Here is a 61,015-nt window from a genome sequence, read left to right as displayed (position 1 = left end):
TCTGCCTGGTATGTCTTTCCCCACATCTTCCCATTGCTGCTGGCTCCTAATCATTCAGGTCTCAGTTCAAGTGTCACCAACTGCTAGACATTGGCTCTGATTGCCCACATGGAGTAAGGATTAGAAACCCTAGCTTTGGGGGTGCCTGCCTGGCTCATTCAGGAGAACATGGGACTCCTGATCTTGGGGTCGCGAATTTGAGACCCACATTGGGTGTAGAACTTACTTAAAACAAAACAAAACAAAAGAAACACTGGCTTTGGAGTCACGCAGACCTGCCTACACTCTTCCCAGCCTTACTCCTTGGGAGCTATGTAACCTTGGGTAAATGATGTCACCTCTCAGAGCCTCAGTTTCCCCATCTAGGGGCTCCTCAGAGAGTAGCTTGGAGCGTCCCACACACTCCTGCAGGGCAGGCCCTCAGCACTGCTTGGTGTAGGGTGCAGCACGGGGAACACCAGTCATCCTGCTTCTTGACCTCAGCGCTGCTGGCTTGCAAATTCGCGAGGATGCACACGGCAGTTTGCAAACAGTTCCTGGGGCTCTGTGACCCTGGGTTCATCCCCAAACAGCTCCACCCTAGGTGACAGGGCCCTGCCCTTGGGAGGGGGAGGTGGGAGGGGCAGCAGGTCAAAGGCTGTGTTCCTGACTGACAGACCGCGCTGGACAGGCTGAGCCACCCTCAGCAGAGTTAACACTTCCAGAATGTACTACATCAGCACCTCCTTCCTCTGGGTAGCTAGCTGCATCTGGAGGAGCAGGAGGACCTTGCCTTAATATTCCTGTGGCTAAGGGTCTCAGATACGGGGCGCCTGGCTGGCTCAGTCAGTAGACCATGTGACTCTTGATCTTGGCGCTATGAGTTCAAGCCCCATATTGGGTGTAGAGATGACTTAAAAATAAAATCTTGGGAAGAAAAAAGGCTCTCAGATAGGAGAACACAATGAAAATGGACAGCCAACCCGGGAGGGGGTGGTGGCCGGTGGGCAAGGGGTAGATGGTCCTGAGATCATCAAGCAGGAGCCATGACCAGAGGGTGGCTGAATTTTGGCCAAATGGAATGTGAGCAAATGTGACTGCGCATCATTTCAGACCTGTCCCACAAAAAATCTTTCACTTCATCCTCTACCCTCTCGTTTCCCCATCTGCCAGCTAGATGTCTGCCTGTGCCCAGGGCCTAGATAAGCCTAGGAAGCCCCCGTGTTAAGACAGGGCAACAGCAAAGTCCCCATCAGCCAGATCCCTCGATGGCTCCATGGGGGAGAGTCCTTCCCATGGACATCCCCCCTTCCCTCTCAGCTGCTGATTGAACTTCACAAGACAAAGAAATTAACTCCTAATCTGTTAAACACTGAGATTTCAAGGGTTATTGGTTATTTAAGCCAATTTATTATGCTTTTCTATCAGGCCCATCTTAGGCAAATCTTTTAAAAATTTTTGTATTTTTCCACTGGTTTACCAAAGTAAGACACGGTAGGGGCGCCTGGATGGCTCAGTTGGTTGAGTGACTGCCCTCAGCTCAGGTCATGATCCTGGAGTCCGGGGATCGAGTCCCGCATCAGACTCCTGGCTCAGCGGGGAGTCTGCTTCTCCCTCTGACCACCCCCCCCATGCTCTCTCTATCTCATTCTCTCTCTCAAATAAATAAATAAAATCTTTAAAAAAAAAAGTAAGACATGGTAAAAAGCTCAAATATCACAGAAATGAATGAAGGTCCTCTGTGCCCCCTCCCTGCCCTTCAAGGAGAAATAACTATAATTAGTAGTTTAGATATGTTCTTCCAGATTTTTTTTGGCTGTGCCATAACAGCATCTTTTTATACAAAAAGCATCATTTGATATATATTGTTCTGCAAGATTCCCTTTCACTTAGCAGCAGACTTTGGCTATCTTTCCATGTTTGGATAGAGGAATCTACCTTATTCTTTTTAACATTGGTCTGGCATTCTGGAACATATGTATAAATGCATTTAATGGGGCCCTGGATTCATTATTTACTGCTGTATAACAAATTACCCCGAAAGTTAGCAGCTTCGAACAACAAACATTCATCGTGTGAGAGATTCTGAGGGTCAGGATTCCGGGAGTGGTTCAGCTGGGTCGCTCTGGCTCTGGGTCTCTGGGTCTCTGGGTCTCTGGGTCTCTGGGTCTCTGGTTTGCAGAAAGCTGTTGGCCAAGGTTTCTGAAGGGGCTGGAGAATCAGCGTCCAGGCTCTCTCCTGTGACCGTCACAGGCCTCAGTGCCTTGCTGCCTATAGTTGGAGACTCTGGTTCCGTGGGCCTCTCCACAGGTGTCTGAGTGTCCCCATGATGGGACAACTGCTTCCCCAGAGTGAGTAATGAGAGAGCCCAAAAAGAAATGGCAGTTTTTCATAACCCAATCACAGATGTGACATTAACATCGGCAGGCCACTCCATCACTGGTCACTCAGACTAACTCTGGTACATGTACGAGGGGCTTCCCAGGCCATGAATACCAGGTATGGAGGAGCATTGGGCTCTCTTGGGGGCTGCCACCGCAGATGCCTACAAGGGAACAGGCAATTTCCCCTTTCCTCCATTGCAAATCCTGTTGCAGTGAACATCCTTGCTCACCTCCCCATGCACACTTGTGGAAAGGAGGTCTTCTGCCAGATGACTTCTTGCCTGGACAATCTAGGTGCCTTGCTCACTGAATTCTCACTGCATTGCAGTGAGGCATATACGGTCATGGTGCCCACTTTGCAGATGAAGAAACTGAGGATCACAGGGGCCCCTCGGCTGGATCCCTTGAAGATTCTTGGCACCCTCAGGAACAGAGGAGTCTTTGTATGAGCTTTCTAGATGGGCTTTTCTGATGGGAGAAGAGGATCGATGAGGTTGAGCAGTGAAGGTGACCATGAAGCACAGTAACGTCAGTCTCACCTGGAACCTGCTTTAGGTAAATGAAAGGTGGGTCAGGGCCACCGCCCCCCATCATACAGATGAGAAAACTGAGGTGCAGAGTGGCAGGGACTTGCCTCCAGCTGCACAGCTGGTCAGTGGCAGAATCCATGTCCCCCAACTGCCAGGCTCTCCTCCCAGACTCCCACTAGGCATAGTGCCAGGCACAGAACACACATCAGCTCATCCAATCTCCAAAGAACCCTATAGAGTCAGCTTTATTCTTCCTCTCATTTGACAGAAAAGGAAAGGGAGGCTCTGAGACAGGAGGTGTGGAAACGCTGCAAAAGCCGCAGGCAGACCATGGCCATGTGCAGGCCGGGGGCTGGGGAGAGAGGAAGGAACAAGGATGCAGAGTTGTACGTGAGAGATTAGCTCCCGATGCCCCATTATCAAAAATTCATCTCTTTGAGGCAGAACCGGAAACAGGATGTGGGTTTCCCTTTAAGGTGCTGGTGCCCCAGATAGACAGGAACTATCAAACATAAACACTGGGGAAGAAGCAGTGCTGCTAAGGGGGACAGCCAGGGCTCTGGAGTCAGACAGGCTCCTGGTTGTGTGACTGCAGGTGCATGGCTTGATGTCTCTGGGCCTCTGTTAGGAGGGTGGGTAAGATGCTCTGTAAATGGGGAGGCAAAGCCCACAGACTGCCCCAGCCATCCCAAAGATACCATTACATAAAATAGTGAGCCCACTGGGCAAATACAGCTTCCAAACAAGCGCCTGGTCTCTCCTCACCATTACCCCCCTACAAAGGTGTCCCCAGGCTCCTCCTGGTGGGCTTTCTTGTCTTGCTCAACTGCTGATTCAGGGGCTCACGGCTGTGTCCACATGACACAGGCCCGAGCCCCACCAGGCACCAGGCTCGGCCCTGCCCACCCAGAGCCCACTTCCTGGGCCTCAGCTGGGCCCCATAAGTGTTGCCTGCATTTAGGAGCTGCAATCTGAGCTCTCAATGGTATCCTGAGCACTGGGGTGACAGTAAGGAAGGGAGAGACCAGGTTGAAGAGAGGATGCTGGATTGAAGATTAAAGGCCCAAGTCTAGGCCCAACTCAGCCTTAGCCTTGCTGTGTGATTTTGAGCAAGGCCCTGTCTCTCTCTGGGCCATACAACCAGGGGGACTATAGATGGAGCTCTTTCAAACTAATCAAAACAGAGGCAACATACTCAGGAGTCAGATAGCCCCTAGTTTTTGACTTGTATCTACCACTTACTAACTGGGTGACATTAAGGAAATCACTTAACCTCTCTGAGCCCCTATTTCCTCTTCTCAAAAATTTGAGTTATAAGGCAAGGTTGTTTCGAATATTAAATAAAATTTGGACAGGAAGCACAGTGCTTTACCCACGGTAGGAGCTCAATAAACAGCAGCTGTTCCAACTGGCTCATTTTTTCTTTCTTTCTTTTTTTTTTTTTAAAGATTTTTTTTATTTATTTGAGAGAGAGAGAGAGAGAGAAACAGTATGAGAGGGGAGAAGGTCAGAGGGAGAAGCAGGCTCCCCGCTGAGCCGGGAGCCCGATGTGGGACTCAATCCCAGGACTCCGGGATCATGACCTGAGCCGAAGGCAGTCGCTTAACCAACTGAGCCACCCAGGCGCCCTGAATCTTGATCTTAAAGATGTTAAAATGTGAATAAATGGGCATCAGCCTCGATGAGATACGGTGTGTGCACAGAAAGCAAAATCAGCGTGTGCTGAAGGGGGATACAAAGACACAGCAGTTTCCTGTCTGCCCCTCCTTGTCTCCCCACCGCATCTCCCCAAAAGCAACCACTGCTGACTCTCAGCTGATTTTCCCCTGCACTTACATATCTCCTATTTCTAAGTCACAAGCACATATGGCTCTCTTTTGATACATTAATTGTAACCATTATCTACCACCTACACCTGTCTCCCTGTCTACCCTACACTGCCTACTGACTACCTGTTAGGATGAAGGACTTAGTCCCTCCTGCATCACCCCTCCCCCCATTTCCTCTCCTCTACCGTCCATTGTGGAAGTAATGTTGCAGTTCCGGGTTAAATCACCAATCACCCTTCAGATTTGTACACTTCTTCTTTTTTTTTTTATTTTAAATTTACTTATTTATTTAAGTCGTCTCTACACCCAACATGGGGCCCAAACTCACAACCCTGAGATCAAGAGTTGCGCACTCTTCTTCTGACTGAGCCAGCCAGGCACCCGGGGATTTGTACACTTTTTTACACAACTCACTGAATATATTTAGTTTCTGCCTGTTGTGAATAATGCTGCTATGAACTTTCCTGAACAAGCCTTTGGGCAGATATATGTTTTCATTCCTTTTGGGTAAATACCTAAGAGTGGATTTTCTGGGTGTGTAGGAAGCGTAGGTTTACTTTTGTAAGAACTGCAAATTTGTTTTCTAAAGTGGTGTTCCAGCGAACCCGGGTGGCTCAGTTGGTTAAGCATCTACCTTCGGCTCAGGTCATGATCCCAGGGTCCTGGGATCCCCTCGTAGGGCTCCCTGCTCAGCGGGGAGTCTGCTTCGCCCTCTGCCCCTCCTGCTTGTGCTCTTTCTCTCTCTTTCAAATAAATAAATAAAATATTTTTAAAAAAATTTTTAAATAAATAAAATAAAGTTGTGTTCCATTTTACATTTCTACCGGCAGGATATGAGAGTCCCAGTTGTTCTACACCCTCACCAACACTTGGAATTATCGGTCTTTTTAAGTACAGACAATCAGGTAGACATGTGGAGTTACCTCATTGTTGTTTTAATTTGTACTTCCCTTATGACTGATGAGGTTAAGCATCTTCTTATGTGCTTTTTGGCCATTTGGATATCTTCTTTGGTGAAGTAGCTGTTCAAATATTTTGCCCAATTTTAAGTTGAGCTTATTTTAAGTTGTCTTATTATTGAGTTGTAAACGTTGTTTGTATATTCTGGATACAAGTCCTTTGTCAGAGATATGTATTGCAAATATCTTTCTCCCAGTGTGTATCTTGCCTGTTCATTCTCTTAACGATGACTTTTGAAAAGCACGTTTTACATTTTGACAGAGTGTAATTTATCAAGTTTTCCTTTTATAGTTTGTTTTCTGTGTCCCTTCTGAGAAGTTTTTTTTTTTTTTTAATCTCTTTACTGTGGTTTTAGTAGGGAGACAAATTAGCCATGTATGATTGATCCATCATCTTGCCAGAGGACTTCTCTTAGCTCCTTTCTTTGGTGGGAAACTCACTCCCACCTTGCTTTGCATCCCCTTCTATCACAGGATGTCAGACGGACACGGTAGAAGCAGCAAGCTGATCTAGCTTTCACTCCTGGCTCCAACCACTCACAGTTCTGTAGTCTTGGGAAAGTCACTGAATCTTTTACCCGAATCCAGGGAGAAGGGAAACATCGTGACCTCAGGGGGAGGTGGCAAGGTCAGACAAGGAGAGAGCTGTCCCCGGGGTTGCAAGAGAGCTACTGCTTGCCAGGACAGGACACTCCTGAGGCCTCCGTTCAGCCTGGAACTCTCTGGGCTGCGCCTGACTGTGGTTCTCTAGCGCCACCTATAGGGCATATGGATAACCACACGCCGCCCGGCTTCTCCGAGCCCAGATTCCTAACTTCGGGCTGGGAAGGCGCCTGGGAGCAGAGCGCCCCCAGTGGCCACCCAGAGCCCTGCGCCCTCCTCTGGTCTCTCCGGAATTGCCCCACAATCCCTATTGAATCAAATCTGAGACGGCTTCGGTAGAAAGATTCAGCATTAACTTCTGTGCCACTCTGAAAGAAAAAAGCACTAACAAGTAAAATATGACACAGCATTTATCACTTAGAAATTTCACTTTATATTTATTGATGGTGCTCTTTTAAATAGACTTTTTAAAATCATGTATCAATATTGCACATACAAAAATGATCAAAATAATTTAGTGAAGATATTCCTGAAACTTTTGCACATGCAGGGGCTGACTTTTCTGCAGCACCTTTTCCTTCAGAGTCATTGAGGTTTGTGTTGTTCCAGACATTATTGTCCTCTGTCATTAAGAGCAGGGGCAACAACAATTTTCTTCAGAGTTTGCTACTCTTGCCTAGGGATGTCCTTGCGAGCTGCAAGTTTTGATGCATAGGCATAGGTATTGACAAATATGTCACGGCTGCTACCTTGTCCCTGCAGTTGTAAAATATATTCTGACTTCAGAGATGTTTAAATTTGGGGGGAAACACATCTTAGAATGGATGAACTTTGGTGTCCTCATTACATGTTCAACAAAATTACAGGGGTGCCTACCCTATGCCAGGCCTGTGCAAGGGACCCAAACAAGACTGTCTCGTTTCTGCTCTCGGGGAGCTCACGATGCCACTGGGAGACAGGCATCAGACAAATAATCATGCAGACATAATTGTTTAATGACCACAGTTGTGCTATGAAAGGGATAAGCAGCAGGAGTGACTGTGGTCTGGGGTCAGGGAGGGCTTCCTTGAGGAAATGGCATCTGAGCTCTGATAAAGGAATAGGACCTAGCTAGGGAGAGAGGCCAAAGACAGGCAAGGCAGAGGCAGCAGCATGTGTAAAGACCCTGGGGTCAGGAGGAGGAGTTTAGGGGCTCCAGTGTGGCTGGAGTGTAACAAATAAGGGGGGAGGAGTGGAGGGAACTGGAGCTGAGAGGTGGGAAGGGGCAGATCATGAGGGTCTTTTTCCAAAGCACAATGGGAAGCTGTTACAAGTCTTCAAGTTGAGATAGAAACTGAGGTTCAAAGAGGCTAACCAACATGCCAAGTCACAGAAAGTGTTGGAGACAGAAGTGGAACTCAGGTCTGGCTGGTTCCAGCACCCATGCTTTCAATTCTTGCTGGAGGGGCCAGAGGGGACTATCTGATCCACCTCCTCACTGTCCAGCTGAGGAGACTGGGGCCTAGGAAGGGGAACAGGCTGGCGCTACCTAAGTGGCACAGTAAGACAGAGACTAATCTAGAATCCAGATCTCCAGGCCCCCACCTTCCTTCTCTCCCTTCTCACACCCAGCTCCAGCTGTCCTGACCTTTCCTTAGCCAAGGCCCCGTCTCCCCCAGTCCCGGGGAAACTACTGGTGCATGGAGAGCAAAGGGCTGTCTCTTCTTAGGCCCCAGGTAGCTTTGTCAACCATGTGTCCCCATTTCCCAGTTTGTGCTGGTGGTGGTTGGTTAGAACCTGAGTCCTGGAGCTTCCAAGGCCACGCCAGGCTCTCAGTGGACCCAGACTCCTGATGCAATCAAGTGAGACCTGCACTGCACTTTCCTCTGGCCACCCTGCCAGGGATGGGTCAAACTCCAGTCGCACTGACCTCCCACCCAGACTTGACAGCAAAAGGGCTCTGAGCACATGGGGGCACAGTACCAAGATATGGGGCTGACCAGCCAGGCATGTCAACAGCCCCACCTGTCAGCACAATCCCTGGACCAAAGATCCTGGGACAATTTACTGCTTTTGATTGTTTATTTTTTCCAGGAAAAATTTCTGGAACTGGACTTGCCAAGTCAAAGAAACCTGCATTTAAAGATTTTGATGAACGATCAGCAAATAGTCCTCCTAGGATTTTGCACCAATTTCCACTCTTGGTAACAGAGACCGAAGAGTGTTCTCCATTGTCCATCTCCAGTAATGCCTGAGAGCTCTCTTTTTTATTTTTGCCAGTTGGATAGTCAAGCCCCTCTCATTACCGTTTGAATTTCGTTACTGTTTGAATTTGCACTGTTTGTCATTGAAGAGAGGTTCTCAGACTTCATGTGTATCAAAGTAACCTACGGCATTTGTTATGAAAATGAAAAGGCATGCACAGAGTGGGAGAAAATATTTGCAAAAATAGAGTTAGCAAAGGACTTGTATCTGGATATATAAAGAATCCTAGGGGTGCCTGGGTGGCTCAGTCGGTTAAGCATCTGCCTCCAGCTCGGGTCATGATCCCAGGGTCCTGGGATCGAGCCCCACATTGCTCACACCCAAGCCCGACTCCCTGCTTCTCCCTCTCTCACTCCCCCTGCTTGTGCTCTCTCTCTGTCAAATAAATAAATAAAATCTTCAAAAAAAAAAAAAGAATTCTAAACACTTATTAATTAAGAAGACTGTTTAAATAGAATAGACACCCCATCAAGGAAGATCTACAGATGGCAAGTGACCACACCTTTGGTCTTAGAGAAATGCAAATGAAGACCACAATGAGATACCACTTCACACCTACTAGAATGGTTAAAATCAAAATGCCACCAAATGTTGGCAAGAATATGGAGTCCTGGAAACTGTCAGACACTGTTGGGGGGGAATGTAAAATGATGCATTCACTTTGAAAAACAGTTTGGCAGCTACTTAAAACATGAAACATACACCAACCGTATGATCCAGCCATTCCATTCCTAGGTATTTATCCAAGGGAACGAAAGCATTTGTATCTACAAAGACTTGTACACAAGGGTTCACGGCAGCTTTGTGATAGTTGAATATTGGAAACAACTAAAATGTCCATTAGTATGTGATTAGATAGATCAATTATGGTATATCCTAGTCAGCAATAAAAGAGTGAGCTATGGATAAACACATCAACATGGATGCATGTCAAAATAATTAGGCTGAGTGAAAAAAGCCAGACAAAGGCAGAGCACCTGCTGCATGATTTCATTTAGGTAAAAATCTGGAAAATGCACACTATCTATAGTGGCAGAAAGTCAACCCGTGATTGCTTGAGGAAGTGGTGGGAGGGAGCAGGGAAGAAGGGATGATTATAAAGAGGTACCAAGAAACTTGGTGGTGATGGGCATTTTCGTGGTAATTGTCTTAATTATGGTGATGGTTTCACAGATATACATACATACTCATCAAATTGTTAGGGGCGCCTGGCTGGCTCAGTGGGAAGAGCGTTGTGACTCTTGATCTTGGGGCCCTGAATTTGAGCCCCATGCTGGGTGTAGAGATTACTAAAACATTAAATTAAATTAAATTAAAAATGGCCTTAAAAATTGTTAAATATATGGAGTTCATTGTATGTCAATTATAACTCAAGAAATCTGCAAAAAACAAACAAACAGCTAAGTGGGCCCTACCAGACCTACCCAGTGATCACAGATTACACATGTGGGGTCCAGGAATCTGCATTTTAGACAGATTCCAGGTCATTTCAACACACCCCAGAGTTTGAAAGGCACTACCGTAGCAAAATTCTTCTGCCACCTATACCCCACGTTACCAAGACCTCTCCTGAAAGAAGGAGTCGTTTAAGCGGGGCATCTTCGGTGAGGACCTGCTGCATATGGAGAGAGGGTGTCCAGAATCATAAAAGGTTGGTCATTTTACAGATAAGGAAACCGAACCCTTGAGAAGTAAGCGAATTCTCAAGTAAAGGTCTCTTGGCTACAAGTAAAAGACATCACCCGAGTTAGTTACCCACCGCAGGAAGTGGAAGGGGCTGTAAAAACACAGGGGCCCCGCAGACAATGGGCAAGGGGGACCTAGTGGGGCGGGGCTCAGGATGAGGAACAGTATGGAACCTTGGTCACTTATGGCAGACTCTCAGCCCTGCCTCTTCGGGCTTGTTCCCTCTTTACTCTCCCTCTGCTGAGCAACCTTTTCTATATGCTGGAGTGGGAGGTGGAGGGAGGTTCAGACAGCCACAAAGACTGAGTGGGTCCCTGAATCCCAATTCCAAATTTGGGGGAAAGCAAGCTGATTGGCTCCGTTTGGAACCAGGTATCCTCTCTTCATCCAATCAGCAGTGGCCAGACGGGCGGGATCACGTGGTTCAGCCAGGGCGGGGGGGGGGGGGGGGGGGGGGGGGGGGGGGGGGGGGGGGGGGGGGGAGGGGGGAGGGGGGAGGAGGGAGGAAACGGAGAGCCGAGGTCGCCCGGCGTTCTCAAACTCCACAGACTTCGTCAGAACCAGCTGGGAGCTTGTTAAGACTCCTCACCCGGCCCACTCCCTGCCAACACCCCGGGATCTGTTTCAGTTGGCCGGGATGGGGGCTCAGAAATGTGCATTAACAGCTGATGATCCTAAAGCTAAAGCTCCCCGGGTTACGACTTGAGAAACAGCTAGTCTAGGCAGATGTTGTGAAGGTATTTTGACCTGGAATCTGAATTGCAGCCCCTTAGGGTGGGACCCTGAGGACTCTCAGCTACTCATAACAAACGGCAGTTTAAACTGATGGAAGCAAAAGTGGAGATTTGCAGGTACTGCACCTGGATCCTGGAGAGCAGACGCAGTTTCAGGAACTCCTGGATGGAAGTACTGAAACCCCAGCTGAAATCCTTCTCCATCCGCTGCTTAGCCTTTCTGGGGTTGGTTTCATTAATAGGTAGGTTGTCTCCATGGGGTGACCTCCCCAGGGCAGACTCTCATAGGTCCAGTTGGGCCATGTGCTCACCCTTAACTAATAACTGTGGACAGAGGGATGCATTACTCTCATGGACCAGACCTGGGCCACAGCCTTACCACTGAAGCCAGAATTAGGATCCCTCCCTCATATTGCCCGAACTCAAAGTGGGAGAGGGATGGTTTGTCAGAACAAAACCAGAGTGCCCCAGCCAGGAGGAGGCCTGGGTGCTGAGCAGGCTCTAAAAACAGCCAGAAGAGATAATGGATGTCTATTGGCCCAACCTCCCATCTGGACAGGACCCTTTTGGAGGCCTGCCTGGAAACCGTTTCTGCCAGCCTCAGCGGTGGTCCCCTACAATGGCCAGTCCCCATTTGTGCTTGGTTCTTGACGGTGAGTGGCATGTGAATATCATCACCACAAATCAAGACTGACTCAGCTTCCAGCAAAGCAAAGAGCGCAACCCAGATCCTCCCAGTGAGTCAGCCCCAGCCTGGGCAAAGGAGGGGTGTCCAGGAGGGGTGTTCACACCGGGAACCATTCCAACTAGGATCGGCAACCCCATCATATGGATGCGGAGACTGAGGTGCAAGAGAAACAGGGATCTGGTACCCAGGCCTCTTGCTTACCAACATCTGCCTCCAGCTGCCTTCCTATGGCTCCTCCCAAGGGGTACAAGCTGGCCCCCAAAGGGTTAAGTACAGAGCTCACAAGCTGATTTCTGTGGGCTGACTCTAGTCCACAGGTGTGTTTTGTTTGGCTTGTACAGGGTTTACAAATATTTAATCGTCAAGATGTTTAAACTGGGAGATTTCACATAAAAACCCAGATTTCTGGCTGTTTTTGTAAAAAGGAAATCTCTGGCGCGATGGGCCCACATTCCTGACTGTCAGACTTTCCTGAAGCTGAGTTCTGCCTCCAGCCAGCCAAGCTTATGCAGGCAGGGGATATGTTATCTGAGTCAAGGGACTCTTAATCTGAGTGGCTGTAGGCAGGAGTTTGTGAGCCCGGGATTAGCAGAATCTTGGAGAACATGTAGTGAGGGGTCTTCAGGTGGGCCCCTTCCTACCTTCTCATCTCTTTATACCCTTTATCCGCTGGAAGCCACGCCCTGTGCGGAGCCATGGGGCTCCTTGTCACCCGTACACTGCCCTCATGTGATTCATCCACTTCATTTTCATCACTGAATCCTCTCCTTACCCCCCAGAGGCAGGGGCTGCGCAGGAGAAGAAGCCTCACAGCCCGGTGGGGTGATGGGACCTGCCCAAGGTCACAGCCCTCAGGTGAGGCAGGGCCTCTCAGGGCGGAGCTCCTGATGTACCTGTCACAGGTCCGGGATCCAGGCCGCAGCGCTGGAAGGCTGATTCATGCTCACGCGGTCACAGGAGGTTGACTCACAAAGAAGAGGCTGTATAGCTAGGCACACCTGGGGTGATCTCCCAGCTCCACCACTTACAAATTACATGCCATCAGGTGAGTCTTGCTTCAGTCTCTTTATCTGTCAAATGAGGGAAATGCAAACCATCTTACACTGCAACAAAAAGGGTATCAAATACCCATGGGGGGGGGCTGTGCCATGTGCTTGAAAAGTAACTACAAATAAGACTGGTGTTGTTGCTATAGGACAGTGGTTCTTACGGGGTGGGGGGCGTTCTGCAATGTCTGGGTACAGTTCCCATCATCACTGCTGGCTGAGATGTGCTACTGGCATCTAGCGTGTGCCACTCAGGAGGCTGCAAACATCCTCAACACATAGGCCAGCGGGCCCCCCCCCCACCAAGGAATGATCTAGTCCAAAAAAATAATCGTGCTGAGGTTGAGAAACTCTCCTAAAGCAGGACCCAGACATTTAAACATGCTATTGCAGTACGGTGTGATAAACAGGGGAGAAAGGAAGCACACCGCGGGACCTAAGAAGACTGCCTGGAGGAAGTGACACCCACACTGAATGTGAACGATGAATAGAAGTTAGGAAAGTGATGAAGAAGAAGATTGTTCTGAGTAAGACGAACAGTAAACATAAAGGTTCTAAAGGTTCAGAGGGTAGAAAGAGCTTTTTTTTTTTTAAGGTTTATTTGAGAGAAGAAGAGAGTGCCCTTGTGCAACCACCTGAGCAGGGGGAGGGGCAGAGGGCAAGGGAGACATGCAGACTCCGCACTGAGCACAGAGCCCGCTGCGGGGCTCCATCCCAGGACCCTGAGATCATGACCTGAGCCAAAATCAAGAGCCAGACACTTAACCAACCAAGCCACCCAGGCACCCCAAGCCTGACATATCTAAGGAAGTAAGCTTTTCTTCCTTGTAGTTTACTGAGATATAATCAAACGATAAGTAAACATTCATTGTGGGTGGAATGAAGTACAAGATGGGAGGCAGCATCAGACCATGAAAGGTCCCTGTAGGTCACATTCAGGAGCTTATACTTCAGCCTGAGAGGTGAGGGAAGTCACTGAAAAGATAGAACAGGGAGTGGCCTGGTTAGATTTGCTTCTGAAAACCCTCCTCCAAAGGGCCTGGAGGCAGGGAGGCCGGCAAGGGGGCTGCTGTGGGTAACCCAGGTGAGAGAGAGGCCGATAGATTTCAGGGATATCGGGTGCCTGGGTGGCTCCGTTGGTTGAGCGACTGCCTTCGGCTCAGGTCATGGTCCTGGAGTCCCGGGATCGAGTCCCGCGTCGGGCTCCCCGCTCAGCGGGGCGTCTGCTTCTCCCTCGGACCCTCTTCCCTCTCGTGCTCTCTCTCATTCTCTCTCTCAACTAAATAAATAAGATCTTTAAAAAAAAAAAAGATTTCAGGGATATCAGGAGCTTTAACAACAAGAGAATGCAGGGGTGAGGCAGTGAGAAGAAACTAGGATGTCACCTGGCCTTCCAGCTTGGGCAGCTGGGACGTGCGGGGGCCACTCCCAGAGCTGGGCTCTGGGCTAGAGCCAGGAACGCGGCGGACAAGGCTGCGGAAACCACGTGGCTCCCGGTGAGGGGGTCAGTTGGAAAACAAGCAAGTCCGCTTGGACGTGAGTTAGGGGGACGGTGTGGGGAGCGCGATGGGAGTACACAGCAGGGGAGAGCTTACCCTGGCGCGCGGGGGGGCTGGGAAGGGCCTCTTGAGGAAGTAGTATCTAGGCTGAGCCCCAAGGGCTGCCCAGGCCCAGGCTGGCCAGGGAAAGGGGGTTGGGGCACAGAGTGAGGGCCCCAGTTTGACAGAGAACCAGCACAGCGTCTACACCTCTCTCACCAGACAGGCCATTTTGAGAGCCACATCCCCCTTTGCAAATATCCACGCCAAGTTCAGCTCATCTTCTCTAATTAAAAGAGTGGGTTTGTCCCTGCCTGTTCCTCTCAGCTGCCACCTTGCCACCCTGTCCAGCCCTGACCAATTGTCTGGAATTTCCCCAGGGGTCAGGAAGTCTCTTCCAGGGAGAGTTACAAGTGGGTCTGCACAGATGGGCCCCTTTCTAATGTGCAGATTTCCAGAGCAGAAGGATCCAAAGTTAGTCCCCATTCTGCTGAGTTTTTTTGCTTTCTAATCTCTGAACTCAAAGCTACAAGAAATGGAAAGTAGGTTCAATAAGTTCTGTTTCAAAATTCGGGGAGCTCCCGTCCCTCCTGATTGGTGGAATGCAGGAATATGGAGGAGAGGCAGGTCTCTCACCGGTCAGGAGTCCTGACCCCAACTTATGAGAAAAGCAAGTTAGCTTGATTCCAGAGATGGTCACCCTCAGTTCCTCTCCTCCCCATTTGTCAGAGCTACACTTCGATCAAGAGGTCAGTGCTCAATAAATGGTAGCTGTTTCCACTGATTAACACCTCGTAACACCCCTAGCAAGTAGGGACTGTTACAGCCCCACTTTATTTTTTTTTAATTTTTTACTTAAATTTTTTTCATTTTTGGGGGCGCCAGGGTAGCTCAGTTGGTTGAGTGTCCGACTCTTGATTTGGGCTCAGGTCAAGGTCTCAGGGTCATGAGATAGAACCCCATGCATCGGCCCTGCACTCAACGGGGAGTCTGCAATTCTCTCCCTCTGCCCTTCCCCCACTTGCTCTCGCTCTCTCTCTCAAATAAATAAATCTTAAAAAAATAAAATTTTCATTTTTAAGTAATCTCTACCGCCAAAGTGGGGCTTGAACTCACAACCCTGAGATCAAGAGTCGCAAGCTCCACAGACTGAATCAGCCAAGCGCCCCTTTCTTCCCCATTTTAAAGATTTTATTTTTTTTTTTATTTCAGAGAGAGAGAGAATGAGAGATAGAAAGCACGAGAGGGAAGAGGGTCAGAGGGAGAAGCAGACTCCCTGCTGAGCAGGAAGCCCGATGTGGGACTCGATCCCGGGACTCCAGGATCATGACCTGAGCTGAAGGCAGTCGCTTAACCAACTGAGCCACCCAGGCGCCCCTCTTCCCCATTTTAGAACTGAGAAAACTGAGGTCCAGCAAAGTTAAGAGATGCAGTGAGCTGGGATGGAACCCAGCTCAAGCCCAAACCTGCCTGAGCCCAGGGGCTTTCCTGGCCTCTGCTGGGCAAACTCTATAATAGAGTAAGAAACAGCTGGGCAAAATACAGTTCACAAAGGATCCCTTTGTGAAAGATTTCCATCAAAACGGTTTAAAATGTAAAAGGCTTCACTACCTGAAGCAATAAGCTTCAGTGGCTTGGAGGATCTCCTTTATGTAAAATCCCACATTTCAGGAAGGACTCCCAAAAAGTCACCCCAATGTAAGTAACAGTTCTCCAGTAGCACCAACAAGGAGGGGGGGTTCAATTCTGTTAAGCCACCCTTTTCCCTCTTAACAGGAATGTCCAAAGCCTGTAGAGAGTTGGAGAGGTCACTGTGTTTCCCTTTCAAGTGCCTCCTGGGCCTCCTCATTTGATCTAGAAACTCAAGGCCAGCTTCAAATTGTCTCTAGGTGATTTCACATCTAACTGGTAGCAAGGTCAGCATTGTTAAGAACAGGATTTAACCTATACACCAACAACAAGACAGAAGAGAGACAAATCAAGGAGTCTATCCCATTTACAATTGCACCCAAAACCATTAGATACCTAGGAATAAATCTAACCAAAGAGGCAAAGGATCTGTACTCAGAAAACTATAAAATATTCATGAAAGAAATTGAAGAAGACACAAAGAAATGGAAAAACGTTCCATGCTCATGGATTGGGAGAATCAACAGTGTGAAGATGTCAATGCTACCTAGAGCAATCTACACATTCAATGCAATCCCCATCAAAATACCATCCACTTTTTTCAAAGAAATGGAACAAATAATCCTAAAATTTGTATGGAACCAGAAGAGACCCCGAATAGCCAGAGGAATACTGAAAAAGAAAAGCAAAGCTGGCGGCATCACAATTCCGGACTTCCAGCTCTGTTACAAAGCTGTCATCATCAAGACAGTATGGTACTGGCACAAAAACAGACGCATAGATCAATGGAACAGAATCGAGAGCCCAGAAATGGACCCTCAAGTCTATGGTCAACTTATTTTTGACAAAGCAGGAAAGAATGTCCAATGGCAAAAAGACAGTCTCTTCAACAAATGGTGTTGGGAAAATTGGACAGCCACATGCAGAAGAATGAAACTGGACCATTTCCTTACACCACACACAAGAATAGACTCCAAATGGTTGAAAGACCTAAACGTGAGACAGGAGTCCATCCAAATCCTAAAGGAGAACACAGGTAGCAACCTTTTCGACGTTAGCCGCAGCAACTTCTTCCTAGAAACATCGCCAAAGGCACGGGAAGCCAGGGCAAAAATGAACTATTGGGATTTCATCAAGATAAAAAGCTTTTGCACAGCAAAAGAAACAGTCCACAAAACCAAAAGACAACCGACAGAATGGGAGAAAATATTTGCAAACGACATATCAGATAAAGGGCTAGTATCCAAAATCTATAAAGAACTTATCAAACTCAACATCCAAAGAACAAATAATCCAATCAAGAAATGGGCAGAAGACATGAACAGACATTTCTCCAAAGAAGACATCCAAATGGCCAACAGGCACATGAAAAAGTGCTCAACATCACTCGGCATCAGGGAAATCCAAATCAAAACCTCAATGAGATACCACCTCACACCCGTCAGAATGGCTAAAATTAACAAGTCAGGGAACGACAGATGTTGGCGGGGATGCGGAGAAAGGGGAACCCTCCTACACTGTTGGTGGGAATGCAAGCTGGTGCAACCCCTCTGGAAAACAGTATGGAGGTTTCTCAAACAGTTGAAATTAGAGCTACCGTTCGATCCAGCAATTGCACTACTGGGTATTTACCACAAAGATACAAATGTAGGGACCCGAAGGGGTACATGTACCCCAATGTTTATAGCAGCAATGTCCACAATAGCCAAAATTTGGAAAGAGCCAAGATGCCCATCGACAGATGAATGGATAAAGAAGATGTGGTATATATACACAATGGAATATTATGCAGCCATCAAAAGGAATGAGATCTTGCCATTTGCAACGACGTGGATGGAACTGGAGGGTGTTATGCTGAGTGAAATAAGTCAATCAGAGAAAGACATGTATCACATGACCTCACTGATATGAGGAATTCTTAATCTCAGGAAACAAACTGAGTGTTACTGGAGTGGTTGGGGGTGGGAGGGATGGGGTGGCTGGGTGATAGACATTGGGGAGGGTATGTGCTACGGTGAGCGCTGTGAATTGTGCAAGACTGTTGAATCACAGATCTGTACTTCTGAAACAAATAACGCAACATATTTTAAGAAAAAAGGAAAAGAAGAAGATAACAGGAGAGGAAGAAAAGGGGAGTATGTCAGAGGGGGAGACGAACCATGAGAGATGATGGACTCTGAAAAACAAACTGAGGGTTCTAGAGGGTAGGGGGGTGGGGGGATGGGTTAGCCTGGTGATGGGTATTGAGGAGGGCACGTTTTGCATGGTGCACTGGGTGTTATGAACAAACAATGAATCATGGAACACTGCATCAAAAACTAATGATGTAATATATGGTGATTAACATAACAATAAAAAAAATTTAAAAAAAAAAAAAAAGAACAGGATTTAAGGGGCACCTGGGTGGCTCAGTCGGTTGGGCATCTGCCTTTGGCAGAGGTCATGATCCCAGGGTCCTGGGATCGAGCCCCACATTGGGCTCCCACTCAGCAGAAAGCCTGCTTCTCCCCCTGCTGAGTTCTGTCAAATAAATAAATAAAATCTTAAAAAACAAAAAACAGGAGTTAAGAGCATGGGCCACCCCAGAGAATAAGGTAGCTGTGTGATTTTAGGCAAATTGCTTAACCTCTCTGATCCTCAATATCCTCATCTGCAAACTGAGAACAGTATCATTACCTAATTCATGGGGCTGTTGCAAGGAGTAAATGAGGTAACGCTTATAAGACCTAGACAGAGCAGGGGCTTGATCATTCTCAGCTTTTATTATTATTAACTATGGGAGAGAGTGATAACTATGTCCAGGAAGGTTGGGATCCCTCCAGAATGAAGGCCAATCTTAAGTGAGAATCTTTGCCAGGCATGACTCCTCAACTGTCAGAAGCAGTTCCTGAGAACCAGTCCTCAATGGGGTACGATCTATGCTTCCATGATGCATGATTCCAGCTGAGTTTAAGTCTTCCAGCCTGTAAGCCAAAGTTCATAACCTTCAGGAAATATCAGAATCACCCAGATAGCTTATTCACAAAGCAAATTCTTAGACCTCTCCCTCCAGGAGTGTCTTTTAGGTTTTAGGTGGGTGGGTTTAGGGTATGTTTACCAGACAGCCCAGGTAATTCTCATCCAGAGTCTGAAACATTGCTCTAAGCCAGGGATAGGTGGGCTTTTCTGTAAAGGGCCAGAGTTAAATACCTTTGGTTTTGTGGACCAGAGGTCTCTGCTACAGTTACTCAACTCTGCTACTGTAGCACAAAAACAGCCACAGACTTTAAGTAAATGAAGGGGGGTGGCTGTGTTCCAATAAAACTTTATTTACAAAGACAGGTGGGGGGCCGGTTTTGACCTGTGGGCCATTGTGTGCCAGCCCCTGCTCGCTGACAGTCCATATCTCTTCCATATAGAACCAATAAAGACACAGACGTGTAAAAAAGTGATATATTTTTTTAATTTAAAATTATGACCTGGAAAGAAACAGTCCGTTTAAGTGATCCAGGCCTCCTCTTTATACTCAATTGGAACAAATGCAATATTGGCTCAGATTGCCAACCCCAGAGAAAAGCCAAACCAAGCGGCAAAGCCTCAGGAAGGCCCCACAGCTTCCCTGCCAGGGGCATCAGGCTCCATGGAAGGAGGGGGCTCTGGCTGCCAGGGGCAGCTGCTTTCCAGCCCCACTGGGGAGCTTTCCTTCCGTCACCCACCCCTTCACCAGCCTGATTCCTCTCCATTGGTCCCTAGCTGGCGCTGCACCTGTCCTCCACAGAGGCCGGTGGGACGGCAGTCACCTCCCAACCGTCTTCGGGGGCATCTTCCTGTGATGGGAACAGTGGAGCGAGCAATTCTAAACATACATTGCCCAGAAGGGCAGCACCTTGATTGTTTAGCTGAGATCTGGAGCCTCGAGTTGTCACCACTGGTCACATGTAGCCAAGGCACCAGCAGCAAAATGGCAATCCCGGGGAATGATCTGGGAAGACTCAAGGGTCTCAGTGATCGAGGGTGATTCTGAAAATGAACCAGACAAATGCTATCTGGGTAAACTCCCTACAGAAGGGGAGAGAGTGTCAAGATGGAACAGGGAACACTACCTCCTTCGGCGTTCCGAGGTCAGTTCTGCTCTTCTCCGAGAACAGAAGTCAAGGTCCCAATTCTTAGGTCAGCTTCAGCTCTCCCACCTCAAACCTTTGGGGCCAATCAGGCCTTCAGATGCACCTAGCCAGTCAGTGGGGGGTCTCGCAAGAACACGAGGTGCTGAATAATGTGAGAGGGAGTCCGGGGTGTGATGCCCTTTTCCCCCCCACTGTTTTTTTCTTTTCTCCCCACACTGAGTGTCATAATCGTGCAGTCAGTAGACAGGAGAGGAGGAAGAGTGTGGCCAGAGCTGCCCACCCCTTCCCAGGACGGGTAGGCATACAGAATAAAGACAACTGGCTTGAAGCAAGCCTTCTGGAAGAAGCCAACTGGTCACCTTAGACCCACTGCAGTGGAGCAACAAGGTTCCACGCTGGTCTGTTTTCTCTCAAATTTACAGCACCCAAAGCCTAATGCTTGCCCTGAGTCAAAAGCTGTCAGGACAAACCATGAAAGGGCTGCCCCGGGATGCAATGGAAGACCGGATGGTGGCCAGGCTATCCCCAACACACCCAGCATCCCTGAGCCCAGCAGGCCGCATCCTGGGTGTCCTGCAGAGGCAGCTGGGGGTCTAACAAGGGCCCCTGCTAGGCCCGGAGAGGGGTGGGGTGTGGGGAGAGCACAGATGGACTAGAGTCCCCTGAGAACGGAGGCACAGTGGGAAGGAGAAGAGGGTGAAGCTTCCTCCTCAGGCCCAGTCACTCTGCCTCCCAAGGGAGGAAGAAGGTACTGTGCCACCACCAGCACCACGGACATCGTCTCATTCAACAGGATGGCACTGCGGGGTGAGGGAGCATTTCAGCACAGGCCCCCCGGCTGTGAGACGGCTCCCAGTGAGAACCTCCGCTCCAGGTGTCCTAGACAGAGTCTGGGTCATGTCGCAAGCCCTGGCTCGTGACGCCACCATAGTATCACTGGCGCCCAACCCCCACCTAGCCAATCTTCAGGCTGTTAGCAAGGCAGCTCACGTGGTGGGGGTAAGACAGTTCGGGTCCCAGGAGCCCAACAAGTTCTTCTCAGTCTCCTTCACTTCTCAGAAACAGTGGACCTCTAACAGTTGATCAAAGAGAGAGCCGGCCACGTGGCCAGCCATAGCCTAAGGCCAGTCACAGAACCCACTTACAAGACCACAGTGGTGTCATCCAATCACAGCACAAGGCTGGCGCAACCCCTGACCTCATTGGATGATGCTGTCCGGCTGCCCGTTCTGGGCCACCTGTCCAGGCTCCGAGGCGGGTGTGGGGTTGGGCGTGTTGCTCTGCAGGTAGCGGCGGAAATCTTTGATCATGGGCCGGAGGACCTGGATGAGGACGCTCAGCGCTGCCTGGGTGCCCTCCATGGCCTGGGCCTGGCGCTCCTGGGCGCAGGCCTGCACCTCCTGGGAGCGGCGGATCATCTGTAGCAGGTCATTCTGCTGCTCCAGGTGCTGGGCAATCTCCTTCACGTGCAGATTGGTGACCCGCTGCTCCTGGATCAGCTTGGCTGAGTTGAGGGCTATGCGGCTCTTGAGCGCTTGGGGTTTGACCGAGGTGTCACCGTGCTGGGGCATCATCTCCACGGGGGCCTCGGCTGGCAGGGGCGGGGGGGCCTCCGCCGTGCAGTACTCTACCACTCCCTCCTCAAGCGTGTGATAGGTGGTCTCCGTGGGGACTGCGGGGAAGAAAAAGCAAAGGCAGTGGCAGGTCACCTTCTAGAAAGAATGGAGCTGGCCACATGGGGTAGCGAGGAGGCCATCAAGCCCTATTCAGGGGGGAATCCAGGTCTCCTCTGGCTTTATAGCTATTCTCGCTATAAATCTAGAGTCTAAAGCATTTAGAATCTACTTGGTAACCAAAGGGCCGGCCCCAGATCCGGCAAAAGCAAAGCTGCTAATAACAATACAATACTGGCAAAAGATTTAGAGCACCCACTATGTGTCAGGCACTGTGCTAAGCCCTTTGCACTCGTTAGCTTGATGCATCCTCACGATGACACCAAGAGGCAGGTACTGTCATGTTCATTTTTGGAGATGAGGAAACAGACTCAAAAATATGCAGTGACTTGCCTAAGGTCACAGTTTATTTAGCAGGTCCAGGAAGCAAACCCAGGTGTCCCTAACACCAGAGTCCAACTTGCTCATAACCACCCCACTGGGATGCTTCCAGCTAATCAAGGCAGGGCCACATGCTCCCTGCAGGACCGGCACACAGCAGCCATCTTGGGTGGGACTCTACCTGAACTGTTTGCAGCCACACTAGTCCTATCTCCCTCCTTCTTTTACGGCCAAGCAGAAAAGGAGGTGGGAGCGGGACAGCAGTTGTGTAAGTGCCCGATCAATGCCTCCCGTCTCCTTGATCACCTTGCCCAGTGGAATACCTACAGGTCACAGGTCCTTCCTGTTCTAGAACAGCAGCTGATTTAGACCAGTGTTTGATCCTCTTTTCCCACCTTGATATCCTTAGAAAATACGACTGCAGGGGGATGGCACTCACACATACACCCAATTTCCCCAAGCCCCACTGAGAATTACTGACTGATACGAATCATAGCCCAGCACAAACGAGCAGTTAATAGTCACTGGTACACACCCTTATCTGAACTAAAAAGTCCAACGAAACCATTGTCGTTCATAACTGAGAACCTTTGAAAGGAATTCTGGGTGGACTGTTTGGGCCTCCACGCTTGTGGGAAAGGTCAATTTTCTCCACCCTTCAATGCCAACATCAGCTCTGAGTCCCCACCCCAACCAGAAAGCCCCTTCCTCTCCTGAGTCCTTAGATTCCCCTGACAGTACAGTTATTTATATGTGTGTCTTATCTGTCCTACTAGAATAAAGCTGGCCTGTATTTTAAACACCTTGGTAATCCCAGTGCCAAGCACAGGGTCTGATGTGGAAGGAATAAGCACTAGTGTCTGAGAAGTGAAGGAATGAATAGATTAACACAAGGAACCATGAGGTTTCTGAGCAATGCCTGATGAATGTTCGCCGCACTGAAAACCCAAAACGTCTTTGTCCAGAATAGATGTCTTACTTGGGTATTATTATTCCCAACTATCTGTTCATTCGACAAGTATGTCCTGACTGCCTACTATGTGCCAGGCCCTTCGATAAGTCTTGTGGGAATACAGACAGGTCTCTGTCTTCAAGGACCACACAGTTCAGTCATGGACATGAATGGTGGCAAAACAGTTGAAAGCAATCCAGCTCATCAGAAGCCCAGACTGCGTGCTGAGGAAGTCCCAAAGAGAACAGGATCACTTCTGTCTGGGGAGCTCTTGGAAGGCCTCATGGTCTTCCAAGACTCCCATCTGACCTTTGACCCTTGGCTGCCAACCTTCCCCAGGCTGCCCCAGCTCTTGGCTGGCCCTTCCCATTTATGCACGACAGACTGGGTGGGAGAGGTCACTCACTCTGTGTCAGGGTGACCGTGGCTGCAGCTGCAGTGGCTGTGGGTCCGAGGGCCACGGGGTGAATCTCTGTGGTACTGGGCAAGCTGATGATGGTGGCCTCGCCCAGCAGGTTGCAGATGCGCTGTTGCATGGGGGTGAGCAGGACGGGGGCTACAGCTGGGCCACCGCCGCCACTGCCACCACCTGTCCCAGGCCCTCCGGCTCCATCCTCCTCAGTGGGCCCTGGGGCCTCGCCACCCTCCACCGCTGCCCGGACCTGGGCAACCTTGCGACGGACCTCGGTCTTGAGGTCAGACCACTTCTTCTTGACCTCAGGCAACTCCCTGCGGCAGGTGGCTACAGCGTTGACCCTTCTCAAGATGCCGTGCCAGGCCGCACTCTTGGCAGCCAGAGGAACCCCGGCATTGAAGTGGTTCACCAGCAGGTGCTTCTTCAGTTCCAGCTCCTCCACGATGATCTCCACCTCTCGCTCAGAGAAGTTCATCTTCCTTTTCTTGGCTGGGACGGCCATGGCCTCTCCCCACCCCCCTTTTTAAAAGAAATTATAATCCCCTCAAACGCCCCAATTCCCCCTCTTTTCTTCCCCAGCCTCTCCCCTCACCCACCCCCCTTCAGGGGATAGGCCGGGCTTGCCCCAGGCCAAGCACCAGGCCTTCGGTAACCCCCCTCGCTACGCAAAGTGCGTAGGGCCCAGTCCCGACCGGCCCGGCCGCTGCCAGACAGCTGCGTAATGGCTTCCTGAATCTGCCTCTTCCGCCGGGGTGTGCGGAGATCCGCCCACTTCCCCTCTTCCCGCCTCCCAGAGCTTTTCCAGAGGAACCCGCCCTCCTGGTTGGTCGGGGCTCAAACGTCACGTCGATCACTGGTTCTTTTGATCTGTCGTTCAACTAAAGAGCACGCCTACTCACTGGAATTGGCCTGGTCATTGGTCTAAAAGTGTGTCTGTCGCTACAGAGCGTTTCGCCCACCTGCCTTTATTCACTTCCATTGGAAAATTGTTCTGTCCTTCAATCGTCAGCATTACGAGTATTACGCCGTTAAATTCAGCTATTTTATTGGTAGTTTAGGGAGTTAAGAGTACCAAAACCTGGCCTCCTGAGGATACCTGAGTGCTTTCGGCCTTAAGCCATTGGCCAATTAATTTTTAATTCCACTCACGGGAGCAAACGCTGCTTCGCAGCCGCAGCTCACAGTTACTCCTCACACAAATCCTATTTCCCACCGGAGACTACTCTGTCTCTGTACACGACCGCTCCTATCCTTACGATTCCTCAGTCTAAACAGCATTTCTCAATGGAAACTGGACACGGGGCCTTCCGCCTGCTAATCACAGAACTTCTGCCTATCGCGGCGTGATTTCCTCTCTCTGGCCCAGCTCAGCCAATCCCCGCCTCCTTCAGTTTGAATCGGCCGCAGACTGAGCAGGGATCGCCCCGCCTTCTCCATTGATCCAAGCCGTCCAGGGCGGTGTGGGCGGTCCTCGAGAAGGCTCCGCCCTGGCCGGGTGGCCGTCCAGGCCTGTGACTGGCTGGCGGCCCGCATGGGGGCGTGGCCAACGAGGCGGCGGGCGGTGGGGCGGGGCTCCCGGAAGCGGCCCCTCCCGCCAGCTTGCCGGCTTCTCGCAGCCCGCGCTCGCCGTCTGGGGACTCCCGCGTGTCTTCCGCGTTCTCCCCGCCGGCCAGCCGCCCCCGCCCCGCGCCCGGCGCCCCTGCAGCCCGATGGTGAGCAGTGTGTTGTGCCGCTGCGTGGCTTCCCCGCCGCCGGACGCCGCCGCCGCTGCCTCGTCGTCCGCCTCGTCGCCGGCGTCCGTGGACCCGTGCGGCGGCGCCGTCTGCGGGGGCCCGGACCACCGGCTGCGCCTGTGGAGCCTCTTCCAGACTCTCGACGTCAACCGCGACGGCGGCCTGTGTGTCAACGACTTGGCTGTGGGGCTGCGGCGCCTGGGACTGCACCGCACCGAGGGCGAGCTCCGGGTAGGCGGCGCGCACAGTCCGCGCGGGCTGGGAGGGGGCCCCTTCGCGCCCCAGCTCCTCCGGGCGGTCCGGGTGACAGGTCTGGGCTGCTTGGTGATAGGTCTGAACGACCCGGCTTCTTGAGCAGCCCCTTGGAGCGTGGCAGGTGTGGTGGACGGCCTCTTGGACTGGGAGGGACACCCCGTGTATGCCCTGGTGGGAGTGGAGCTGCTTTTTTACCTCTGTGGGCTCTTGGTCTGGGGGGAAAAGGCTCTTCGTAGGCACAGGTAGGCACTCTCTAGGGCTGTCTGGTGGGCGAATAGCCCTTTTTTGCTCAGGTTTTCCCCAAAGTAGAAGGCCAAGTCTCGGGAGTTGCCTTTTGTCACCTCCTGACCTCCAAGCTAAACTCGATGCCCTCCCCTACCCCGCAATCACTATTTCATCTGTCCTTCAGCGGCACCCCTCCCTTCCCTTCTTGTTTCCATGCCAGCCGTGGGCCCTGATCTGTTCCTCTCAGAAGCACGTGGGAGTAGGAAAAATGGGAACTGGGGTTTCAGGCAGATCTGTGAGGAGGTGGTTGAGGACTGACAGTTCTCGTGGTTTAAGCTCATCCCCATTAACATGCTTATCCAGAAGATGGGATCGTGATCTAAAGTGAAAGAAGCCAGGGGGGAAATTCTTCCTAAACGGGAAAGTGTTGCACACCTAGGAAGGGATATTGTTATTCCTATCCTGGAGTGGGCTTTGGCCAAGAGGGATGGGGGGGGACAGAGAATGGCCACCTAGGTCTGCCGGAAAGGGAAGTGCTGTCCTTTCTTTATAAGAACCTCAAGCAGAGGCTTATCCCTTCCCCTTCTCTCTCCCCTCCTGTTTCCCCAGCCTGGCTTGATAGCCACAGGTACCCTTCCCAAATATTTCGTTTATTGTGGCTTAACTTGATTTCCAGCCTGGGCTAGAACTTCCGAGTACTTTACCTCGTAACCTGTTTCTCTTCTGAGTTTGTTTGGTTCATTTAAACATACAACAGTTCGAGAATCTCTCATAGCCAAGTATGAGAAGAATCTGATCAAACACCAGTGAATTTGAACCCATTTGTTGGTCAGGTGGATGTGTCTCAGGTGTTTTTAACTCCTGCCCGCAGTATAGTTGATCAACATCTAAAGTATTTAACTTGCGATCAGCCTAGAAGACCAAGAGTAACACTATGTAAGAGAGAATCTTTGGCCAAGTCCAAGAGGCTTAGAGACAAATTTAAGATTTTTTTTTCTACATTTTACACAAAATAAGTGTTGTGAGCTAAATATTCTTTTTAAAGATTTTATTGTTGGGCGCCTGGCTGGCTCAGATGGTTAAGCGTCTGCCTTCGGCTCAGGTCATGATCCCAGGACCCTGGGATCAAATCCCGCATTGGCTCCTTGCTCAGCAGGAGTCTGCTTCTCCCTCTGCCTCTCCCCCTGCTTGTTCTCTCTCTGTCTCTCTCGCAAATGAATAAATAAAATCTTTAAAAAAAATTAAAGATTTTATTGTTTATTCATCTGAGGGAGAGAGCATGAGCAGGGGGGAGAGGCAGAGGGAGCAGCAGACTCCCGGCTGAGCAGGGAGCCCAAGGTAGGGCTCTATCCTAGGACCCAGAGATCATGACCTGAATGGAAGGCAGACGCTTAACTGTCTGAGCCACCCAGGCACCCCTAGATCTTTTTCCATACGTATCTGATGAATAAGTCGCCTGGAAAGATAAGATGGCTAAACTCAGAGGGTCTGTGCTTTAGGGGCTCAGTGAAGTGTGAGCCTAGGTGAACCTTTCTGCTTTTGTGAACCCACCCACTTGACATATGCTGCCAGACACATCAAGGGCATTTGGCTGCAGGTGTTATTCAATATTTATACATGCTTTGTGCCACAACTGTGATTCATGATAACATCTGATATTGATGCTCATCCTTTTTTTTTTTTTGCAGTAAATCTATAAGGGCAAATAAGGAGAAAGTGATCATTTTTCTTTCCAGTGTTAAAAGGAAGTTTTTTAATTAACCAAAGGGAGCTTTGCCCCTTGGGGTCACCATTGGCTCTAAAATCCTTGATTCTGTGACTGCTCTTAGTTCTGTGATATGAAACAATTCTTTATCATTCTTTTGGTGTGTGGAGTTAGTGTGGATTCGATTTCTACAACTTGGCTTTTAAATAAGTTAAATTATTGTACAGCTTGAGAGAAATTGGGGATGCTCCATTTTATTCATTTATACACAAGCTAGTCCTCTGGCAAATGTTGTTGAAGTATTAGTGAACCTGCTTTTTGTAAATAACTGGGCCACAGGAAGACACCCTCCCTCATGAACCCCCCATACCACTTCCTGTTGAAATTCTATCAGTATTAGCTACACACAGAAAAAGCAGTAGTACAGTTTTGCAGAACTAACAAAGCCAAAAGGGAATGTGGGGGCCCTTCGGTTTGAAATGGGTCATCTGCCGTGGGAATAGGCATTGAAAAACACAACATCAAATTTTGGTAGCTGCTTCCTGAGACCCAGAGGACCAGTCCGAGATGCTAGGGTTTGTGCAGGAACCCACTGTGAGTGCTTATCAGTGGGTGGTATGAACCCAGGCCATGTGACCACACAAAGCCTCTGGCTAGCCTACAACAGGTCAAGGCAAGTTTTCTTTAGACATGAACCAGCAGTTTAGGGCACCTGCCTTTCTTTCGGAAGAAATTGAGACAGTTGAGGGAAAATTACTTAAAATGGAAGTGGGCAGAGAAACCCAAGGCAGCCAGCCAGGGAAATTTTCTTTGTGAAGGGCATGTGAGCCAGAAGCCCGTCCTGGGACAAAAGAGGGGCAGGGCTTATTAAAGAAAGAAAAGAGATGACGACACCGGTGGTGACTTTGGGAGTTGAGGCTTCAGCTGGAGCTAATTATAGATTGACTATTTAAGGCAGTTTCATGAGACCAAACTCAATCTTTGTTTTAAAACAAATTTAAAACCTAGGCTAGAACTCAGGCGGCCAATTAGAGAAAGAACACAAGCTGTATGACATGTAAACCGTTGTCCTTTCAGCTGAGGCCCATGGGCCCTCTTACAGAACTGGTGTTTAATGCAGCTGAGGGTTCTAGAAGATGGTCGAGTTTGCTCCCTCAGAAACCTGCACCTGTGCCATTGAATTTGAGCTCCACAATAACTTTGTGAAGGAAGCAAGACTGTTTTCACCCCCATTTTACGGAGGAAGGAGCAGAGGTCCAGAAAGACAGTAAAACAGCCTCAAAACTCATTTGGCCACTAAGGAATTACACCAGAGGAGCAACCAGAACTGATTCCTGCTCCGCTCTATAACTATACCAGTTGTATAGTTTCCAAGGAACACGCAGAGTTCCAATCTGGGCTTTGGGAAGAACTTGAGAAAGATCCAGTTAGAACCACATCTGTTATTCCCAAAATAGATTTCAAGATTATCTGGAGATTATTTTACCAAAGAACGAGAATCCGCCCTGCCCTAATTCTCCTTGACCTGTAAGTGAGGCAATATCTGTTAACCTGAAATAACTGAATAGAAGATCATTAATGTCAAGATGGTATTGCTTAATCAGACAGTGCTGTTGAACTATATACTTTTTAAATGTCTGGCCATTGGTGGGGAAGGTGCTTACCTAAATAGCCAGACTTAGGTAAGATCATCTGCAGAACAAAGAGTCTTTTCATAGAAAAGGGATAGACGACATTTGGTAAAATATAATGGCCCATTAGAAAAAAAAATGCCATTTGCAGATTGGATTGAATTCATATATTAAACTAATTGTGTTTTATTGTTGCGAAATTGGTTCCTGGCTTGAAGAATTGTCAAGTCAACTAGAAGGGTTTTTTAAATTAATTGATATTTGGAAAGGTGGAATCAGGTTCCCCCATCCTAAGACCAAATGGTAAGTGGGAATGTACCAGAGTGGGCCTGATCTGGAGCTTCAGCTGGATGAATTCTTTGATGTTCAAGGAGTCATTAATTGTTGAAGCCTCACGGAAATCGCAGGGGATTGAGAGAAACAAAAACTTGCTGGTATTCATTTCCAGTCCTGCTGAGTACAGCCCCAGGATAAATCTAATGAACAAAACTGTCCTTATCCATATAGGACTAGTCTCATTAAACTTAAGTCTGGGCAGACTTTTCATTTTTAACCATTTCTTCTTATACTAATGTGAACTTGGCAGAATCAAAGAATTTAGTCTTGCAAGGGTCACCGGCCGTCATAGGCCAGTCTCACATCTAAGTGTGGGGAGCTTTCCTCCTGTGGCATCCTTCACATACCATTCCATTGTGGACCTAGTTGGGGTCATTGTGAGCTCTTTCTTATGTCAGACAGGATCTGAAAACTGCTCTTAGCTTCCTATAATCTCTGCTGCTGCTCAAAACAGGTTTCATCATGCATTTCTCCCATGATATGCTGTCCATACCTTTTGGGGTCCCTCATCTGAGGCAGGATGTCCTGGGAGTACAGACTTCCCTTGGAAACATTACACTAAGTCAAAGAAGTCAGTCACAAAGACCATGTATTACATGATCCATTTATATGGAAGTACGGAATAGGGAAAGCTGTAAAGACAAAGTAGACTAGTGGTTGGTTGCCTAGGCCTGGGAGGGGATGGGAGGAGATAGGAAGATGATAACTGAAGGGCTTGGGGGTTCTCTTTGAGGTGAGGAAATGGTCTGCAGTTGACCATGGTGATGGTCGCATATATCTGTGAGTATACTAAAAGCCATTGAGTTGTATAAATGGGTGATTTGTATGGGTGTGGATTTTATCTCAACAAAACCGTTTTTAAAAACCCAGTACAGAGGCGCCTGGCTGGCTCAGTCAGAAGCGCATGCGACTCTTGACCTTGGGCTCATGAGTGGGAGCCCCCCTGTTGGGTGTAGAGATTACTTAAATAAATAAATTAAATTAAAAACGACAACAAAAACCGTAGTACAGGATATGTGGTATAAACCTGTGTTCAAATACTATTTCTGCTGCTTGCCAGCCATCTGACCTTGAGCACGTTACTCAACCTCTCCATGCCAGAAACGGCGTTATGAATAACTGCTTCCTAAGGTGGCTGTGGGATTAAATGAGACAAAGTATATCAAGAGCCTAGCACAGTGTCTGTCACCTAGATGTTCAACACAAAGTGACTTTTGCGCCCACGGAGTCTTTGAAAATATGATGCCCAGAATTGGTTCTACATCTATATCATCTACAGTTTTTTCCCAGATGGTTTGGGTGAAGAGTGGAACAGAAGGAAGGAGAATGTTGGGCGGGCCTGGGTGATAAAGGTTGTGTAGCACCCAGGTAGGGCAGTCTCCGGTCAACTGGGAGGGCCTTCAGCAGTTTGGGAGGACAAGTGTAGGTTGTGGAAAGTCTGTGCCCTACAGACATTAGGAAGATGAAAACAAAGAAACCCTGTTAGCAGGAGATCTCTAAAAAGTAACCGAAGGAGTAGTCACTGTACACCAGAGGACGTCTTTGGCCCGGGGCGCCTGGGCGGCTCAGTTAATTGTCCTAATTGTCCGGCTCCCGCTCAGGTCACGATCTCAGGGTCGTGGGATCGAGCCCCCCACCCCCCCACCCCCGTGCTCAGCCCGGAGTCAGCTTGTCCCTCTCCCTCTGCTCCTCTTCTCTCTCTCTCTCAAATAAATAACATCTTAAAAAAAAAAAAAAAAGGATGTCTTTGGCCCAAATGTTTCACCGGACGGAACTGGGCCCTTATGGGCTCTCACAAGCCTGTTGCCCATTTCGTGAGCCATGGATGGCCTTTTCTCAAATCTGAAGCTCACTTTGAAGTTGTGAAAATGGAAGCTTCAAGTGGAGCTGACTTCAAACCTTCAGAGATGAGCTCACCGGCCTTGTTATTTTGCAGAAGCGCAACTGAGACCCAGAAGTCAGGCTGGTTGGAGGCAAAGGCAGTAGCCGAGCCCAGGATTTTGACTCTGCCCGATTTAGCTCAGCATACCCTGCCTCCTTGCTTCTACGGCTGTAGATACTTCACCAGCCCTCAAGACTTTGCAACTTTTATTTTCACAGTTTATGACATTGACATATCTGTGTATAACACTAGCTCAGCATTTTAGGACCCCTGATTGGTGCTCAGGAAGCAGTGACTCAAATGATAGGCACACTCCTTCCCAGATATGGGATATAAAAGACTCAACACAGTACCTGAAAAAAAAAATTGTCTTAAAGGTGCACCTTTCTTTAAAGTAAATAAATGAACAACAAAGGTAGAGCCCAAGGAGCTTCTTATCTGCTTTAAACTCTAGGCCAGGAAGCTTGAAAAGGAGGTGGAGTCATGACTCATTTTCTAGGGCCAAAGGGTAAACTGGAGATGGTGGCTGTCCCTGTTCCTGATGTTGCTTTGTAAAGCCTTTCTAGGTCTTAGAGTCAACCCTGGCCTCGTGCCTTCTGTCCTCCAGCCCTCCCTCCCCTGACCGGAGTCCGACGTGACTCTTACCAAAACACAAAGAAAACCACCTATATTGTGTGGGAAAACTCTCAGAAAAATCACTGAAATGCCAGTGGTGAAAAAGGGGGGGGTGGGTGGGCAGAGGAGAGTTTAGGAGCACAAACTACAATCTTGACTATAGGTGTGGCACAGTTGAATAGTGCTGTGGGTTAAAACCCGCCAGCCACAGCACCCACCTTCATTCAGCTGTTGGCCTTTTCCTGTTCCGCATGTGCAAAACGCTGCTGCTGTTGTGTTTTTGGTTACTGCCTCGAGGCTGAGTCTGAATTTATATGATGTTAGGACTGGAGAGGTTTCCAAGGTTTGTCCAGCTCAGTCTCCCCGCTTGGCAAGCCCAGAGAGGCTAAAACGACTTGTCCAGGCTCCTGCAGATGCACTAGACGGGGGAAGGTAAGGCCCCTGGAGCACCCCTTAGCGACGCATTTATGGACACAGTTAACTTTCCTTTTTTTCAGTCACATCGGGGGTATATTCTTTTGCTGGAGGCTCTTCTTTAACCTGTATAAGGAATAAAGATAACATCTAATAAATCTATAGCTAAAAAGAAAAAATGCCCTTTCTGAATTGTTTCTAAGAACTACCTTGATATAAACCAGTTACGCTCACACACGATTCTCAGGGCTGCCCTTCACACCCTCAGCAGCTCTGATGCGCTTTGCTAAGGCAGCCGAGGGGTGGGTTTCACACCTTCCCTGGCTCTTCCTGGCTCTTCCCTGCAGTCTGCTCAGCACAGAGCAAGCAGCAGGGGAGAGCTATTTTTGCACTGTTCATTCGATCTCAGTTGTAGACTGTGATCCTGAAACCAGCCTTAAGAAACTGAAACAGAGCGCCTGGGTGGCTCAGATGGTTAAGCGTCTTCCTTCGGCTCAGGTCGTGGTCCCAGGGTCCTGGCATCATGAGCCCCTCATCGGGCTCCCTGCTCAGCGGGGAGCCTGCTTCTCCCTCTGCCTCCGCCTCTCTCTCTCTCACGCTCATGACTAAATAAATAAAACATTTTAAAAAAGAAACTGAAACATTTAGTGTTGCTTTAACAATAAATCTGCTGGCTTGCCTTTTCGAGGGGGAGAAGGTCAAGTGTGAATAAGGATAAAGTGGCTGCAGAAGTAGGCTCATGTGTGCCAGTGGGTTTGGCTCCCCCTGATCAATTTTGGATTGGTTGAGAAACTTGTGATTATTTTAGGTGATTGGGTTTTTACCCGCTGGCCTCAATACCACATTCTCCCCCCCCCTTAACGTTTGGCCCCCGTCTGGTCTGAAGGAGAATCATGCGCTTCTAAGAGCACACACACAAAAATCATGCCATGTTTCTACACGGCGTAGTGCTTCTGCAGACCTTTAAATTATGTGTTGCGTCTCGAAATCCCACACTTGGGTTAATTTTGTATGCTCCTAACTTTCTTTTAGAGAAAAGAGAAAGACATCTTAATAGGCATTGACCTTGAACCTGGGCTTTGATGGGGACTGGCTGTTCACCAGGAGTAGACAGAAGCCCTCCCAGGAGTTTTCTCCAAAGTGCACTTCTCTTTCCCACAGTCAGAGGAGTTTCCTTTGGGGACTTTTTGCTGAAGCTAGATTTTTTTTCGGTTCTACTTCCTAAAATGGAAATAAACTGGGGGATTTCACCTTCATCATTGCAGAATGGTCATCTTCGATGCCTTGGTTTCATTGGTGTCAACCGATGTGCCTGGCTTCGTCTCCTTGTCTCCATATAACCTACTTGGCCCAGCCAGTCCTCATTTCAAAGCAAATCAGTTTGGCTTTCTGTCAAAATCTAGCATCATTTCTCAGTTAAAAATAAGTGTTGGAGTGCTTGGGTGGCTCAGTCGGTTAAGCGTCCAACTCTTGGTCTCAGCTCAGGTCATGATAGGGTTGCAAGATCGGGCTTGGCATTCAGCCTGGAGTCTGCTTGAGATTCTTCTACCTCTACCCCACCCCCTTTGCAGTCAGTCAGTCAGTCAATCAATAATTTATTTTTAAGAAGTGTTAATAGTCTTCCCTTTGACTACAGCTCTTCTGAATGGTAATAATTCTAAGATAGTAGGTAATTAGACTGATAGACACGAGACATGGATCATCGCCTTGGAGTCAGTCACGGGAGATCTTTCTTTTTTTTTTTTTTTTTAAAGATTTTATTTATTTATTTGAGAGAGAGAGAATGAGAGATAGCATGAAAGGGAAGAGGGTCAGAGGGAGAAGCAGACTCCCCGCTGAGCAGGGAGCCCGATGCGGGACTCGATCCCGGGACTCCAGGATCATGACCTGAGCCAAAGGCAGTCGCTTAACCAACTGAGCCACCCAGGCGCTCCCCCCCCTTTTTTTTAAAGATTTTATTTATTTATTTGAGAGAGAGAGAATGAGAGATAGACGGGAGATCTTTCTCCCTTGTTGTCATAAGACTCTGCAGGAATTTCCAGTTGTCCTTCTGCACTGCCCCAGGGCTTTTGCACCCTGGGCAATGCCTCAGGATAATTTGGAATGGGCTCCCGCTGGGCGGCCATTCCATTAGAATCTCAAGTTTTCTCTGCAAAGGACCAGAGATCCTGCTTGATCCAGCAAGTCTGTTTCCTGGATTCTTGGAAGAGTGGGTAACTTCTGCTGGCCATTATCCTATCTTAACCAGGTTCTGTTGATGTGTACAAGCAACCGCTACAGGAGGGTTACCCTTGCCTTCCCGGTCTCTGGCTACGGGCGATCTTTCATAGCCAGAAAAAGTGTGGGAGAGTTGTATTATAGGAATTGCTTGTAACCCAAAAGAAACTAATGATTCCCCAGATAATCACTGGTTTCGGTGATGGCGTGATATAAGGAAGGAGAGGTACCGCATTAACCCACAAGGAAAATCAAAGATACAAGAGAAGATGCTTCAAAATAACAATATCGGCAAAGTATGCAATTGAACAAGTTTTCATGGATCTTGGTCTTCCGTGCAGATTTTAAGATAAATAAGGCTTGGTCACTCCCTTGCCTCATTTATTTCCTTTCTTCTCCTTAGTCTGGGTTTACTTTTGTTCTTTTCTGCTTTCTTGAGGGGGAAGTTGAAGGCATAGATTTGAGGTCTGTTTTTTCTAATACGGGCTTTCCCTTCTACGTACTGCTTCGGCTACAAGCCACAACTTTTTATGCGTTCTGCTTTCACACCATTCAAAATACTTTCCAATTTCTCTTCTGAGTTCTTCTTTGACACATGGATTATTTAGAGTTGGGTTATTTAGTTTCCAGACATTTCAGTATTTTCCAGGTATCTTTCTGTCATTGATTTCTCATTTAATTCCATTGTGGTAAAAAACCAGATTCTGCATACATTGAATCCTTTTAAATTTAGTGAGACTTGTTTTGGGAGCCAGAATCTGTTCTGTGTGTACTTGAAAAGAATGCGCATTCTGGTCCTCATGGAGAGAGTGCCTTAGAATTGCCAGGTAGGTCAAGGTGGTTGATGATGTTGCCCAAGTCTTCTGTGTCCTTACTGACTTTCTGTCTTCTTGTCCTACCAGTTATTCAGAGAAGGGCGTTAGGATCTCTGACTGTAATTGTGGATTTGTCTCCTTTTCCTTGCAGGGTTGTTGGTTTTGCTTTGTGTATTTTTAAGGCTCTGTAATGTGGTACGAAAACATTTAGGATTGTTATGTCCTCTGGATGCATTGACCCTTTTATCATTATGAAATGCCCATGATAACATTCTTTGCTCTGAAATCTACTTTGTCTAATATCATATAGCCACTCCACTTTTCTTTGGATTAATAGGAACATGGTATATCTTTGTCCTTTCTTTTATTTTTAACCTATTTGTACCTCTGTATTTAAAATATGTTTCTTATAGGCAACATAGAGCTAGATCTTAACCTTTTTAATCCAGTCTGACATTCTCTACCTTTTAAATGGGATGTTTAGACCACTTATCTATACTGTTGTTATTGATACGGTTGGGTTTGAATCTACCATCTTGCTATTTGTTTTATAATTGGCTATTTGTTTTCTATGTGTCTCATCCATTCTTTGTTCCCTTTCTTTCTGCCTTCTTTTGGGTCAATTGAGTATGATTTATGATTCCGTTTTGTCTCTTTCCTTGGCTTACAAGCCAACTCTCCATCTCTCCCCTATGGTAGCTTTAGGGATTATAATATACATACATATATACACATCTTTAACTTATCACAGCCTACCTTAACTGGTACTATATTAAATAGTTTCAGAATCTTAGTATACAGTTGACCCTTGAACAAGATGGGTTTGAGTTGCGCAGGTCCAATTCTACGTGGATTTTTTTTTGAAAAAAAAATAAATACCATACGGTACTATAAATGTATTTTCTCTTCCTTATGATTTTCGTTTTTGTTTTTTTTTAAGATTTTTTTTTAAAGATTTTATTTATTTATTTGACAGAGAGAGAGAGAGACAGTGAGAGGAAACACAAGCAGAGGGAGTGGGAGCGGGAGAAGCGGGCTTCCTGCAGAGCAAGGAGCCCGATGCGGGGCTCTATCCCAGGACCCTGGGATCATGACCTGAGCCAAAGGCAGACGCTTAACGACTGAGCCACTCAGGCGCCCCTTAAGATTTTATACATTCATTTGAGAGAGAGCACACAAGCACATGGAGAGGCAGAGGGAGAGGGAGAAGCAGGCTCCCTGCCAAGCCAGCCAGGATCCCAATGTGGGGCTCGATCCCAGGACCCAGAGATCACGACCTGGAGCCAAAGGCAGATGCCCAGCCATCTGAGCCACCCAGGCACCTCCTTGTGATTTTCTTAATAACATTTGCTTTTCCCTAGCTTTATTGTAACACTACAGTATATACTACATATATCATCCGAAATATGTGTTAATCAACTGTTGATGTTACTGGTAAGACTTCTCGTCAGCAGTAGGCTATTAAGTTTTGGGAAATCAAAAGTGGATTTTTGACTGTTCAGGGGTTGGTGCCTCAACCTTCTGCGTTGTTCAAGGACCAACTGTACTTTCTTTTTTAAATAGTTTTAGGTGCGCCTGGGTGGCTCAGTCTTTAGGTGTCTGCCTTCGGCTCAGGTCATGATCCCAGGGTCCTGGGATTGAGCCCCACATCCCTCTTCCACTCCCCCTGCTTGTGTTCCCTCTCTCGCTGTGTCTCTCTCTGTCAAATAAATAAATAAAATCTTAAAAAAAATAAAATAAAATAGTTTTAAAGATTTTATTCATTTGAGAGAGAGAGAGCAGGAGCAGGGGAGAGAGACAGAGGGAGAAGCAGACTCCCCACTGAACTGGGAGCCCCACATGGGGTTCATCCCAGGACCTGGAGATCATGACCTGAGCCGAAGGCAGACGCTTCCACCTTCTGAGCCACCAAGGCATCCCCCAACTATACTTCCATTTCTATTCTCTCTCTTTTTTTTTTAAGATTTTGTCAGAGAGAGCACACGCATTGGGAACAGCGGGCAGAGGGAGAAGCAGGCTCCCTGCTGAGCAAGGAACCCAATACGGGACTCGATCCCAGGACCCTGGGATCATGACCTGAGTGGAAGGCAGACGCTTAACCATCTGAGCCACCCAAGTGCCCCCCAACTGTACTTTTGTACGGCTTTCATACCTTCATACTTTCCCAGCTTTTGTGCTATAGTTCTCATACATTTTTACTTCTACATATGTCATAAACCCACAATACATTGTTTTGCTTTAATATTATCTTTTAAAGAGATTTAAATAACAAGAAAAAAGTCCTTTATATTTACCTACACAGTTACCATCTCTGGTGCTCATCATTCCTTGTGTAAATCTAGATTTTCCTTCTACCTGAAGGACTCCTTTAGCATTTCTTGTAATGCAAACCTGCCGGTGATAAATTATTTCAGCTTTCATAAGCCTGAAAAGTTTTTATTTTGCCTTCCTTGTAGAAGGTGTTTTTCTGGGGTAACAGTTTCTGATGGGAAGTCCCCTGTCATTATCTTTGTTCCTGTGAATATATTGGGTCTTTTTTCTCTGATTTTAAAATATTTCTCTTTATCACTGGTTTTCAGAAATTTAACTTGATGTAGTTTGTTTTATATTTCTTATGCTTGGAGTTTGTTGAGTTCTTGGATCTGTGGATTTGTAGTTTTTAATGAATTTGGGGGGGAAAATCTAGCTATTGTGTCTTTAAATGTTTTTTCCATCCCTACCTCCGTGAGCTCTAGTTCATATTAACGTTTTAATGGTTGTCCCACAGCTCACTAATACTCTGTTCATTATTTTGTTTTGCTTTGTTTTTTCTCTCTTTGATTTTGGGAAGTTTCTATTGCTTTGTCTTCAGGTTCATCAATTTTTTTTCTTTTGCATTGTCTAGTTTGCCAGTGTGGTTTTCATCTCAGATATTGTAATTTTCATCTAGAGTATCTGCAGTGTATCTGTTTAACATGTTAAAGCTTTCTGTTAGCTCTTGAGCATGTGGAATACCATTATGACTTTTAATATTCTATCATACACGTCATTTCCTTTTTTTTTTTTTTTATACACGATTTTATTTGTATCTTTGTCAGAGAGAGAGAACACAAGCCAGGGGAGCGGCCGGTAGAGGGAGAAGCAGGCTCCCTGCTGAGCAAGGAGTCTGATGGCAGGACTCAATCCCAGGACCCTGGGATCATGACCTGAGTCAAAGGCAGATGCATAACCGACTGACCCACCCAGGTGTCCAATGCACGTCAATTCTGGGTCAGTTTCAGCTGCCTGATTTCTGTCCTCATTGTGGGTCATTTCCTGCTTCTTTGCATTCCTGTTAATTTTTTTATTGGATTTTATCTTGCTGGGTGCTAGATAATCTCATATTCCTATGAATATTCTTGAGCTTTTTTCTAGAATGCAGTTATTTGGAAACCATCTGACCCTTTCAGGGCTTGCTGCTTAAAGCTTTATTTGTGGGGCCAGAACAGCATTTAGCCTAGGGCCAGTTTTGCCCCACTACTGAGGCAAAGCCCTCTACAAACCCTTCCTGACCCTCCCTAGATTATGAGGTTTTTCCTCTCTGGCTGGTGGGAACAGGATGCCTTTGGATGGTTCTTTTGCCACCATCAGGCAGTTTCCTCACATGCATGCATCATGACTGTAGGGTACCTTCAGCGGCTCCTCAGAGCTTGCTGTCTGTGCAGTTCCTTCCTCCCCGGTAGTTGGTCCTGCTCTGGCCACCCTGGCCTCCCTGGCCCACCAAGCCCCTTGCCTTCAGCATGAGGGGACTGTTGGGCTCTGCCTGGGTACCCACTCCCTGAGCCATAGCCTGGAAACCCCAGCCAGGGAGCTGGGGCAGTTGCAGGGCCTGCCTCATTTGCGTGGATGTCTCTGGAGTCACTCTTTTGTTCCCTGTGGGCAGAAAGGGTTATCAGTCCCTGTTATTCCATCTTGGCTGGAAGCCCCTGAGATTTTACTCAGTTCTGTGGGATGGAAGAGTCCATTAAATGAAACGCCAGTAATCTGCTACCTAAGGGATTTCTCTTGTGTTTGCAGGTGGGAGCCCAAAACACCACCGTGCCCAATTCACCAGACCCTCAGGGTCTAAAAACAAGATCCATCTTCATGAAAGGATTACTTGTTTGGGGTTTGGGGCTCTGGGCTGACTCTTCTTTGGTATTAAAACTGCTTAATTGCATGAACTCACAATCATTTTCTAGATAATGGTAATAAAATAGCTAGTATGGGGGCACCTGGTTGGCTCAGTCAGTAGAGCATGTAACTCTTGATCTCCGGATTGTGAGTTCAAGCCCTATGTTAGGTGTAGAGATTGCTTAAAAATAAAAATCTTTTAAAAAATAAAATAATTAATATGTACTGTTCTCCTTTTTCTTAACATTTATTTATTTATTAGACAGTGGGGGGAGGTGCAGAGGGAGAGAATTATCTAATTTAGTCTTTAACCAATTCTATGAAGTAACAGTACAGTTCTTTTACTATCCCCATTTTGCACATACAGATATTAAAACACAGAGAACTAAAGTAACTTGACCAAGATCATTCACAAAACGAGTAAGTGATGGCCAGGATTTAAGCCTGGGCTCCGACTCTATAAAGACTATACATCTAGGCAACGCACAGAACTGCTTCGAGATGAGGTCGTTCTTCGTCCAGTGAGAGGACAACTGACACTGGCCCCTCAGCTTTCAGACCAAGCTTGGCCATCTTGCTTTCACTTCTCATGTTTTCTTTTTAAGTAACTATACGTATGTACATATGTATGCATCCCTGGTCATACATGCGCATGATTCAGTTTCACAAGATCTAAGGCTATTCATTGAAAATAAATCTCCCACCTGCCTTTCTCCCCTCAAACCGCCAAGGGCCCCAAACCATCTCTTCAATTTTTAGTGTGTCTTTCCAGAGATATTTGTCACATACACACTGAGAAATCAATGGCAGCATATTGTCCCCTTTCTTCTGCACCTTGCTTTTCTCATTTAAAAAGATACATATGTTTTTAAAGATTTTATTTGTGAGAGAGAGAGAGAGAGAGAGCGCATGCACAAGCAGAGGGAGCGGCAGGCAGAGGGAGAAGCTGACTCCCTGCCGAGGAGGGAGCCGGATGCGGAACTCAATCCCAGGACCCTAGGATCATGACCTGAGCCGAAGGCAGGCGCTTAAGAACTGAGCCACCCAGGCATCCTTAAAAAGATATTTTCAAGTCATTCCATAACAGTAGATAGAGGTGCCTCATTCTAGGGTTCCACTGTATGGGTGTGCCAGAATCTTCCCCACTTCTCTTGTAAAGGGCTTGAAGTTGTTAGCAAACTTGCACTATTATAAGCAAGGCTGCTTGATAAAATGTAATATCCTTATATTTTATCACATATGTATCATATAAATGTGTATGTGATTTCCCGTGTGTGCAAATATATCTGCAGGATAAATTGCTAAAAGTGGAATTGCTGTGTCAAAGGCTTTGTGCTTTTAACATGTTGGAAACCCGGAACTGACTGACTCTTTGGAGAGGTTGTACTGATATATGCTCTCATAGCAGAGTGTGAGGGTGCAGGTTTCCCTCCACTCTCTCTGACACATTTTTTGAAACTTGTCTCATGCTTGTGTGTGTGTGTGTGTGTGTGTGTGTGTGTGTGTGTGTGTGTGTGTTGAGATTTATTTATTTATTTATTTTGGGCAGGGATGGGCAGAGGAAGAGAGAGTCCCAAGCCTCACTCCACACCGAGCACAGAGCCTGTTGCAGGGCTGGATCTCATGACCCTGAGATCACCACCTGAACCGAAACCAAGAGTCGGGATGCTCAACTGACAATGCCACCCAGGCGCCCCCAATGTTTGTGTTTTTAAAATAATGGTTGTGAACACCGTTATCAAAGGGTTACTTTTGTGAGGGATACTGGTCACTGCATTTGTCAGCTAGTAAATTAAGAAACAGATGACCAAAGATTAATTCCCTTTTATTCATGATCATCAACTCAGTCCAGTCTACAGACTTCATCTGTGCCTGGTTCTGGGTCCTTGCGGTAGAAAGATGTGTGACTTGGTCCCCGTCCCCAAGCAGCTCATGGTGTAGAGGAAGACACGGGAGAATGAGTAGCTGGTCTGGCGTGCATTGTGTTCCGCACAGTTGGAGAGAATGGGATAATGGAGCAAAGAAGAGTGTTGCTAGATGTGCTAGGAAGTGTTGCCAGGGTCTCTTGATCAGGTTAACCTTGATGGTGAGCGTTGTCCCGGAAACAAGCAGGCGGAGAGGAGGAAGTGGGGCTCCTGCACGGCTGCAGCTCAGGGAGGATTCTGTGAGCTAGGAAGCTCGCTGGAGGTTGCCATCAGCACCTCCCTGCAGAACTGCCGGCCGCATGCAGGGGATCGGCCGCCTGTGATTGGAGGGACGTTCCTGGTTGGGATAATGAACTCCGTAGTGTCGGCGGAGGTGATTGGCTGCGCCCTGCTGCAGTGAGAATGCGGTCAGGGTGCTCGGTCTTCGCTGGTGTGATGATCATTAGTGGAGCGAGGACTGCTGAATAATTGGGAGCTCCAAGTTGCTTCTGCCTCCAGGAGAGATCAGTTGGGCTATTGCTTTTTCCTTTTTGAAAAAAGCCACACATTTGATCACCGTCCACCTGCAAAAGTGAGTTTTTACTGAAGAAGCTCCAGCTGCTCTCATTCCCAGCAGCCCCGGCCGCAGGGGCTCTCGGAGAGTGAGCTACTTCTCAGGCCAGGCAGGACAGCAGTGCTAGCAAATTGGAAAAAGCAGGAAACAGCCACTGTATGCAGAGCTTCCAGCTTTACAACTCCCCAGGCTAGCCTTCTGAGCGACCGTGTAGCCAGAGATCCTTGGTATTGTGGTCACATCCCTCCTCAAAAGTGACAATCACCGCCGGCAACGTTGGGAGGAAGCCGTGATGCTGCAGATGCTGTGGCATTTTCTGTCTAGCTTTCTCCCTAGGGCTGGGTGCCAAGGCTCCAGAGAGGGGAACAATAATGAAGTCAGAGGCACCCCGGCTCCAGCTCGGGGAGACCAGATGTCAAGCTTTTTGGGGAAACAGGACGGAAGGGCTGAGGCCACGGAAAAGAGACCCACCATTTTGCTGGTGGTTGGACCTGCAGAGCAATTTCCTAAGGTAATGGCAACCTCAAGAGGACCTCCTACTTTAGGGGCTGGTCTAGGATCAGTTTCCTGGAAAAAACTGGAGTGTGGGGAGGAAGAGAGGACTTAGAAATCAATCAGTTTGGTATTGGAGGCTGGAGGGGAGAAGTGTTAGACAATGAAGAAGCCCAAGTCTTCAATCTAGAATCTTCCTGTGGCCATGGTAAAAGCTTTATCACCCTACCATGACCGTTTCAGTGTGGCCATTTGGGGAAGGAAGGTTGAAGGCAATAGAGGATTTACCTTAGGATTTGTCAGTTTGGCCCCAGAGAGCCAGTTGAAAGGAAGAGACAAACGATAACAGTGTGTCTTAGATCTTAGCCTGTCTGAACAATGCAGGGAGGATCTTCAAAGTTGAACTCAACTGCCTGGAGCTGGGGAAGGCCAGCCTGTCCTGCACCCCTTAGGTCAGACCCCTTGCCTTTGGGTGTGCAAGGAAAGCAGTGGGAGGAGGAGTCAGAGGAAAGGGTGGAGTCTCAAGGTACAGAGGCCAGTACCCCTTGTGGGTCTGCGGGTCTGCTGTGTGCCAGAGCCTTCCGTTCATCTCATGCTCAGAGTGTGGGTTATCTCACCTCATCTTCCCGAGAGCCAAGGTAAGTGGTAACACCGCATCTCGTGGATGAGGAAACAGGTGCAGAAAGGTTGAGTAATTTGCCCAGGTTTAAACAGTTATGGAGGGTAGAGGTGAGATTTCACCCCTAATCTCTGTGGAACTTTGCCCTGCACCTGCCTCACTTTACCTTAAGAAAGCAGTTTTAACAGGACCTGTCGCGTTCTTGGGATTAGAATGGAAAGCGCAGTTTGTCCGGGATTTCTCCTGCCTGCGCAAGGAGCAACCTTGCTGACCTCCTGAGTTTGGGTTATTTTGAATCTATTCTCCTCGGGATAAAAATCAACTAGAAGAGGGAAAGAGGTACTGCCCTGTGTCTGGCACATTGTAGATTCCCCCAAAATGTTGCTTGAATTGCTACATCAAATAATTAAATGTTTGGTTATCCTTGGCTGAGTGGGAGGGACTTTTGATGCCACGGCTTCTGTGGGCGTTTAGGTGTGAGCTTGGAGAGGAGCCTCAGTGTCTGTGTGTGTCTGTCTGTCTGACCATCTGTTCCGCCACATCCTCCCCACCCCACCCCCTGCTCATCCTGGTCAGCATGGATCTTAGAGTCTGTGTTCTGAAGTGTGCTTCAAGCCATGTCACTTTCTACCTTTCCATCATCTTGGGATGAGCTCAGAAATGGCAATGGTGCTCTCCTTTGTGAGGAGCTTTCTGATTTCCAGACCTGCTTGCCTTATGGCCCAGGGATCAAGGGATTGGCTGGCTCCCTTTTAAATTCACCTACTTTGGACTTTAATAATTAAACTGCTCCATTTCCCAAACTCATCCTGGCACCTCTTGCCAGACCTCCCCACTGGTGGCCTCACATCAGGACTTCCTGTTCTGAACAGCTTCCTGGCCTGCCAGTTAGGGGCCACGGGGCTGAGCTGGAGACCCACAGCTTTCACTAACCTGCTCTCCCTGAGAGAGAGAGATCAGCTAGAGGGGGAGTGGGGGGGATAGCCCCAGGAGGGAGACAGATCACCCGGTTCGGTTTGAAGCAAGAAAGCAAGCACATCTGGGCAGTGTGGACTCTTTAAAAGCAGATAAACCAAGACCTGGGGGGGCGCCTGGGTGGCTCAGATGGTTAAGCATCTGCCTTCGGCTCAGGTCATGATCTCAGGGTCCTGGGATGGAGCCCCGCATCGGACTCCCTGCGCAGCGAGGAACCTGCTTCTCCCTCGCCCTCTGCTTGTGCTCTCTCGCTCTGTCAAATAAATAAATAAAATCTTTAAACAAACAAACAAACGAGACCTGGGACTAGCAGGAGCATTTCTGTGGATGAACTGACAGTCGGAATAGCGTGTTTTTGCAGCATGTGGCCATGCCTGCGGGCTGCAGTGACTCTGAGAGGTGGGGTTTGGCGTTTGTGATCACTGGCCACGGAGACCTGGCCTCGCTGTCTCCCTCAGGAGAATGCTGCGGAAACCTTATAGACACATCCCCCTTGGTCCTCAGCTTCCCAGTTCTCCAGCCGCACTATTTTGTTTTGCTCTCATTTCCCCCGTTGAAATATGTCTGCTAGTGAGTCGGGTTCCTGCAGGCTTTTATTCTAGGAACTGTTCAGTGTTCCCCTTTACCTTTGTCTTACAGTTAATCTGCAGTTGGAGACGAAAGCCTTAGTGTGGAGTAAGAGGCGCCCTCAGCGGCATTCAAGCTCGCAAATCCTGAGGGGCCGTCTTCTCAGAAGCTCAGAGAATTTTGCTCATTGTGTGTCTAATTGCCAAGTGTAGGCAGGTTTCATCGGAACCCGGCTGCCCTGGGCTGTCATGGCAACCTGATCATCAAACGGCACCCCGGCTGCAGCAGCCAGTGAGGTTCAAGAGCCTTCCAGGTGGGTGGGGCTAGAAGAGCCGGATGCTGGCAGGGCTCCTTCGCATATTAATATTTTTGGCTTGGTCTGAGTCATTGCAGGGGAGGGGGGGAGCTACCTTATGACCTAATGCTACACTCCCAAAGGTACTCTACCTGCCCTGTTCTACTCATGGTATTCGGCACTTACAGGAAGCACCTGTTCTGGGGCATGAGCCAGCGTGGTAGAATGGGGACGACTTGTGGTGGCATTGGCGGATTTGAGGGGGACAGGATGCTGCCCGGGAGAGGAACGTCTACCTTAACGGAGGAAATGGAATCCAATACCACTAGATCCTCAGGGATCTAGAGTTGCTGTCATTGCTTCTGCATGCTGGTTGTCACAGGAACGGACATCAGAAGAGAGCAGCAAAAGTAGATCTGGGTCACAAAATTAGAATAAGCAAAAAGAGCAGAAAAGAATGGTAGCCAGCGGGATGAGGAGAGGGACAACACAGGACACCGTGAGCTGGTGTGAATCGTGAGGAACCGAACTCGAACCTTGCTTTAATCTTTCTTACTGGTATTTCCCCTCTGCATGGTCAGAAGCTGTAACACAGATCGGCTTTTGTGTTGTTTTCTAGCTAAGCCTAAGCCTGAACCTGCTCGGGTCGCCCCTTTCCCACACACCTGCCACCTTTCAATATGAAGTATTGCTTACTGTAATTCCCTGGGTCAGGCTTACAGGCTTTCTTTGGAAACCAAGTTCTAAAATCTTATGGGCGGTATCGGGTTTGGGTGCCATTTTACATGGATGTAACAAGAGCTGGGTCCTGGGTGAGGCTCAGCCCTGCTGCCAACAGGTTCTGGGGCCTGGGCTAACCAGGTCACCTCTCCAAGTCTGTTTGCTCATCTCAGATTAAGGGGCAACCCCAGGAGCCCCTCTGGGCCCAACTGTCTATAACCCCAGGGATACAGCACTTACAGTGGATCGCAGGTGCCTAGAGGTTGGCTCACTTGGACAGAATTTCCAGTTTCTGTGTGCAAGTGGAATTCCGCATGACCTGTGAGACTCAGGAGGGAGGGGTGGTTTAAATAAATAAGCAAACACCAATTCAGGTTTGTCCAATGAAGACATTCTGTTGGACTCCATCTCAGTTGCACAATACAAATACGTTGGAACCCTTAAAATTAACGTTGGAATAGAACTAACGTTAGCATTGTAAAATAACATTTTGACAAGAACATGCAGGGCTTTTTGGAGGACATTTTTTGACCCCATAATACCATTGGTCTGTGGAGTAATGAGCTTTGTTATAATCAGGATTTCATTCCGCTTTTTTCTAGAAAACAGTTGCTCTTATCTGATAATGCTTTTTTTTTTTTTTAAGATTTTATTTATTTATTTGACAGAGAGAGGGAACACAAGCAGGGGGAGTGGGAGAGGGAGAAGCAGGCTTCCTGAGGAGCAGGGAGCCCAACGTGGGGCTCAATCCCAGGACCGTGGGATCATGACCTGAGCCGAAGGCAGACGCTTAACTGACTGAGCCACCCAGGCGCCCCATCTGATAATGCTTTAATAAGTTTCCCGCAAAGTATAGAATGTAGGTTTCACTTTTATTTGGTATTGTCTTCGAACCTCTTCTCACGTTCTATAAATATGTCAGAAAACTCAATAGTACACAGAGAAAAATTCAGTGGTACAGTTATGTTTACCAAAATTATTTGAAAAATGCAGTTTATTAGGAAACAAACATCTCCAAGTTGAACAACTTATTTTTTTGCCAAAATGTTTGCCATACTGTATTAGAATGACTGCAGTCATCACTGAAATGAGATACTTCAGCATCTCTCTTATTTTCGTTTCAGATGCAAATATGAATAATTTAACAAAGGAAGATCAGCATTTCAGAATGTAGCTCTTTTATTTATAAATGTGAACCTTTTTTAAAATTTTATTTTTTAAAGATTTTATTTATTTGACAGAGAGCACAAGGGGGGGGGGGGGTGGTGGCAGGCAGAGGGAGAGGGAGAAGCAGGCTCCCCGCAGAGCAGGGGAAGCCTGATGTGGGACTTGATCCCAGAACCTTGGGATCATGACCTGAGCCAAAGGCAGTCACTTAACCAACTGAGCCACCCAGGCGCACTTTTAATTTTATTTTTAAGTAATCTCTTCACCCAACATGAGGCTCAAACTCACGACTCTGAGATTAAGAGTTGCTTGCTCTACCAACTGAGCCAGCCAGGTGCCCTTATAAATGTGAACCTACTTTTTTTTTCCTAAGATTTTATTTACTTATTCGAGAGATGGGGAGAGCACAGAGGGAGAGGGAGAGTGACAGGGGGAAACAGGCTCCCCGCTGAGCAGAGAGCCCTGAGGTCATGGCCTGAGCTGAAGGCAGACGCTTAATCAACTGAGCCACCCAGGTGCCCCTAAATGTGAACCTCCTTTAAAATAAAAATAATAATACATGATCTTGTTGAGGTGTATAAAATACCCTGACGAGTGCAGACACTCAGAAAAACATACTTTAGGTCTTCATCAAGAGTGGTCATGTTTGTTTCCTGGGGTCTTAAAGGCCTGCCACTGGCTTCACTCATTCAGAAGCTATTTATATCCACATCCTCCATGACCAAGTCAAGGTTCAGGTCTTAGGACTTAGGACTTAGTCAAGGTTCAAAACCATAGCCTCCTGCCTTCAAGGACCCCAGTAGCAGAGATAAGTTGTACATGAATACAGCCCTGAACCAGAAATTCTGGATGGGGCAGTTGAAGAGATAGATGACTGTCATGGACTTAGGTGGAGGCTGAGCAGAAATCTGGATAATCCAAGCTGTCTCTGGATTCCTCATCGGATCCTCCCCAGTGTAGCCCAAGACCTGTCTTTACAGACTCATCATCACATCTCTTTGGGAAGGGCTGAAATGTCATGTAAGTCAATAAATGTTTCATAATGCTGTATTTAAGCATCAACATCTTTTTTTTAAGTTTTATTTATTTAATTAATCTCTACACCCAGCGTGGGGTTCGAACTCACGACCCGGAGATCAAGAGTCACCTCCTCTTCTGACGGAGCCAGCCAAGAGCCCCAACATCTTTTTTTTTTTTTTTTTAAGATTTTATTTATTTGAGAGAGCGAGCACGAGCAGAGGGAGAGGCAGAGGGGTAGAGAAAGGGAGAAGCAGAACCAGGGAGCCAAATGCAGGGCTCTATCCCAGGTCTCTGGGATCATGATCTGAGCTGAAGGCAGATGCTTAACTGACTGAGCCACCCAGGCATCCCACCCAACATCTTATTTTAAAATCCTTTTTTCTAGTTCTTAACAAAAAGCTTTTTAGCAAATTAAGAAATTCATTTTACTTTTGGTGATTTCCAAATTATAACCATCCGTTTTTATCCATCCTGGTAGTGAGATTTAGTCTATATTAGGAAGTGGTGCACTATAGAAGGAACATCTTTGTGACGCAGTCTGCCTCCGCAGCACGAATCTCCTGACATTTTCCGTGGGGAAGGGATGATGTGGAGATGGTAGGCTGGGCTGGAGAGGATCACCCTTAAGTGATGACCCAAACCTGACTTTCCAGGACCTGAGATTTTTCTCTTATCCTCACGTCAAAGGGGTGTTCTGAAGCCGTGTTGCCCGATATAGAACTTTCTGGGTGATGGAAATGTTCAGTGAGTCCATGTGGCTGTGGAGTACCTGAAATGTGGTCACACAACTCAGGAACTGAATTTTTAATTTCATTTAATTAATTTAAAATTTAAAACTTCCCTCCTGAATAGCACAGACCTAGGCCAGAAAGTTTGCACTATTACCAAACTTTGAAGTGTTCTGAGAGTGGGCTCTGAAGGCTATCTGGAGTCTTATGTGAGGGCCCAGCTGACCCCAGAGTAATGCTTCTGGGGAGTCCCTCTCCACAACCACCTTTAGTGAGGGTCCTTTCTGCCTCCATCGTGTCAGCTCCTGGGTGCTTGCAGGACCTCCAGGGGAAGCCTACAGGGGAATGAGTTGCTTCTGAGGTGCTCACATTGCAGAGTGGCCTGGAAAAGGTCACTGGCGCCAGCTGGAAGGCCGAATCCAGGGCTCAGCCAGCTCCGGGGCAGCTCCCCTGCGGATGAATGAGCCGGAGCCCGCCGCCGTGGGGCCACTTCCAGGATCGCTGGGCACCTGGCTCCCAGGCAGCCCCTGCCGACTTCTACTCTCACAGCTAAACTGGGCCCCTTTCCAGCGAGCATCGACTCAGTCTGTACATCCACTGATTTTTCTGCTGGGAATGATTTACTAAGGGGAGAAAACCATTGTATTGGGTGATGCGTTTGGGGACCTTGTGGAAAAACATGCTGAGGGCTGTTCATCTGGAGGGCTTGGCAGCGGAGGGTGAAGAAGGTTCGTTGGGGCAGCACTCTTCCCTCGGCCAGCTTCCGAGGAGTTAACTCGGGGCGCCCGTGACGTCAGTCCTGATCTTTACACCCCTCCACTTGAGCAATCGCCGCCTCCTCGCGGGGGCCGGTGCTCATTGGCTGTGGGCAGGACTTCCCCTGGGCCGGCTTTTCTCAATTAGGTAAAAGGGCAGGGCCTGAGCAGCCAATGACAGCTGCGCCCCGGCTTATCTGGAGCGAGCGTGCGGTCCCGGCAGCATTCCCTGGCTCCCCGGCGGCGCGCGCGCCCGGCTCCCGGTCAGCATGCTCTGCCTGTGCCTGTATGTGCCGCTCATCGGGGAGACCCAGACCGAGTTCCAGTACTTCGAGTCCAAGGGCCTTCCCGCCGAGCTGAAGTCCATCTTCAAACTCAGCGTCTTCATCCCCTCCCAGGAGTTCTCCACCTACCGCCAGTGGAAGCAGGTCTGGAGCGGCGGCGGGCGCCTGCTCGGGGTCGGCTGAGTGAATGCCTGAGTGGTGGGAGAGGGTGCGCGTGCGCGAACTCCCCCCGCCCCCAAACCCCACGGAAGGGAAAGAATGTCTGAAATGTGCAAGTTCTTTCCCCAGTTTTCATGTGACTGTAGCCGGGGAAAGGGTTATGTCATGTCACAGGAATGACTGGCTTTCATATGACTTCCAAGGAAGGCCGGAATTACTGGGGAGATACCTGTGGGAAATGGAAAGGAATTCTTTACTGGGGATGGGGGGGGGTAGTTCCAGAGAAACAGGGCCGCAAAGGGGGACACAGCCCAGCCACTGTGGGGCCGTTTCTCAGAGCTGGGGGAGGGAGAGGCAGAGAAGCTCCTGTTGGAGGCCCAGAGTTGGAACTGGAGCTGCAGAGGCTGGAGCTGGCAGGGCTGTGTCCTGGGGAGGGGGAGCCCTCCCAAGACTTCCCTTGGGAGCAGCAGAAATTGTGACATTTTAAAGATGGGGAAATGGCTCCAGAGCCTGTGGGGGGCCCCTTGCCTCCTAAAGGAGCACCCTGACTTCTCTGTTAATCAGACCTCATGCTGTCTCCCACTGCTCATGATGGCAGTGGAGGTCAGATGGTGTGCTGGGGATGGGGATTAGCATATCCTAGGAAGGAGACAAAGTAGGCCGGGTGGTTCTGAGGTAGAAGCAAAGACTTTGAGAATGTCTTGAAATCACCTGCAGTGAACACATCCTTGGGTTCTCTGTATTACCAGACACCCGCGCCCACTGAGGCGCATGGATCGTGTTGGTGGCAGAGCGGCCCAGAAACCGAAAAGCTCTGTGCCTGACATTCGCCTCCTAGATTCTCTTTCCACTCCTGCCGTAAATCTAGAATGATAACCATATATGTAATTTGTACCATTCTTGGCCGAGAGCACAGATGTCTGCAGGAAGTTAACTCCAGATAGCAGATGCAATATGTGCCAGCCTCTGTCTCACATTCCTGCCACACCCCCGGCGTTGTTCTGTGGATCATGTTAGGTGACATGGTATCTGCCCAGGCCTCCTCCTAGTATCCTTAGTGGCTGAGCAGTCACAAATGGCCATCAGATGGTTCAGAGTAACCATGATCTTAATCATTGGAGAGCACCAGATAGCCAGTGGTCCATCCATTCCCAAACCCACTGGCTCAGAGACTTAAAGCCAGATTGGTTTGTGACTAGTGAGCCTATTTCTCACCAAGAGAATTGGGCAAAACAGGAAGACTATGACCATTTTCCTTAGGAGGTTCTTGGTCCAGATTTTGGGGTGTTGCTAGGTTGCAGTGACTCATGTGTGTCACCCACCTTCTTGAGATTAACTTTTAGGGTGGCAGCGGGATCTCCAGGGAGGTGGCTCTGGAGTCTTAACAGGCCCAGCCTGAATCTCGCCCACCACTTCCCTGGCTGTGTAACCTTGGATAAATTAACCTCTCTGAGCTTGTTTCCTTCTCTGTAAAAAATGGGGGGAATGACAGTACCTGCCTCCTAGAGCTGCTTGAGAGGGTTCGGCAGGGTACTAGGGGTAAAGCATTTAGCGGGCCCTGTGGCACAGGCCAAGGGCTCGCTCGTTCGGGGAGAATTTCCAGGGGCTGAGCATGCAAAACTGCAGCTGCTGAACAAAGTTCACCTCTAGGGGCAGGCATAGAGTCCTGTTCAAGGGGTCTCTTCAAGCCTTCTTGGGTCAGGAAACTACTAAGAGCTGGCCTGCTTTTTGGTACCTGGTTATGTCATCTGGCTCCCCTGGGATCAGAGGCTGGCAGTGCCATCAAGCCCATGCCCGCATCCAAGAGTAGTCCCCCTTGGCTCCTACCGGGGTCCTCTGGCCATGTTTCTGCCATGCAGGCATTGGCAGGGGCCAGCTCTGCCCCCATACCTTTACCCTGGTCACCCATTTGTTCTTGGGCCAGTGCCACTGTTAGGGATAAAAAGAGCAAGCTGCAGCATTCCTGGTGGCATCTGGAGCGCCCGAGGCCATCCCCACATTTGGGCAGAGAGCATGCCGGCTGAGGCCGGGCGCCAGGGACCCTGCTGCAGGGGAACCACACGGCTGACCTTGGTTGTACAATAAGTTAGTCTTCAGGACACTTGGAATGAGAAAGTGTCAAGCCGGCCGCTTGCTGGCCTGTGTCTGAAGGGCGCCTCCCAGGGGTGCCTTTTTCCTCTTTGCTTGTGAGGGGAAGCAAGGTGGGCTTTTGCTTGGGTTCTGGCTAGGTCTTGGGGATCCAAGTGGTGGCATTGGGAACAGAACCGAGGAAGCATCTCAGGTCCTTGAGGCCACCTCTGTGCATGGGTTAGCACAGTTGTTTCCTGGGGACGGGCCGCCACAAGGAACGAGGAAAAGCTAGGGCACGAGATCAAGGAGGAAACTTTAACTTTTTTTTAATAGAAAATTGTGCAAGCTGGAGATAAAGACCTCGATGGGCAGCTCGACTTTGAAGAGTTTGTCCATTATCTCCAAGATCACGAGAAGAAGCTGAGGCTGGTGTTCAAGAGTTTAGACAAGAAGAATGACGGTGAGCATTGCCTCCAGAGCCAGTGGCTGCCCGCGTCTCAGGCCTCTTGCGGGCCTGGCCCCTGGCTGAAGCCTTTGTTGTTGCAGGACGGATCGACGCTCAGGAGATCATGCAGTCCCTGCGGGACCTGGGAGTCAAGATATCCGAACAGCAGGCCGAAAAGATTCTCAAGAGGTGAGAACTTTTGTCAGCCTCTGTATCTGGTTTAACAAACATGTGATGAAAGAAACGTTCTTGGACCAACCCCGTGGCGCCCTTCACTGTATTAACCCCGTTTCTCTGAACTTTGGCTTCTGTTGGTTTGATGCCATGAGTAGGTAGCCCCCTTCCCAGGAGCAACCGCTCCTTGAGTTCCAGGCCAGAGTCACGAATCACCTGGAAGTGTGCCCGCTCACCGGTGACCCGTGAAGAGAAAAGACCAGTTGGGGGGATTTCAAGTGGGTGAAAGGCGAGCAAGGAGCACTCTCTCTGCCTGGTGGGGACGGGGAAGGGGCTCAGGTGGCAACAGTCTGCGTACGGTGGACTTCTCCCCGAGAATGCTGCCTTTTCTCCCCCCGTAATCAGAAGTGCTGCCCCGAGACAGCTCCCAAGGGAGCCCTGGTCCTGGGGGAGAGCATATAGTGGCTACGGCGGGAAATCGCGCAGATTTGCCTTAGGAGCGCTGCCCTTGCTGCCTGCGCCTTTCCAGATCCCCGGGGCCGGAAGCAGCTGGTCAGGGACAGTTGCCTCTTGTCCAGCTCCCTGGGCGTTGTGCCGTGGTGTGTGCCTGCTTCGCTAACATCTGCTCAGAGCACTTATCTGTGTTTCTCCTCTCTCCTCTGCATCCTCCTTTGTCTGTCTGTCAGAATACGAACGGGCCACTTCTGGGGCCCTGTAACCTAGTAAGTATCCGTGTCACCCCGGTGACCCCCTCCCTCCTTGACCTCTGTGCCTGATCAGAACAGGGTTCTTATGGGCCATTGTATTCCCGTTTTCGTGCAAAGTGGGGTATGGAGCCACCTCGCCTCTTCACTGGGGCCGAGGCACCTCCCGTGGTTTCCTCAGTGGCGCAGGGCCTGCCCCGGGCTCGCCTGGAGGGGTGGAAGTGCAGCTCACGTATGGCCCTGTTTACCCCGGGGGCAACCGACCATGTGCTTGTCTTGCAGCATGGATAAAAATGGCACAATGACCATCGACTGGAACGAGTGGAGAGACTACCACCTTCTGCACCCTGTGGAAAACATCCCCGAGATCATCCTGTACTGGAAGCATTCCACGGTGAGTCCCATGCCCGGGGCGTGAAGGCACTTTCTCCCTCCTCCATTCACGCGTCCGCTCTCAAGGCATCAACCCCCATCCCGGTGTGGGGGTGAGAGTGGGGTTTTCGGCTTTTGGCTTTCCTCTTCAGCACGAGACTCGACTCCTCCGCCAGCCCCACAGAGCCCTCCACGTGTGCCCTCCATTCCCCCACGCCAGCCCTAACCACCGAGACACGGGGTTCCCTCTGCCCTGGATGCCCTCCCGCCCCACATGCTGCCTGTCCTTCAGGGTCCGCTCCAGACACCGCTTCCCCGATCCTGCTCGTTCTCCCAAAGCCTACGTGCGCCTGGGGCAGCGGGGACAATACTAGAACAAATAGAGCCATTAAGTTTCTTCCCCCAGCACCCCATTTTTTGCATCCTTTCTCTCTGTCAAAGAAAATGTCCTGTACATGCTGCTCTTTCACCCCTGTCAGCACTGCTGTTCAGAAAGACCCATCACACTGCCCTGGTTGTGGCCATGTTGACCCCCCACCTGCAAGCCCCTTCATTCGGGGTATGCCCGCCCCATCTGCCGTCTTAGCTACCCTAGACTGTCCGCTCTGGGAGGGGAGTCCGGGGGCTTGCCTCTGGTCTGTCTCCCGCAGTGCTCAGGGCAGGATCTCACCCTCAGGGCACCCTTGGCTCCCCAGTTGGCTGATCAGAGCAGAGCTGGCTCTGACCAGGCGGGATGCCGCCCAGGAGAGCGGCTGTTACGTAGGCATTGCAGTCTCTGATATTTGCCGAGGCCTTGTGCAATGTTCTGCCAGCGTGATCTGGTTCCACATCGGGTTTCAGAATTTTTACCCCTGACTTGACCCTTTCAGTACAGGCAGTCTGGTGATCCTCAGCTAAAATGCCTTTGTAAGCCATTCTTGCAAGAGCCGTGGGCAAGTATCTGCAAGGCTGTCCAAATGGTTTTATAACCGCTTTCTTCCAGCCTCGCTCTCAGATTCTCTCCCTGGGCCTCTGCAGGGCTCACACAGGGATAGGAGCTGTGCCACCTCCATGCGGTGAACGGGAAGGGGCACACTCGTCCCCCCACCCTGGGCCCGGGGCATTGTCACCATCTGTGTGGCCCCTGGGGCCCGGCCATTCTGGACAGTGCCAGGTTACAGACCTGGCTGTCTGCCAACAGCTTGGCCGCAAGCATCAGGAGCCTGCTTGTTTTATCTGTGCTGGTCTTCCTTGCAGATCTTTGATGTGGGTGAGAATCTGACGGTCCCCGATGAATTCACCATGGAAGAGAGACAGACGGGGATGTGGTGGAGACACCTGGTGGCTGGAGGCGGGGCCGGGGCAGTATCCAGAACTTGCACGGCGCCCCTGGACAGACTCAAGGTGCTCATGCAGGTACGTGGGAAAATGGGCCTCAGACCACCCGGTTTCCACCCCGTGGGTCCTCAGTGAGTCGGTTTTCTCCTCCTTTGTCTTTTGCTCTTTGGGCTCATACTTTTCTAACCCAGTAAATTAGATTAGAATTATTGCTCAGACACGGGCAACAGAAGATCCAGGTCTAATTGCCCTTTTGCACGTAGTTTATTTCATCTTATCCGGGGCACGAAAGCCAAGGGTCACATTACAGGGCTGAAATGTGTACAGGTGAAGCCAGTGAGAACCAGGGTGGCAGGAACCTGTTTTCCTGGGCACATCTTGTGTAGGCAGCACACAGGGTGGATGCGAGCAGACCCCCACCTGGCCCAGACACCTTTACCTTGGCCGGGCGCCCAACTCCACGTCCACAGGGCAGAGATAAGCTAGGCCCACGTCAGGGACAGGCTTGCGAAATTGGCCTGCACGAGGATGCCCTGTCGGACTTCAGGGTCGCCTGAACATGTGGCGCAGCGCCCCCCAGCCCTTTGCTTGTGTGCCAGTGCTGGTGTTTCTGAGCCCTGCTCAGAAAAGGTGCCATCCTCTTGGGATGATGAGCACTGCGTCTTGTATGGAAGTGATGAATCACTGAGTTCTATTCCAGAAACCAAGATTGCACTGTATGTTAACTACCTAAAATTTTTTATTTTTTGTTAAAGATTTTATTTATGTGTCAGAGAGTGCATAAGCAGGGAGAGCAGCAGGCAGAGGGAGAAGCAGGCTCCCTATTGAGCAGGGAGCCCGATGTGGGGCTCAATCCCAGTACCCTGGGATCATGACCTGAGCCAAAGGCAGTCGCTTAACCAACTGAGCCACCCAGGCGCCCTAAAATTGTTATAAAAGAAAAGAAAGGAAGAAAAAAAAGTGCCATCCATTCCTCCCCATCTTGCCCTCCTGAGCCTGTGTTGTTTTGAAGCCTGTTAAACATGAACTCCCTTCTCTTGCAGAAGTGGGGGGTGGGAGAGTGGAATGGTTTAGGGAGAAAAGCTTTGGGAAATAAAACCTGACCGGGGTCCCGCCTTCACAGCTATGTGACCTTGTGACCTGCTTCCTCACTCCAGTGCCGGGACTTCCATTCCTCTGTAAAACCCAAGGGGCCTGAACAAATTGCCTCTCTAGTACCTGGGATGGGCCTTAAAGTGATCCGTGGTTTTATGATGGTTGAAGCTGGTTATGGGTTCAGGAAAGCCCAGTATATAACTCTCGGCACTTTTGTACATGTTTGAAATTTTCCATAGTAAAAAGCTCAATTGAAAAAAGGTGGAGGGCGCCTGGGTGGCTCAGTTGGTTAAGCGACTGCCTTCGGCTCAGGTCATGATCCTGGAGTCCCGGGACTGAGTCCCGCATCGGGCTCCCTGCTCAGCAGGGAGTCTGCTTCTCCCTCTGACCCTCCCCTGTGTCATTCTCTCTCTCAAATAAATAAATAAAATCTTTAAAAAAAAAAAAAAAAAGGAAAAAGGTGGTTAAAGTAGTAGCTGCAGGGGTGTTTAGCGCAGTGTTAGCATACCATAGGTGCACCGTGAAGAGCGAGGGTAGCCATGTTGGATTCTCCAGGTGCCGAGTTACCCTTCAGAACCCCAACAGGGGAGAGCTGCCTGCTGACCCCAATGTGCGGGCCTGCAGTAGAGGCTTTCTGTCCCATGCCGGCCGCCCCCTGGTCACAGGCTTCTTTCTGACCACTCGTCCTTCCCTCCTCAGGTCCACGCCTCCCGCAGCAACAACATGTGCATCGTGGGCGGGTTCACCCAGATGATTCGAGAAGGTGGGACCAAATCCCTCTGGCGGGGCAATGGCATCAACGTCCTCAAAATTGCCCCCGAGTCGGCCATCAAATTCATGGCCTACGAGCAGGTGAGGACCCCACTCCCCCAGGCGAGGCGCCTGTCGTCAGCTGCTTCCTGAGCTTCCCTGGGTGGAGCTCCCTGCCCTGCTGATGCCCTGGAAGCTGGAGCCAGTCACTGTACCCAGGGGACAGCAGGAAGAGGCAGGTGGCTGGGTCCAGCCCCCACTCTGCTGCCAGCCCCAGAGTGGGCCAGTTCCTTCTATTTCTGGACAGTGTCAGATGTGCCAGGGACACCAGGTCTTGGATCTGGGAGGAACCCTAGGACAGGGGCAGCGGAGCTGGTCTCGGGGTATATCCATTCATTTGCTCTCTCTTCTAGATCAAGCGTCTCGTGGGGAGTGACCAGGAGACTCTGAGGATTCACGAGAGACTTGTGGCAGGGTCCTTGGCCGGGGCCATCGCCCAGAGCAGCATCTACCCGATGGAGGTGAGGGCTGCCTTGGTCCTAGAGTGGGCAGTGCGCATGGGGTGAGGGTGAGGAGTGGGCCGTGCTCACGCTCCCATCGCTCCTTTTGGGTTCTCCAGGTTCTGAAGACCCGGATGGCCTTGCGCAAGACAGGCCAGTACTCAGGCATGCTGGACTGTGCCAGGAAGATCCTGGCCAGAGAGGGAATAGCCGCCTTCTACAAAGGCTATGTTCCCAACATGCTGGGGATCATCCCCTACGCTGGGATAGACCTAGCCGTCTACGAGGTGAGGTCCTAGCAGGCTCAGGCTCCTTGACTCAGTAGCAGAGATTCAGAAACCCCTCCTAGCCAGGCCCCTGCCTGTTCTCACTCCCTGATAGACACTGGGGGATGGCTGCAACGAGGAACAAAGCGTGTCTCCTTCCAGACTCCTCTGTTCTCTGCAAGGGTCTCCTGTCACACTGCCTGGCCCTGGCAGCGCCCAGGTTCTGCAGCCTCAGGGACTCAAGTGGGCAGATCACCAGACGACGACACTAGCAGAGCTCCCTGGGCCCCCAGCCGACTTCAGACCACAGAAGTCAGGCTCTCTGGGTGGGGAGGTGGGTGTTGCTCCTGCCTCAGCCCCACTCCCTGTCCTACCCAGGAATCCCCAGTGACAGCAGAAACAAAGGGCAGGCAGGCCAAGCGAATCAGGTTACAGTAGCCTCAAGGATCCCATGTGACAAGGAAATGCCTCCTGTGCGGATCCAGTGACTATGCCGCCACCCCCAGACCCTTGTCTCCTCTTGCCTCATAAGCTTTTTCTGGGGCTCACGGGCACTTTGCCTCATCCCTGTCCCCCTTTCCTCTGCCAGACGCTCAAGAACGCCTGGCTACAGCGCTACGCAGTCAATAGCGCGGACCCTGGTGTGTTTGTGCTCCTGGCCTGTGGCACCATGTCCAGCACGTGCGGCCAGCTGGCCAGCTACCCACTGGCCCTGGTCAGGACCCGGATGCAAGCCCAAGGTAATGCTGGTGCTGGGCCAGTCCCCAGGGACCCATCTCCCCGGGCAGGTTGGGCTCTAGGAAGGAGCTGGTAAAGCCCCGATGGGTGCCTCTCTCACGACAGCCTCCATTGAGGGCGCTCCGGAGGTGACCATGAGCAGCCTCTTCAGGCAGATCCTGCGGACCGAGGGGGCCTTTGGCCTGTACCGGGGGCTGGCCCCCAACTTCATGAAGGTGATCCCAGCCGTGAGCATCAGCTACGTGGTATACGAGAACCTGAAGATCACCCTGGGTGTGCAGTCGCGGTGATGGGACTGGCGGGGGGGGGGGGGACAGCCCCGCCTTGCGCGGCAGACTCACGGATCCTGGGCCTGCAGCCCTGGGATATGCAGCCATCCATTCTGTGAATGTGCCAACACTAAGCTGACTGAAGCCAAGCTGTGAAAAGCCTGGGATGCACCTGCAAGGGAGTGGGGCAAGGCCCGGCAGGCCCACCGGGTGTGTCCTGCTGACCCTGGCTGGCCGGCACATCCGTTCCAGGGGCCAGCAGGACACAGGCACACGCACGCACGCACGCGGGGACGGGACATTTCCCGCGGTGCCTGCCGGACAGTGGGGCCCGGAGCCGGCTTCGTTCTTCCATCTCGCTGCCAGACCACCAGCCTCAGGCCCTGCCCCCTGGCCTGCTGGGCGCCTACACCGTGCCCGTGTTGCTTCCTTCCTCGCTGCTGTGTTAGTATGGTAGGAGGAGGGCCACCAGCCCTCTCCCCATGTTAGCGCTCGCTCCTCTCCCCTCGGTCTGTGGGGGCCTCATGCCCTGGCTTCCTGGCCTACAGGGTCCCCTCTGGCTAGGTTGCGCGGGGGGAGAGGGAGGAGTCCGGCTTCTGTGCTCACCCCGCTGTTGGCCTCTGAGCTCCCCAACAGATGGGCCCCCGGATGTGCGTGTGCATGCAGGGGGCAGGGCCAAGTTCCTCCATTGGCTGCCCGCCTGGCCTCCCGGTGCATGGCTTCATGGAAGGCGAGGGCTGGCTCCCGCAACGCAGAGGGCCTCGCTGCTCCTGCCGCCAGGGGTGTCCTGGTGTTCTGAGCTGGCCCCAGACTCCGTCAGGACTGGCACCAGCTCAGAACCACCTCCCTGTCCCCGCTGTGGAATGAGAGCTGGGCGGGCACCATGGAGCGGCAGGAAGGGCAGCCCCTGCCCCGCGTCTGTGCACCCTGATGAGAGGAGGAAAAGGTGTTCAAGGCCTTAATTATGTATCGTTGGGCAAAGGGTTTTGTTCAGAAGGACAAGCTGGACAAATGTGTACATTCTGTGCTTCCAGAGGGAAGACAAAGGGGGTAGAGAGCCTGGCTGACTTCATTAAAGTCTGTTTCCGAGCCTCTGGGGATTCGTGTCCAATCCCAATTGGGGCAGAGTGGGGACCAGCCTCACATTCCACTGCTGCAGGGTGTCACACTGCTTGGAGCCTATTTATTTCGTATTTATTTGAACAGAGTTATGTCCTAACTATTTTTATAGATTTGTTTAATTAATAGCCTGTCATTTTCAAATTCATTTTGTATTCATATTTATGTTCATGGTTGATTGTACCTTCCCAACACCCTCCAGGCGGGGTGGGGAGAGGAAGGAGGGGCCATGGGAGTGACCTTTCCCGCCACTGGCCACACTGACGTCAAGTCTGTCCAAAGAAATTCCTGGGAACTGGCGACAGATAAAAGGTCAGGGGGGGAGGGGCCCTGGTCAGGGGGCATGACCTTGGGCAGGTTGGGACAGGGCTCGCACCCAGGAAGCCTTAGGATCTGAGGGTTCAGTAAGGCGCAGGAAGAGTGGCAGAAATCTCAATTCCATTGAAGATGTAAGTCCAAACCATTTCTTGGGCTGGGAGGATCTCTTTCTTTTATCCTTTCGAATGACAAGGCACTGAGGGGCCTATCACTGTGAGTTTGGGGTTGGGGCTCCAGGAGAGGGCGGCCAGTACCCCGCCCCTGCCTGTGAAGTGGGCTCCCTCCCTCCCAGGCCCGCCCCCGCCCGCCGCCACCACCCCTGCTCAGCAACGCTGGTCAATTTGCGGCTGGAGGTCGCATTTCCATTCCACCATAATGGCCTAGTGAGGACAATGCTAATAGGATGCAAAGATCAATGCAAAAATTATTGTTATATATCAGTCTAGCGATAACTGGAATTTGTGAAAAAGCAAAGAATTGGAAGTTGTCACTTAAAACAGCCTTCTAATAAAGTTGTTTCAAAGCTGATGACGGAGCCATGATTTATCTGATGTGGGCTTGGGTGGTGGGGGAGGGGGCGTTTGCAGGTTAGAAGATGAATCCATGTTTGTCATCAGAGAAAATGAGAAAGCTAGCCCCTCTGGGCCTCTCAGAAGCACTCCCTCTTGAAAGTAGATATTTGTAGGATTTGGGGTGCTCTGCCCCAGATCACCAGAGCCCCCCTGAGTTGTGAGCCCAGTCGTTCTTCCTCAGCCCTCCTCCAGTTGAGTCTTGGACGGAGCTGATCACTCCCTACCCCTGAGGCCTCTGCGGAGGCTGTGTGCTGTCGGTTCCCGGGCTGCCCCCGCCCCAGCCTCACCGGTGCACACTTGCACACTTAGGGATGTTGCAGGGCCTCCCGCCTGCCGTTCTTTTTTTGTTTTTTAAAGATTTTATTTATTTGAGAGACAGAACAAGAGCACATGAGTGGTGGGGGAGGGGCAGAGGGAAAGGGAGAAGCAGACACCCTGCTGAGCAGGGAGCCTGATGCGGACTCCATCCCAGGATACTGGGATCATGACCTGAGCTGAAGGCAGATGCCCAACCGACTGAGCCACCCAGGCGTCCCCCCCACATCCCCGCACCTGACATTCTTGATTTGCTTTCTGCCTGTCTCCCCAGGAGAGGGTGAGTGAGGCCTCTGGGGCAGCGAATACATTTGCGGTGTATCTCCAGCACTTAAGACAGTGCGGGGTGCCATTTTCATTAAATGACTGTCTACATTCTGTCCCCTGATGGCCCCAAGTA

At 49.7% G+C, this 61,015-nt stretch overlaps 2 protein-coding genes across 10 annotated transcripts; one reads left to right on the top strand and one right to left on the bottom strand.

Annotated features, from left to right (window-relative positions):
* Nucleotides 1-19,267: 19,267 nt before the first annotated feature.
* On the bottom strand, nucleotides 19,268-24,117 carry NAIF1 (nuclear apoptosis inducing factor 1). Its single transcript, XM_025888620.2, has 2 exons — nucleotides 23,365-24,117; nucleotides 19,268-21,624 (listed from the first exon to the last, which is right to left on the bottom strand). The coding sequence occupies exons 1-2, from the start codon at nucleotides 23,873-23,875 to the stop codon at nucleotides 21,152-21,154; spliced, it is 984 nt and encodes a 327-aa protein (XP_025744405.1). The 5' UTR covers nucleotides 23,876-24,117; the 3' UTR covers nucleotides 19,268-21,151.
* An 879-nt stretch (nucleotides 24,118-24,996) lies between these two features.
* Nucleotides 24,997-60,256, top strand: SLC25A25 (solute carrier family 25 member 25). 9 transcript variants are annotated; one of them, XM_073905698.1, is made up of 11 exons: nucleotides 24,997-25,337; nucleotides 51,995-52,121; nucleotides 52,208-52,295; nucleotides 52,967-53,002; nucleotides 53,267-53,378; nucleotides 54,593-54,751; nucleotides 56,468-56,620; nucleotides 56,932-57,039; nucleotides 57,138-57,305; nucleotides 57,874-58,024; nucleotides 58,128-60,256. In XM_073905698.1, the coding sequence occupies exons 1-11, from the start codon at nucleotides 25,083-25,085 to the stop codon at nucleotides 58,310-58,312; spliced, it is 1,542 nt and encodes a 513-aa protein (XP_073761799.1). In that variant the 5' UTR covers nucleotides 24,997-25,082; the 3' UTR covers nucleotides 58,313-60,256. The 9 variants fall into 9 exon arrangements, with proteins under 9 accessions (XP_073761799.1, XP_025743942.1, XP_073761800.1 ...); XM_073905699.1 differs by lacking the exon at nucleotides 24,997-25,337 and adding an exon at nucleotides 41,152-42,321; XM_073905703.1 differs by lacking the exon at nucleotides 24,997-25,337 and adding an exon at nucleotides 42,918-42,940.
* The last annotated feature ends 759 nt before the right edge of the window (nucleotides 60,257-61,015 follow it).

The sequence above is a fragment of the Callorhinus ursinus genome, unplaced genomic scaffold (genome assembly GCF_003265705.2).
Source record: "Callorhinus ursinus isolate GAN/ISIS: 27379988/994484 unplaced genomic scaffold, GSC_fseal_2.0 scaffold24, whole genome shotgun sequence".
In the NCBI taxonomy this organism is placed as follows: domain Eukaryota; kingdom Metazoa; phylum Chordata; class Mammalia; order Carnivora; family Otariidae; genus Callorhinus; species Callorhinus ursinus.
This window is presented reverse-complemented; position numbering and strand designations above follow the sequence as displayed.

Coding starts and splice junctions, on each gene's coding strand:
- NAIF1 (XM_025888620.2), bottom strand. CDS start 23,875: ATGGCCGTCCCAGCCAAGAAAAGGAAGATGAACTTCTCTGAGCGAGAG. Junction 21,625..23,364: donor CACGGTCACCCTGACACAGA/GTGAGTGACCTC, acceptor TCTTCCCCGCAG/TCCCCACGGAGACCACCTAT.
- SLC25A25 (XM_073905698.1), top strand. CDS start 25,083: ATGGTGAGCAGTGTGTTGTGCCGCTGCGTGGCTTCCCCGCCGCCGGAC. Junction 25,338..51,994: donor GCACCGAGGGCGAGCTCCGG/GTAGGCGGCGCG, acceptor TTTTTTTAATAG/AAAATTGTGCAAGCTGGAGA. Junction 54,752..56,467: donor GACTCAAGGTGCTCATGCAG/GTACGTGGGAAA, acceptor TTCCCTCCTCAG/GTCCACGCCTCCCGCAGCAA.